Here is a 70,513-nt window from a genome sequence, read left to right as displayed (position 1 = left end):
AAAGTATTCAGACTCCTAGACTTTTTCCACATTTTATTACGTTACAGCCTTATACTAAAATTAATTAAATTCATGTTTTTCCTCAATCTTCACGTAATACACCATAATGACAAAGCAAAAACAGGTTTTTAGAAATGTTTGCACATTTAAAACATTTAAGTACCTTATTTACATAAGTGTCGGCCGGGAGACCAATGAGGCGGCTCACAATTGGCCCAGCGTTGTCCGGGTTGGGGAATGACAGCCCTCTTGGAGTGTGCCAAAAGGCACCCAAGGACTCTCAGACCATGAGAAACAAGATTCTCCGGTCTGAAGAAACCTCGATTGAACTCTTTGGTCTGAATGCCAAGCGTCACGTCTAGAGGAAACCTGGCACCATCCCTACGGTGAAGCATGGTGGTGGCAGCATCATGCTGTGGGGATGTTTTTCACCGACAGGGACTGGGAGACTAGTCAAGATCAAGGTGGAGATGAGCAGAGCAAAGTACAGAGAGAGAGAGATCCTTGATGATAACCTGCTCCAGAGCGCTTAGGACCTCAGACCGGAGTGAAGGTTCACCTTCCAGCAGGACAACGACCCTAAGCACACAGCCAAAATAAGGCAGGAGTGGCTCCGGGACAAGTCTCTGAATGTCAGGCCTCCTGAGTTGCACAGGGGTCTAAGGCACTGCATCACAGTGCTCGCTGGGTTCGAGTCCAAGCTCTGTTGCAGCCGGCCGTGACCGGGAGACCCATGGGGTGGCCACAATTGGCCCAGCATCGTCCGGATTAGGGGACGGTTTGGCCTGCAGGGATGTCCTTGTCCCATCGTGCTCCAGTGACTCCTGTTGCATGCTTGGGTGCAGTGCATGCTGGTCGCCAGGTGTACGGTGTTTCCTCCAACACTTTGGTGCGGCTGGCTGCCGGGTTAAGTTGGCAAGAAGCAGTGTGGCTTGGTTAGGTTGTGTTTTGGAAGAGGATTCTCTTGACCTTTGCCTCTCCCGCGTCCATATCGGAGTTGCAGCGATGAGACAAGACTGCCAATTGGATACCACGAAAAAGAGGTACTAATAAAAATGAAAAGTCTCTGAAAGTCTTTTGAGTGGTCCAGCCAGAGCCCGGACTTGAACCCGATCTAACATCTCTGGAGAGACCTGAAAATAGCTGTGCAGCAACGCTCCCCATCCAACCTGACAGAGCTTGAGAGGATCTTCAGAGAAGTACGGGAGAAACTCCCCAAATAAAGGTGTGCCAAGCTTGTAGCGTCATACCCAAGAAGACTCAAGACTGTAATCACTGACAAAGGTGCTTCAACAAAGTACTGAGTAAAGGGTCTGAATACTTATGTAAATGTGGTATTTCAGGTTGTTTTTTTATACATTTGCAAAAATGTCTAAAAGACAGTTTTTTCTTCTTCATTATGCGGTATTGTGATGTCATTATGGGGTATTGTGATGTCATTATGAGGTATTGAGTGTGTAGATTGAGGGGGGAACAATTGAATCCATTTTAGAATAAGGCTGTAATGTAACAAAATGTGGAAAATGTCAAGGGGTCTGAATACTTTCTGAATACACTATAAAACTAAACTACAGCTGCCTAGTCTGACTTGGCTAGGGGACACCTACACACACACACAGATTTGTAGACTTTATTTCAACAAGAAACGGCAGGCAATCATTAGCTATGTTTCCATCAAATTGCCGACAGATTTTCATGTGAATATGCTAATTTCTGCATGAAAGCATTTTCCCACCAAAGATGTGTTTCGTTTCAAATTGACTTCTTCGGATAAAAGGCTGTGTGTGCGCTGACATAGTGCACAGAAAAATACCTTTGCGAGAAAAAATAAATAGTTAATCTCTTAAAGGGGATGGATGGGGGGGAGTCTACTAAGCTAACATATAGAATTGTTTTAAGATGGTAATACCATGGATCATTTAGCTATTTGATATAGAATTTTAGGACCCCTGTAGGTATCATCAAATATTGAATTTGGTCTTTACTACCAACCCCCATAGAAACACATGAAATAACACATTAATACGTGGCAAGACAGTGGTACCCAAACTTTTTATCGTCCAGTACCCCTTCAAACGTTCAACCTCCAGCTACGTACCCCCTCTAGCACCAGGGTCAGCGCACTCTCAAATGTTTTTTTGCCTTAATTGTAAGCCTGCCACACACACACACACACACTATACAATACATTTATTAAACATAAGAATGAGTGTGAGTTGTCACAACCCGACTCGTGGGAAGTGACAAAGAGCTCTTATAGGACCAGGGGACAATTAATGATAATCAATAATACTTACATACAGTGGGGAGAACAAGTATTTGATACACTGACGATTTTGCAGGTTTTCCTACTTACAAAGCATGTAGAGGTCTGTAATTTTTTTTATCATAGGTACACTTCAACTGTGAGAGACGGAATCGAAAACAAAAATCCAGAAAATCACATTGTATGATTTTTAAGTAATTTATTTGCATTCTATTGCATGACATAAGTATTTGATACATCAGAAAAGCAGAAATTAATATTTGGTACAGAAACCTTTGTTTGCAATTACAGAGATCATACATTTCCTGTAGTTCTTAACCAGGTTTGCACACACTGCAGCAGGGATTTTGGCCCACTCCTCCATACAGACCTTCTCCAGATCCTTCAGGTTTCAGGGCTGTCGCTGAGCAATATGGACTTTCAGCTCCCTCCAAAGATTTTCTATTGGGTTCAGGTCTGGAGACTGGCTAGGCCACTCCAGGACCTTGAGATGCTTCTTACGGAGCCACACCTTAGCTGCCCTGGCTGTGTGTTTCGGGTTGTTGTCATGCTGGAAGACCCAGCCACGACCCATCTTCAATGCTCTTACAGAGGGAAGGAGGTTGTTGGCCAAGATCTCGCGATACATGGCCCCATCCATCCTCCCCTCAATACGGGGCAGTCGTCCTGTCCCCTTTGCAGAAAAGCATCCCCAAAGAATGATGTTTCCTCCTCCATGCTTCACGGTTGGGATGGTGTTCTTGGGGTTGTACTCATCCTTCTTCTTCCTCCAAACACGACAAGTGGAGTTTAGACCAAAAAGCTCTATTTTTGTCTCATCAGACCACATGACCTTCTCCCATTCCTCTGGATCATCCAGATGGTCATCGGCAAACTTCAGACGGGCCTGGACATGCGCTGGCTTGAGCAGGGGGACCTTGCGTGCGCTGCAGGATTTTAATCCATGACTGCGTAGTGTGTTACTAATGGTTTTCTTTGAGACTGTGGTCCCAGCTCTCTTCAGGTCATTGACCAGGTCCTGCCGTGTAGTTCTGGGCTGATCCCTCACCGTCCTCATGATCATTGATGCCCCACGAGGTGAGATCTTGCATAGTGCCCCAGACCGAGGGTGATTGACCATCATCTTGAACTTCTTCCATTTTCTAATAATTGCGCCAACAGTTGTTGCCTTCTCACCAAGCTGCTTGCCTATTGTCCTGTAGCCCATACCAACCTTGTGCAGGTCTACAATTTTAACCCTGATGTCCTTACACAGCTCTCTGGTCTTGGCCATTGTGGAGAGGTTGGAGTCTGTTTGATTGAGTGTGTGGACAGGTGTCTTTTATACAGGTAACGAGTTCAAACAGGTGCAGTTAATACAGGTAATGAGTGGAGAACAGGAGGGATTCTTAACAGGTCTGTGAGAGACGGAATTCTTACTGGTTGGTCGGTGATCAAATACTTATGTCATGCAATAAAATGCAAATGAATTACTTAAAAATCATACAATGTGATTTTCTGGATTTTTGTTTTATATTCCGTCTCTCACAGTTGAAGTGTACCTATGATACAAATTACAGACCTCTACATGCTTTGTAAGTAGGAAAACCTGCAAAATCGGCAGTGTATCAAATACTTGTTCTCCCCACTGTACATAACTTTAACCCACTGTATAAGAGATTCTCCTAAATTGTAATATTCCAGGCATTTATATATAAATTACAGTCGTACTTTATTCAAAACCTTTTCAAAGTCCGCTATGAATACTGGGCCTGGTTTTCCAGATTTTTCATTGTGTTGTATTGTTTCCAGTACTTGTCTTATATTACCTCCAATGTATCGTCCATGAAGAAAACTTGTCTGATTAGGATGAATAATATTCGGCAATACCTTTTTCAATTCCATATGCGCTATGCATTTTGCTAGACCTTTTATATTTTGAAACATAATTGGCCTTATTTAACATTTTAATGATTAGTAGGCTGACACACGCAAAACTTTCATAACATTTCCCATAATGTTGTGCGTATTAGCCTAGCTCCTTTATTGTTGCTTCATTCCTTCCTTGCGTTCAACAGCTAAATTATTTGTCTCGTCCTGATCTTCACCATTGTAATGACATGCTTGAATAAGGTGGCTTTCCTTTCATGAAGATCAAACGGTTACGGGTCTGAATAAATAACTGCTATAGGAAAGGGAAAGAGAAAGGGGGACACCGAGTCAGTCGTCCAACTAAATGCCCACAGTCTACTGTCATCAGGTGTTGTCTTTTCTTTTAAACTCCCCGGCCGGTGCCGTGAATTCTATTGGCTGCTGTAGGCTTTTTAACATTCAACAAACAAGAGCTTTTCACCCTTCTTTCAATAGTCTATTAGTATAAGAATTGCTATAAAAAAAAGCTATTCTAGTCCAGCTTTTCCTGGGACTCCAAGAGCTAAGAAGTGTTGTTTTTAAAAAAAAACAGCATATTGATTAAATATTGTTGATTTAAATCAGTGCGTACATGAGCACTCTGTCATAGTTGATCTCTCTCTCCATTAATTCCATTAAAATTGCATCCAAAATAGATCATCCTGTTCAAAATCTATATACAGTGCCTTGCGAAAGTATTCGGCCCCCTTGAACTTTGCGACCTTTTGCCACATTTCAGGCTTCAAACATAAAGATATAAAACTGTATTTTTTTGTGAAGACCATCTACATGGTATGGCATGGCGTTGCAAAATGGAGTGATAGCCTTCCTTTTTCAATATCCCTTTTACCCTGTACAAATCTTCCACTTTACCATCACAAAAGTACCCCCAGACAGGGAGCAACTCTTTGTGAAAATGTATTTATTTGCAAATTTGTGAAAATGTATTTAAAAAACAAACAGAAATACCTTATTTACATAAGTATTCAGACACTTTGCTATGAGACTCGAATTTGAGCTCAGGTGCATCTTGGGGGTGGGGTATGGAGGGGGAGATTTTTTTCAGGGGACAATGGGGGGGGGTCTTGGATGGTTGGCGGCCTGGTGATTTAGAGCTTGGGCCGGTGGCCCAAATTGGTTTGGGTCCCAATTTGTCGACGTGCCCTTGGGAGGGGCACTTGACCCTGTTTGCTCCTGTGGGTCTCTCTAGATGAGAGTCTGTGGGTCTCTCTAGATGAGAGTCTGTCGGTCTCTCTAGATGGGAGTCTGTGGGTCTCTCTAGATGATAGTCTGTGGGTCTCTCTAGATGAGAGTCTGTCGGTCTCTCTAGATGGGAGTATGTGAGTCTCTCTGGATGGGAGTCTGTCGGTCTCTCTAGATGAGAGTCTGTCGGTCTCTCTAGATGGGAGTCTGTGGGTCTCTCTAGATGATAGTCTGTGGGTCTCTCTAGATGAGAGTCTGTCGGTCTCTCTAGATGGGAGTATGTGAGTCTCTCTGGATGGGAGTCTGTCGGTCTCTCTGGATGACATTCTGTGGGTCTCTCTGGATGAGAGTCTGTGGGTCTCTCTGGATGGGAGTCTGTGAGTCTCTCTAGATGGGAGTCTGTGGGTCTCTCTAGATGGGAGTCTGTGGGTCTCTCTAGATGGGAGTCTGTGGGTCTCTCTAGATGATAGTCTGTGGGTCTCTCTAGATGGGAGTATGTGAGTCTCTCTGAATGGGAGTGTGGGTCTCTCTAGATGGGAGTCTGTGGGTCTCTCTAGATGAGAGTCTGTCTCTCTGGATGGGAGTCTGTGGGTCTCTCTAGATGGGAGTCTGTGGGTCTCTCTAGATGAGAGTCTGTCTCTCTGGATGGGAGTCTGTGGGTCTCTCTGGATGATAGTCTGTGGGTCTCTCTAGATGGGAGTCTGTCTCTCTAGATGGGAGTCTGTGAGTCTCTCTGGATGGGAGTCTGTGGGTCTCTCTAGATGAGAGTCTGTTGGTCTCTCTAGATGAGAGTCTGTCGGTCTCTCTAGATGAGAGTCTGTCGGTCTCTCTGGATGGGAGTCTGTGGGTCTCTCTAGATGAGAGTCTGTTGGTCTCTCTAGATGAGAGTCTGTCGGTCTCTCTAGATGAGAGTCTGTCGGTCTCTCTGGATGGGAGTCTGTGGGTCTCTCTGAATGGGAGTCTGTGAGTCTCTCTGAATGGAAGTGTGGGTCTCTCTAGATGGGAGTCTGTGCGTCTCTCTAGATGATAGTCTGTGGGTCTCTCTAGATGGGAGTCTGTGAGTCTCTCTGAATGGAAGTGTGGGTCTCTCTAGATGGGAGTATGTGAGTCTCTCTGAATGGGAGTGTGGGTCTCTCTAGATGAGAGTCTGTCGGTCTCTCTAGATGAGAGTCTGTCGGTCTCTCTAGATGGGAGTCTGTGGGTCTCTCTAGATGGGAGTCTGTGGGTCTCTCTAGATGGGAGTCTGTGGGTCTCTCTGGATGGGAGTCTGTGGGTCTCTCTAGATGAGAGTCTGTGGGTCTCTCTAGATGAGAGTCTGTGGGTCTCTCTAGATGAGAGTCTGTCGGTCTCTCTAGATGGGAGTCTGTGGGCCTCTCTGAATGGGAGTGTGGGTCTCTCTAGATGAGAGTCTGTCGGTCTCTCTGGATGGGAGTCTGTGGGTCTCTCTGAATGGGAGTGTGGGTCTCTCTAGATGAGAGTCTGTCGGTCTCTCTGAATGGGAGTCTGTGGGTCTCTCTGGATGGGAGTCTGTGGGTCTCTCTAGATGGGAGTCTGTCGGTCTCTCTAGATGGGAGTCTGTGGGTCTCTCTAGATGAGAGTCTGTCGGTCTCTCTAGATGAGAGTCTGCCGGTCTCTCTGGATGGGAGTCTGTCTCTCTGGATGGGAGTCTGTCGGTCTCTCTAGATGAGAGTCTGTCGGTCTCTCTAGATGGGAGTCTGTGGGTCTCTCTAGATGAGAGTCTGTCGGTCTCTCTAGATGAGAGTCTGTCGGTCTCTCTGGATGGGAGTCTGTGGGTCTCTCTAGATGAGAGTCTGTTGGTCTCTCTAGATGAGAGTCTGTCGGTCTCTCTGAATGGGAGTGTGGGTCTCTCTAGATGAGAGTCTGTAGGTCTCTCTGGATGGGAGTCTGTGGGTCTCTCTAGATGATAGTCTGTGGGTCTCTCTAGATGAGAGTCTGTCGGTCTCTCTAGATGGGAGACTGTTGGTCTCTCTGGATGGGAGTCTGTGGGTCTCTCTAGATGGGAGACTGTTGGTCTCTCTGGATGAGAGTCTGTCGGTCTCTCTAGATGGGAGTCTGTGAGTCTCTCTAGATGGGAGTCTGTGGGTCTCTCTAGATGAGAGTCTGTCGGTCTCTCTAGATGGGAGTCTGTGGGTCTCTCTGGATGGGAGTCTCCTAGTTGACTGAATATAATGTATATGTTGAGCGACTTCATAGCAGGTAGATTGTATGTTTTAATATTCAATAATAAAATATTATAAATATAAACAGTAATAATAAGCCTAGATTTTTATAGCCTCTGTCTCTTGCACAATATGTAAAATGCACTCTGATGGCGTCTCTCCTTAAAACTCTACAGTTTAAATAAATAACAAATAATCTTTACAGGTAAAAAATAAGGTAACCCCCTGAAAGGCAGACAGACATATGTCAAATAGACGCGCATTTCGTCCTTATATTACTGTAGCAGATGCTGCAGCTAATGTAGGGACCGCAATGGAAATAAGCCCTTGACTTTACTGTGCAATCCCTGTCACTTTTAAAATGATTTGTGTATATATATATGTTTTTTTTACTGACAAATAAAATCAATCAATATAAACTTGTGCAGCGGGCATTTGATGAATGGAAAGAGACAGCTGTTACAAAACAACTAAAACGTTTAATGACATTCGGAGATTGTCAAGCGAAGCTTTCTATACCGGGTAAGTCTAAAGTAGGGAGGGATGTGTTTTCAGTTTGTCGCGATTGACATAGCCTTATTTATTGTGGTGTTGATAAAATGCAAACCATGATATTGAAGTGCCCAAAGTCGATATGTTCTGTTTATTGGTTGTCTGGTGCATTGGCACATGAACCTGTTGGTGGAAAATTTGTTGCATATATTTTATATAATTATGAATGTGGCATCAAAAAGTTGAAAATCTAATTTCCCCCTAGCTGATCATTGTCTGCAGGTGGCTCTGATGGTGAAGTAATGAAACAGGAAGGGGGAGTGATCTCATCTATAGTGGCCGGGAAACCCTCAACCTTCTGGCCCATAGCCCTGCGTGGCATCGACTGTGCCGCAAAAGCATGCTAGTTAAGCTAACGTCGTTAGTATTCTATGGGCTAAGTTGATATCCACATTTATAAATGTAACTGGGCAAGTCTGTTAAGAACAAATTATTGTTTACAATGACAGCCTACCCCGGCCAAGCCCTCAACCGGACGGCGCTGTCCCAATTGTGCGCCACCCTATGAGACTCCCAAAGCACGGCCGGTTGTGATAGCGCCTGGAATCAAACCAGGTCTGTAGTGATGCCTCTAGCACTAAGATGCAGTGCCTTAGACCGCTGTGTCACTCAGGAGCCCATGAACACAGGGTAGCTACAGTTACTGTTATTTGTGGTCATACACATTGTTTTGAGTTAATTATCTGAGTGGGGGAGGGTGTTCCATGTATATTACAGGGGATGGTCATGTGAAAATATGTTTTATGTTGGGGAAGGGGCTGCATTTTTTTAATGACACCTTGATTCGGACCAGCCCCTTGATAGTGGAAGTGTAGTTTAGTAGGATGGAGGCTCATATAGCTGTATAGATATGTAACTGCTACAGTGTAGTTTAGTAGGATGGAGGCTGTATGGATCTGTAACTGCTACAGTGTAGTTTAGTAGGATGGAGGCTCTATAGCTGTATGGATCTGTAACTGCTACCGTGTAGTTTAGTAGGATGGAGGCTCTATAGCTGTATGGATCTGTAACTGCTACAGTGTAGTTTAGTAGGATGGAGGCTGTATGGATCTGTAACTGCTACAGTGCAGTTTAGTAGGATGGAGGCTCTATAGCTGTATGGATCTGTAACTGCTACAGTGTAGTTTAGTAGGATGGAGGCTCTATAGCTGTATGGATCTGTAACTACTACAGTGTAGTTTAGTAGGATGGAGGCTCTATAGCTGTACGGATCTGTAATTGCTACAGTGTAGTTTAGTAGGATGGAGGCTCATATAGCTGTATAGATATGTAACTGCTACAGTGTAGTTTAGTAGGATGGAGGATCCTATAGCTGTACGGATCTGTAACTGCTACAGTGTAGTTTAGTAGGATGGAGGCTCTGTAGCTGTATGGATCTGTAACTGCTACAGCGTAGTTTAGTAGGATGGAGGCTCTATAGCTGTATGGATCTGTAACTGCTACAGTGTAGTTTAGTAGGATGGAGGCTGTATGGATCTGTAACTACTACAGTGTAGTTTAGTAGGATGGAGGCTCTATAGCTGTACGGATCTGTAACTGCTACAGTGTAGTTTAGTGGGATGGAGGCTCTATGGATCTGTAACTACTACAGTGTAGTTTAGTAGAATGGAGGCTCTATAGCTTTATGGATCTGTAACTGCTACAGTGTAGTTTAGTAGGATGGAGGCTCTATAGCTGTACGGATCTGTAATTGCTACAGTGTAGTTTAGTAGGATGGAGGATCCTATAGCTGTACGGATCTGTAACTGCTACAGTGTAGTTTAGTGGGATGGAGGCTCTATAGCTGTATGGATCTGTAACTGCTACAGTGTAGTTTAGTAGGATGGAGGATCCTATAGCTGTACGGATCTGTAACTGCTACAGTGTAGTTTAGTAGGATGGAGGATCCTATAGCTGTACGGATCTGTAACTGCTACAGTGTAGTTTAGTAGGATGGAGGCTCTATAGCTGTATGGATCTGTAACTGCTACAGTGTAGTTTAGTAGGATGGAGGCTCTATAGCTGTATGGATCTGTAACTGCTACAGTGTAGTTTAGTAGGATGGAGGCTCTATAGCTGTATGGATCTGTAACTGCTACAGTGTAGTTTAGTAGGATGGAGGCTCATATAGCTGTACGGATCTGTAACTGCTACAGTGTAGTTTAGTGGGATGGAGGCTCTATAGCTGTATGGATCTGTAACTGCTACAGTGTAGTTTAGTAGGATGGAGGCTGTATGGATCTGTAACTGCTACAATGTAGTTTAGTAGGATGGAGGCTCATATAGCTGTATAGATATGTAACTGCTACAGTGTAGTTTAGTAGGATGGAGGATCCTATAGCTGTATGGATCTGTAACTGTTACAGTGTAGTTTAGTAGGATGGAGGCTCTATAGCTGTATGGATCTGTAACTGCTACAGTGTAGTTTAGTAGGATGGAGGCTCTATAGCTGTATGGATCTGTAACTGCTACAGTGTAGTTTAGTAGGATGGAGGCTCTATAGCTGTATGGATCTGTAACTGCTACAGTGTAGTTTAGTAGGATGGAGGCTGTATGGATCTGTAACTACTACAGTGTAGTTTAGTAGGATGGAGGCTCTATAGCTGTATGGATCTGTAACTGCTACAGTGTAGTTTAGTAGGATGGAGGCTCTATAGCTGTATGGATCTGTAACTGCTACAGTGTAGTTTAGTAGGATGGAGGCTCTATAGCTGTATGGATATGTAACTGCTACAGTGTAGTTTAGTAGGATGGAGGCTGTATGGATCTGTAACTACTACAGTGTAGTTTAGTAGGATGGAGGCTCTATAGCTGTACGGATCTGTAACTGCTACAGTGTAGTTTAGTGGGATGGAGGCTCTATGGATCTGTAACTACTACAGTGTAGTTTAGTAGAATGGAGGCTCTATAGCTTTATGGATCTGTAACTGCTACAGTGTAGTTTAGTAGGATGGAGGCTCTATCGCTGTACGGATCTGTAACTGCTACAGTGTAGTTTAGTGGGATGGAGGCTCTATAGCTGTATGGATCTGTAACTGCTACAGTGTAGTTTAGTGGGATGGAGGCTCTATAGCTGTATGGATCTGTAACTGCTACAGTGTAGTTAAGTAGGATGGAGGCTGTATGGATCTGTAACTGCTACAGTGTAGTTTAGTAGGATGGAGGCTCTATAGCTGTATGGATCTGTAACTGCTACAGTGTAGTTTAGTAGGATGGAGGCTCTATAGCTGTATGGATCTGTAACTGCTACAGTGTAGTTTAGTAGGATGGAGGCTCTATAGCTGTATGGATCTGTAACTGCTACAGTGTAGTTTAGTAGGATGGAGGCTCTATAGCTGTATGGATCTGTAACTGCTACAGTGTAGTTTAGTAGGATGGAGGCTCTATAGCTGTATGGATTCATTCGAATTTCTTGCCGCGTTCTGTGAAATGTAGTTGAGCCGGAAACTTTCTTCATGCCTACTTTATTCCGGGGGATTTTTTTGTGTGCCGTACCCTCAAGCCGGAAGTTGTTGGTATCCATCAAATATTTCATACGTAGCTTACTCACTGAATTGATGATTTATCGCCCATCTAATTGGGGTGCATTTATAACTAATGCCTTCCCCAAAAAGTCATAAATGAAGAAATTGGTGCCTCACAAGACCTAATACTAGTAACGACGTTATTCCCGGTAAGTGCCCATAGATGGCTAACGACGGTGGCTAACTACATCTAAACCTGGCTAACGGGCTAGGTAGCTGGTTAGCAATTGCTCCCTGGCTTTCCAGCAAACAAGAATACATAGATAGTAGCTAGCTAGCTAACCGAAAATGTAACGTTAGCTAGCTAATAACACAGCGAGACATCATAGCTACCTTTCGCTTATTTCGCCGTCTCATGAGTCAGTGCCCAGTTTACTAATGACAACAAAGCAATTGGCTAAGCAGAAACAAACTAATAATTGGTTTGTGTGTCTAGTGGTTAGCTTGTGTATTTCTTCTGACAGATTGGTTTTCTGTCCAATGTTGTGTGTGTGTAGCCGGCGGGTTGCCATGGCTACTAGGATGAAGTTAAAACTGAAGACTGTGTTTGTCCTCTACTTCATGGTCTCACTTATGGGACTCATCTACGCTCTCATGCAGCTTGGTAAGACTGTCTATCTCTCCTTTCCTTGTCTTCTATTTCCTCGTCACCTTTCCTTGTATCCTGTCCGCATCTCTCTTGGTTCCTTTCCCCTGTCTCCTCTCTGTGTCTCCTCTCTGTGTCTCCTCTCCTTTGTTATCACTGACAGTCCTATGAAGTCCTCTTAGATCAGTAGTCTCACGGGAATGTATCACAAATCGTTATTGAGACAATTGTTGTTTGGTGAACATAGTCCTAACCAGAGCAATACCTTTACAAATAAGATATATAAATATATGGCTTTGGTCCTAACTAACCTTTACTTCCATGAGATGTAGTGCACTGAATGGGAGACAGGAATTGGGCTGCATTTCAATTGACTGAATGGGTGGGAGACAGGAATTGGGCTGCATTTCAATTGACTGAATGGGTGGGAGACAGGAATTGGGCTGCATTTTAATTGACTGAATGGGTGGGAGACAGGAATTGGGCTGCATTTTAATTGACTGAATGGGTGGGAGACAGGATTTGGGCTGCATTTTAATTGACACCTGTATAACCTGTTTCTGTCCTCAGGCCAGCGCTGTGACTGTGCAGAGCATGACATGCCCAAGGACCGTACTATCTCTCGTCTGCGGGGGGAACTGCATCGGCTGCAGGAGCAGATGAGGAAGGCTGAGCCCACCAAACTCCCCCAGAAACTAGCAGTGAAACCGGCCCAACCCACCATCTACGTCATCACACCAACCTACACCAGGTAGGAAGATGGACAGAGAGCGAGCGGCACACACACTTTCTCTACCACCTGTTGTCTCTTCCCTCTCTTTTTCCTTTCCTTGCTCCATCTCTAACATTCTCTCCATCCCTTTCTCCAGGTTTGTCCAGAAAGCAGAGTTAACCCGGCTTGCCCAGACGTTCCTCCATGTCCCTCAGCTCCACTGGATCGTGGTGGAAGACTCTCCCCATAAAACCCCTCTGGTCTCTGGGTTCCTGGCCTCCAGCGGCCTGGCCTACACACACCTCCACACCCCCACACCACGCGACCGCAAACTACAGGAGGTGGGTTCAGATCCGGTCGCTGACCAGGCACACTATTTTGCATGTCAGTCGTCTGCCAGATCTCACAAAGCCTAGATAGCTAACTGCATTATATAAAGACATCTGATGCACATCCTTATTTACTCACTTCCAAACTCCTACAGGGTCTACATTCAAATTAAAACAAAGAATTAATCAAATTACCATATTGATTGATGGATTTATCATTTGATTTATTGATTGGTCATTCCCACAGGGTGACCCTAGCTGGTTGAAACCCCGCGGGGCGGAGCAGAGGAACGAGGGGCTGCGGTGGCTGAGAGAGGACAGGAGGGGGCAGCCTGGAGCAGACACACAGCTGGGGGTGGTCTACTTCGCTGACGATGACAACACATACAGCCTACAGCTATTTGAGGAGGTAGGAGACAGACACACAGGATTTGACGTCTTCTAGCTCTTCAACCATGGGGGCTGTGCCAGCTAATTGCCCAAGATATTCTGATTTAACTTCCTCTTTTCAAGAAATATTCTTGGTATGGTATAATTGACTTGACAACCAACGACATTGAAGTTTAGCTTTCAAAATTAACCGCAAAATTATGTTGTTTTTTTACCCCTTTATTCTCCCCAATTTCGTGGTTTCCAATTGGTAGTTACAGTCTTGTCTCATCGCTGCAACTCCCATACGGGCTCGAGAGAGGCGAAGGCAGAGAGCCGTGCGTCCTCCGAAACACGACCCAACCAAGCCGCACTGCTTCTTGACACAATTCCCCCTTAACCCGGAAGAAAGCCACACCAATGTGTCGGAGGAAACGCCGTACACCTGCCGACCGTGTCAGCGACAGAAGTCGCAATGGGACAAGAACATCCCTGCCGGCCCAACCCACCCTTAACCCGGACGATGCTGGGCCAATTGTGCGGTTCGCGGCCGGCTGCGACAGAGCCTGGACTCGAACCAGGATTTCTAGTGGCCACTCGGGATGCCATGAACCACAAAATTAAGAACTATATTTAACTGTTATATATCACCCACTGCTGTATTGCATTCTTGTGACTAGTTTAAAACTTGTCTGTAACATCTCTCTAGATGTGTGGTACCCAGCGTGTCTCTAACATCTCTCTCTCTAGATGTGTGGTACCCAGCGTGTCTCTAACATCTCTCTAGATGTGTGGTACCCAGTGTGTGTCTAACATCTCTCTCTCTAGATGTGTGGTACCCAGCGTGTCTCTAACATCTCTCTCTCTAGATGTGTGGTACCCAGCGTGTCTCTAACATCTCTCTAGATGTGTGGTACCCAGTGTGTGTCTAACATCTCTCTAGATGCGTGGTACCCAGCGTGTCTAACATCTCTCTCTCTAGATTTGTGGTACCCAGCGTGTGTCTCTAACATCTCTCTAGATGTGTGGTACCCAGTGTGTCTCTAACATCTCTCTCTCTAGATGCGTGGTACCCAGCGTGTCTCTAACATCTCTCTAGATGTGTGGTACCCAGTGTGTGTCTAACATCTCTCTCTCTAGATGCGTGGTACCCAGCGTGTCTCTAACATCTCTCTAGATGTGTGGTACCCAGCGTGTCTCTAACATCTCTCTAGATGTGTGGTACCCAGTGTGTGTCTAACATCTCTCTAGATGCGTGGTACCCAGCGTGTCTAACATCTCTCTCTCTAGATGTGTGGTACCCAGCGTGTGTCTCTAACATCTCTCTAGATGTGTGGTACCCAGCGTGTCTCTAACATCTCTCTCTAGATGCGTGGTACCCAGCGTGTCTCTAACATCTCTCTCTCTAGATGCGTGGTACCCAGCGTGTCTCTAACATCTCTCTCTCTAGATGTGTGGTACCCAGTGTGTGTCTCTAACATCTCTCTCTCTAGATGCGTGGTACCCAGCGTCTCTAACATCTCTCTCTCTAAATGTGTGGTACCCAGCGTGTCTCTAACATCTCTCTCTCTAGATGCGTGGTACCCAGCGTGTCTCTAACATCTCTCTCTAGATGTGTGGTACCCAGCGTGTGTCTCTAACATCTCTCTCTAGATGTGTGGTACCCAGCGTGTCTCTAACATCTCTCTCTAGATGCGTGGTACCCAGCGTGTCTCTAACATCTCTCTCTCTAGATGTGTGGTACCCAGCGTGTCTCTAACATCTCTCTCTCTAGATTTACATTTACATTACATTTAAGTCATTTAGCTGTGTGGTACCCAGCGTGTCTCTAACATCTCTCTCTCTAGATGCGTGGTACCCAGCGTGTGTCTGTGTGGCCAGTCGGCCTGGTGGGAGGGATGAGATATGAGAGACCTGTGGTCGAGGGCGGGAAGGTTGTACGCTTCCATACTGGCTGGCGCCCCAGCCGCCCCTTCCCATTGGACATGGCTGGCTTCGCCGTGTCGCTCAAGCTGGTGATAGCCAATCAGGACGCATGTTTCGACGGCGACGCACCGATGGGGTTCTTGGAAAGCAGCTTCCTGCAGGGATTGGTTACCATGGACGAACTGGAACCTAAGGCGGAGAATTGTACTAAGGTGTGTGTTAGGTGTGGGTAAGGAGGAGGGCGGGGGAGGTTGCTAAAGATAGAATAGTGGTGTTAAACCAGTGATGTTTTTAGTGTAGGGGGGTTGTTGATGGTGTAGGGGGGGGATGTTTAAACGTCACGTGTGTGTGTGTGTGTGTGTGTGTGTGTGTGTGTGTGTGTGTGTGTGTGTGTGTGTGTGTGTGTGTGTGTGTGTGTGTGTGTGTGTGTGTGTGTGTGTGTGTGTGTGTGATCGACAGGTGTTGGTGTGGCACACGAGGACAGAGAAGCCCAAGATGAAGCGAGAGGAAGCGCTTCAGAAACAAGGCCTGGGTTCTGATACTGCTGTAGAGGTGTGAGGACAACACACACACACACACCTACAACTACACACACACACAGACTACACACACCTACAACTACACACACACACTACATCTGCTTTAAAACTTTCCATGCGTCTGAAAAGGCTCCCTGTATAGTGCAATACTTTTGTCCAGAGCCCTATGGGTCTCTAGCTGTAAGGGTTCACTTAATGGGGTCTCTAGCTGTAAGGGTTCACTTAATGGATCTCTAGCTGTAAGGGTTCACTTAATGGGGTCTCTAGCTGTAAGGGTTTACTTAATGGATCTCTAGCTGTAAGGGTTCACTCAATGGGTCTCTAGCTGTAAGGGTTCACTTAATGGGTCTCTAGCTGTAAGGGTTCACTTAATGGGTCTCTAGCTGTAAGGGTTCACTTAATGGGTCTCTAGCTGTAAGGGTTCACTTAATGGGTCTCTAGCTGTAAGGGTTCACTTAATGGGTCTCTATCTGTAAGGGTTCACTCAATGGGTCTCTAGCTGTAAGGGTTCACTCAATGGGTCTCTAGCTGTAAGGGTTCACTTAATGGGTCTCTAGCTGTAAAGGTTCACTTAATGGGTCTCTAGCTGTAAGGGTTCACTTAATGGGTCTCTAGCTGTAAGGGTTCACTTAATGGGTCTCTAGCTGTAAGGGTTCACTTAATGGGTCTCTAGCTGTAAGGGTTCACTTAATGGGTCTCTAGCTGTAAGGGTTCACTTAATGGGTCACTAGCTGTAAGGGTTCACTTAATGGGTCACTAGCTGTGAGGGTTCACTTAATGGGTCTCTAGCTGTGAGGGTTCACTTAATGGGTCTCGAGCTGTGAGGGTTCACTTAATGGGTCTCGAGCTGTAAGGGTTCACTTAATGGGGTCTCTAGCTGTAAAGGTTAACTTAAGGATTGGCCCCTTTTTTTCAATTTTCGCCTAAAATGACATACCCAAATCTAACTGCCTGTAGCTCAGGCCCTGAAGCAAGGATATGCATTTTCTTGGTACCATTTGAAAGGAAACACTTTGAAGTTTGTAGGAATGTTAAATGAATGTAGGAGAATACAACACATTAGATCTGATAAAGAAAATACAAAGAAGAAACTTTTTTTTTTTGTACCATCTTTGAAATGCAAGATAAAGGCCATAATATATTATTCCAGCACGGGTGCAGTTTAGATATTGGCCACTAGATGACAGCAGTGTATGTGCAAAGTTTAAGTCTGATTGCATTTCTGTTCAAAATTTTGTATCAAGACTGCCCAAATGTGCCTAATTTGTTTATTAATGACTTTTGATGTTCAAAACTGTGCACTCTCAAAACAATAGCATTATATTATTTCACTGTAATAGCTACTGTAAATTGGACAGTGCAGTTGGATAAACAAGAATTTAAGCTTTCTGCCAATATCAGACATGTCTATGTCCTGGGAAATGTTCTTGTTACATTAGACCTCATGCTAATCACATTAGCCTACGTTAGCTCAACTGTCCCACAGGGGATCGGTCTCTCGAGCTGTAAGCCCCCCCCCACGTTTAGGATTTTGCCCTAGCAGTACGCAGCTGTTTTTAAATAACCAACTCATCACTAAGCTTTGGTTATTTGAGTCAGCTGTGTAGATGTTAAGGCAAGAACCAAAAGGTGTACCCAGGGTAGGGGGGTTGGGAACCCTGTTCCAGCTAGCTGTACTATGCTGACGCTGTATATGGAACTAACAAGATATTCTTAGTGGTACCCTATCCTGTAGCATTTAGGAGGCTGACATAATGTACATAATGTAAGATATTATCTGAAGACTGTTTTTAAGACCAGTCAACCTATTTAAATTTGTCGTAACTGTGAATGTGTTTTGTTTGTGTATGTAGTTCCAGTCAAAAGTTTGGACACACCTACTCATTCAAGGTTTCTAATTTATTTGTATTTATTTTATTTTTTTACAGTTTTCTACGTTGTAGAATAATAGTGAAGACATCAAAACTACGAAATAACACATATGGAATCATATCGTAAGCCCAAAAAATGTAATAATTCTAAATATATTTTAGCCACCCTTTGCCTTGATGACGACAGCTTTGCACACTCTTGGCATTCTCTCAACCAGCTTCATGATGTAGTCACCTGGAATGCATTTCATTTAACAGGTGTGTCTTGTTAAAAGTTAACCTGTGGAATTTCTTTCCTTTAAAATGTTTGAGCCAGTCTGTTGTGTTGTGAGAAGGTAGGGGTGGTATACAGCAGATGGCCCTATTTGGTAAAAGTCCAAGTCCGTATTATGGCAAGAACAGCTCAAATAAGCAAAGAGTAATGACAGTCAATCATTCTTTTTTTAAGACATGAAGGTCAGTCAATCTGGAAAATGTCAGTAACTTTGAAGGTTTTTTTGATTCACGCAGCCAAAAGAAATGCTTCAGAGTTCAAGTAACAGACACATTAACTGTTCAGAGGAGACTGCGTGAATCAGGCCTTCATGGTCAAATTGCTGCAAAGAAACCTCTACTAAAGGACACTAATAAGAAGGAGAAACATGAGCAATGGACATTAGACCAGTGGAAATCTATCCTTTGGTCTGCGTCCAAATTTGAGATTTTTGGTTCCAACCGCCATGTCTTTGTGAGACGCGGAGTAGGTGAACGGATCTCTGCATGTGTGGTTCCCACCATGAAGCTTGGAGGAGGATGTGTTGAGGTGTTGGGGACAATTTTCTGGTGACACGGTCAGTGATTTATTTAGAATTCAAGGCACACTTAACCAGCATGGCTACCCCACAGCATTCTGCAGCGATATGCCATCCCATCTGGTTTGCGCTTAGTGGGACTATCGTTTGTTTTTCAACAGGACAATGACCCAACACACCTCCAGGCTTTGTAAGGGCTATTTTTACCAAGAAAGAGAGTGATTGAGTGCTGCATCAGATGACCTAACCTCCACAATAACCCGCCCTCAACCCAATTGAGTTGAGTTGGACGGACTGCAGAGTGAAGGAAAAGCAGCATGTGTGGGAACTCCTTCAAGACTGTTGGAAAACCCTTCCAGGTGAAACTGGTTGAGAGAATTCCAAGAGCGTGCAAAGCTGTCAAAGGCAAAGGGCGGTTACTTTGAAGAATCTCAAATATATAATATTTTGATTTGTTTAACACTTTTTTTGGTTACTACATGATTCCATATGTATTATTTAATAGTTTTGATGTCTTCACTATTATTCTACAATGTAGAAAATAGTAAAAGTAAAGAACAACCCTTGAATGAGTAAGTGTGTCCAAGCTTTGACTAGTACTGTGTGTGTGTGTGTGTGTGTGTGTGTGTGTGTGAGTACTAGGGTAGCAGAATTCTGGGAACTTTCCCCAGGTTTTCTAGAGTCCCAGTTGGAAGATAACCTAGCACGAGTCGAGAACAAGCATGAAATCTGGAATCTTCCAACCAGGATTTTCTGGAAAACCGTAGTTTAGCCACCATGTGTGTATTAAGAGTACTTGACAGTAGATAATGATACTAAGTGGTTGAGTGTACTGTGCTGCCTGTTGAATCTGTCTGTAAGAACGTTATTAAGTGCAGCCCAAATGGCGTCCTAGTCCCGTTTTTATAGTGCACTACTTTTGACTATGGTCTATAGGGCTCTCCAAAGTAGTGCACTATATACAATATATAGGTTGTCATTTGGGAAACATTCTCAGTATTATGTGGCTGTTGTCTTAATTGTCCCTGCCTTGAAAATAAATACATTATTTAATCAGGAAAGTTTTGTTTTGTGAAATTCTTCTTGGCGTTTTGTCTTCATCGGAGGAATTTCAGTAAATGACCGTGTCTGGCTTTTGTCCAGTTTCACTGAACGGAGGAATTTTATTAGGCTATAGTGTCAGCGACTTTGAAAGACCACTAACCCACATGTTCTCTGCGTGACTCCCATTTTATAAGAGAATAAAGGCTAGGTAGTGACAACGATGAGCTGTCACATTGAAGACTGAAGAAGCCAGTGAGAGAATCTACAGTCTTTAACTTTCATTTAAAAAAAAAAAAAATGTTTATTTTGGCACTGAGCCGTGACTGTGGCGACGAGCTGTCTGCTGGAGGTCAACTTTCCTCGTCTGTGTGTCAACTTTGTCTCTATCCGACTGCCTTCATTACCCTGCTTGTCTCTCTTCCTGTGTCTTTGGCATAGTAAGGACCTATCTTTAACGCACAGTAGTCACACAGTCTGTATGACCATGATGGTAAAACCCTGTTCCTTGAGTCCCAAATGATGGTCTATTTACTATATACAGTGAGCTCCAAAATTATTGGGACGGTGACACATTTGTTGTTGGTTTGGCTCTACTCCAGCATTTTTTAAATTTGAAATGATACAATGACTGAGGTTAAAGTGTAGACCGTCAGTTTTAATCTGAGGGTATTTTAGTGAGTAGTGATGAGTGAGAAGGTTAGACGCACAAATATCTTACCCCGAAGACATGCTAACCTCTCACCATTACAATAACAGTGGGGGTTAGCATACCCCCAAGACATGCTACATGCTAACCTCTCACCATTACTATAACGGGGGGTTAGCATACCCCCAAGACATGCTAACCTCTCACCATTACAATAACGGGGGGTTAGCAAACCTACAAGACATGCTAACCTCTCACCATTACAATAACGTGGGGTTAGCATACCCCCAAGTTATGCTAACCTCTCACCATTACAATAATAGGGGGGTTAGCATACCCCCAAGACATGCTACATGCTAACCTCTCACCATTACAATAACGGGGGGTTAGCATACCCCCAAGACATGCTAACCTCTCACCATTACAATAACAGTGGGGGTTAGCATACCCCCAAGACATGCAAACCTCTCACCATTACAATAACGGGGGGTTGCATACAAGTGTAACTTCACCAGCTCACGTGCATCGCACAACAGAGACTGACCAATAGAATGCTATGGATTCACCAGCTCTCACTTTCTCCGGTCGTGCTGTTTACAAACAAACACCTGACTGTCTCAACTGTTCTGGGGAACTACGGTAAGCTTCATATTTGTAGCCGAGTGGTTAGAGCGTTGGACTAGTAATCGAAAGGTTGCAAGTTCGAATCCCCGAGCTGACAAGGTACAAATCTGTCGTTCTGTCCAACCCTGATTCCTGGAGCGTTACCCTCCTGTAGGTTTTCGCTCCAAGCCCAGTTGTAACTAACCTGATTCAGTTTATCAACCAGCTAATTATTAGAATCAGGTGAGCTAGATTAGGGTTGGTAGCTCTCCAGGAACAGGGTTGGAGAGCCCTGTCCTAAGGTACTGTATTGCACAAGTTCACTGCAAGTAATAACTTAAAAAGTAGCTACAAATATTGAAATGTATTGAAAAACTATAAAGAAATAGTTTTGACGGTATTGAAAATTGATCCCATGGATTTTTCCAAATATACGGTATATGGCCCAAGCCTAGTATGATATTTGTGCGTCAAACTTTCTCACTCATCATTATTCACAATTCATTCAGTATTATCCATAATCGTGGTAGTGTTTAGAAACATTCTCTTCTTGTTTACAATAAAAGTGACTCCAAAATGTTAAAATACATTATTTACCTTTAATTTCAAATGGGCACAAAATCATCTGTAACACAACCAAAACAAACAGAAAATAGATCCCCCCAAAAAATGTGTAGAATCACAATCTTGATGTAGTCATTGATATTGTATGTGGAAATATATTGAAAATATAAATCAAAACTGGATGGTGTAGAGATAGATGGGAGGGGTTGAGGGTAGCTGAAGGATGGGAGTAAAAACAAGATAACTAATGTAAAATACACTGTGTCTGTAAAATGTATATAGTGTGTATAAACTGGAAGTAGAAGCGTTGTTCATTAGTTTACTCCAATTAGGAGAGGGGTGGCAGGGTTAGGGGAATATAATCAAGGAAAATATATTGACAGACAATTATTTATATTGAAAATTGGAAATGGTGCAGACAAATGACATTGATGGAAGCCGCAATCTATTTGCTATGTTAAAACTGACCCCCCCCCCCCCCCCAAAAAAAAAGAATGCTGTAATTTCTAAACGGTCCACCCGATAACGATTAAAATACCCTGAAATTAAAGCTGACAGTCTGCACCTTAACCTCATAATCATTGTATTATTTCAGTGCTGGTGTAAAGACCCATAACAACAAATGGAGCTAAAATGGGCCCATAGGGTTCTGGTTCAAAAGTAGTGAACTATGTAGGGTACAGGTTGCCATTTGGAACATAAACGGTAACTGGTGACTCAGTCTCTTCCTGTGTTCCGAAGCCCTAATATTCCTATAGCTTCTGAACACAGCTGGATCTTTGATTGACAGCTGTTCCGCCCACTCCGGTGGGAGTGTGTAGTGATTATGACCATATATGGAATTTCGATCCTCTCTCTCTCTCTCCTACTTCCCCTGAGGTGTGGGTGCGTTGTCAGGTGAGTAATCAGACTAGTGGCCATGAATCAGATGACACACACACGGTTTGATCCTGTGATTCACACACGACATGTTGGATCACAGTCAGTGGCACACCACATCCTAACAGAGCAAGGCCATGCTGCCTCGTGTGTGTGTGTGTGTGGTAGATGTGGTAGAGACAAAGGGATAGGGTAATTATCTGAGTGTTAAAAAACCTGGGATGAAGAAAAACTCAGTGCTCACACCCTTGTTTACATCCCAAACACACACACACCACATTCCTTTGGATACCAAAGGAGCGACACGAGTACTATTCAAATAACTATTGTGTATGAAATTACAAGTTTGTATTGTACACTCACAACAGACCAAACTGACCCTCACAACAGACCAAACTGACCCTCACACAGACCAAACTGACCCTCACAACAGACCAAACTGACCCTCACACAGACCAAACTGACCCTCACACAGACCAAACTGACCCTCGCACAGACAAAACTGACCCTCACACAGACCAAACTGACCCTCACACAGACCAAACTAACCCTCACAACAGACCAAACTGACCCTCACAACAGACCAAATTGACCCTCCCAACAGACCAAATTGACCCTCCCAACAGACCAAATTGACCCTCACAACAGACCAAACTGACCCTCACTCAGACCAAACTGACCCTCAAAACAGACAAAAATGACACTCACACAGACCAAACTGACCCTCACACAGACCAAACTGACCCTCAAAACAGACCAAACTGACCCTCGCACAGACCAAACTGACCCTCACACAGACCAAACTGACCCTCACACAAACCAAACTGACCCTCACACAAACCAAACTGACCCTCACAACAGACCAAACTGACCCTCACAACTGACCCTCACACAGACCAAACTGACCCTCACACAGACCAAATTGACCCTCACACAGACCAAACTGACCCTCACACAGACCAAACTGACCCTCACACAGACCAAACTGACCCTCACACAAACCAAACTGACCCTCACACAACCAAACTGACCCTCACAACAGACCAAACTAACCGCCACAACTGACCCTCACACAGACCAAACTGACCCTCACATAGACCAAACTGACCCTCACACAGATCAAACTGACCCTCACAACAGACCCTCCCAACAGACCAAACTGACTCTCACAACAGACCAAACTGACCCTCACAACAGACCAAACTGACCCTCACACAGACCAAACTGACCCTCACACAGACCAAACTGACCCTCGCAATAGACAAAATGACCCTCACAACAGACAAAAACTGACCCTCACACAGACCAAACTGACCCTCACACAAACCAAACTGACCCTCACACAAACCAAACTAACCGTCACAACTGACCCTCACACAGACCAAACTGACCCTCACACAGAACAAACTGACCCTCACAACAGACCAAACTGACCCTCACAACAGACCAAACTGACCCTCACAACAGACCAAACTGACCCTCACAACAAACCAAACTGACCCTCACACAGACCAAACTGACCCTCACAACAGACCAAACTGACCCTCGCAACAGACCAAACTGACCCTCGCAACAGACCAAACTAAACCTCACACAAACCAAACTGACCCTCACACAGACCAAACTGACCCTCACAACAGACCAAACTGACCCTCATAACAGACCAAACTAACCGTCACAACTGACCCTCACAACAGACCAAACTGACCCTCACACAGACCAAACTGACCCTCACACAAACCAAACTGACCCTCACACAGACCAAACTGACCCTCAAAACAGACAAAAATTACCCTCACAACAGACCAAACCGACCCTCATAACAGACCAAACTAACCGTCATAACTGACCCTCACACAAACCAAACTGACCCTCACACAAACCAAACTGACCCTCACAACAGACCAAACTAACTGTCACAAGTGACCCTCACACAGACCAAACTGACCCTCACAACAGACCAAATTGACCAACACAACAGACCAAACTGACCCTCGCAACAGACCAAACTAAACCTCACAACTGACCAAACTAACCCTCACAACTGACCCTCACAACAGACCAAACTGACCCTCACAACAGAGCAAACTAACCCTCACAGCAGACCAAACTGACCCTCACAACAGACCAAACTGACCCTCACACAGGCCAAACTGACCCTCACAACAGACCAAACTGACCCTCACACAGACCAAACTGACCCTCACAACAGACCAAACTAACCGTCACAACTGACCCTCACAACAGACCAAACTGATCCTCACAACAGACCAAACTGACCATCACAACAGACCAAACAGATTTCTAGTTGCTATACATCTTAATCTGTTTATGTGTATACAATAGTCTCATGTGCCTGATTAAAGTTTTGAGTGCTGAGACGACCACGTGCACACGAGTAAGTTAGATATACCAATTAGTACAGTGTAACAACAGTACCATATACCATCAATCTAGTTATGTGTGGTACTATATATCTAAAGAGAACGTGTTGATTATGTAAGACATCTAGTCAGGGTGTTCCGTGTAACAGTTAGTGTGATCGTCGTGATTGTTCAGAACTAACAACAGTACTGGGAATCTATGTGTGTCAGTGGATACATTTCTACCCAGTGCATTATTTTTGACCAGAGGGCCCTAATGTAGTTATCTCTTATATTCCCTATCTATCTGTGTTTGTGTCAGTGTGTACGTCAACCAGTCCTCCATCAGGCTTGTGAGTGTCAGAGAGATAGTGTGGGTGTTTTTTTTTTTTGCTCTGGTGACAGCAAGTTCAGGCAGGGTGTGTGACAGAGGAGATATGAGAAGAGTTCCCAAAGCAACAGGCACTCAGAACACATAGAGAAGATCACCCAGGAACACAGAGACACGGCAGGTAAGAGAGAGAATGCTCTCTCATCTCTCCTTCTCTCTTTCGGTCTTTCTTTCCATCATTCTCTCTTTCTTTCACTATCTCTCTTTCATCTCTCTCACTCTGTACTTTCCAGTATTCACTAAAGTATGTTAGTTATGTATAAATGCTGTTACGTTGTCTGACTGAGTAATGCGTTGGAGTCCTGATTTAACTCCAGTATTAGCGAATTTGACAAAAATCCAAAGAAGATTTTCTAACCAGACAAGCATTTGTAAATCTCTAACCAATCACATGGTTCACATGTTACAGTTAGTGAAACAGAAGGAAACGTTTAGATACTGTTTTACATGTCTATGAGTTTTCATATGAAATGGTTTGACAACAGTCTGAGTTAATTAACATTGACATAGATATACAGACAGATATATACAGACAGATATATACAGACGGATATATACAGACAGATATATACAGACAGATATATACGGACATAGATATACAGACGGATATAAACAGACAGATATATACGGACATATATATACAGACAGATATATACGGACATATATATACAGACAGATATATACAGACAGATATATACAGACAGATATATACGGACATATATATACAGACGGATATATACAGACGGATATAAACAGACAGATATATACAGACGGATATATACAGACAGAAAAATACAGACAGATATATACAGACAGATATATACAGACGGATATAAACAGACAGATATATACAGACAGATATATACAGACAGATATATACAGACAGATATATACAGACAGATATATACAGACATATATATACAGACAGATATATACAGACGGATATAAACAGACAGATATATACAGACGGATATATACAGACAGATATATACAGACGGATATATACAGACGGATATATACAGACGGATATAAACAGACAGATATATACAGACGGATATATACAGACAGATATATACAGACAGATATATACACACAGATATATACAGACAGACATACAGTTATAACCTGTTGTCATGGAGATAGTCATGATATGACTCACAGGTCTACGTTCCAAATGGCACCAGATTCCCTATTTAGGGCACTACTTTTGAGCAGGGACCATTAAAAGCAGTGCACTACCTAGGAAATAGGGTGCGTGGAAGCTGGCAGTGTTTGAGGCTCCAACTCGAGAGCAAAGAGTCAAAGTCTGAGTGAGTCTGGAACCAGGAGTCCCTGTTATCTCCGTCATAAATTGAACACACAAGAGGCGTCACACAGACACACACAGTGAACTCTCTGTCACCCAGATGAGACGATGTGACAGAGAGAGATGGAGTGACAGATAAACACACAGATAAATATTATCTGGCACGTTACTGTTGTATCTCATCCAGCACAATGCTTCTTTCTGTCTTATTTCATGCTGAATCAAAAACCACCCCGTCCACAACCTCTGGTGTGTGTGTGTGTGTGTGTGTGTGTGTGTGTGTGTGTGTGTGTGTGTGTGTGTGTGTGTGTGTGTGTGTGTGTGTGTGTGTGTGTGTGTGTGTGTGTGTGTGTGTGTGTGTGTGTGTGTGTGTGTGTGTGTGTGTGTAAACTGTCTATGCAATTCTATAGTACAGAGAATGCGATCATCTATCTGGAAGAGCTACATTAAGACATGAATCCCTTTCTCTCTCTCCCCTTTCTCTCTCCCCCCTTTCTCTCACCCAGCTTTAAAGACATAAAAACAGCAGAGAGATACATTGCATCGCAAAGGAGAAGAGAGTGAGAGAATAAAAAAGAAAAGATGGCGATCGGAAATAGTCCCAGAAACGGTTCCGTCAGGTCTCCAAAGTACCTGGACAAGAGTTCTGGGTTCTACTGTCGCCTGGATGAGCCCGAGATGGGAGGAGAGGAGGAGGAGCGGGGGAGAGAGGGGGACTGGGGGGGATCGTGCCCAGCCACAGAGCTCTCTACAGGGGGAGAGACGGACCGGGGAGAAGCTGGGGTGTTTGACTTCAACGAGGGAATGATGGAAGATGACGACACCACTCTCCTCCGAAGGAAACCCAGCCGGCTCAGCTCCCGCTGGAGAAGAAGCTCCAGGAAGGCCAAACCCCAGGCGATCTCCCCTAAGCAGGGGGACCAGATCCTGGGTACGGAGATTGAGGCCCCTGTCCTGGAGGTCACTGCGGTGGAAGTGAGAAGGAGCCGCTGGGGGAGGAGCACCGGGAAGAAACAGGGAGCCGAGCCCCTGACGGTCTCCCCCAGGGAGGAGGGCCCGATCCTGGGTACGGAGATGGAGACACAGACCCCTGTCCTAGAGGTCCTGGAGGTGGAGGTGAGGGTAGAGACTGAAGAAGGACAGAGGGAGAAAGAGAGAACAGAAGAGGAGAGGACACTGGTCCACTTTGCGAGCAGAGAAGAAGCGGATGACCAGGTTCTGATAAAGGACAATAAGAGAGGGAGGGAAGAAGAGAAGGAGGAGGAGATGAAGAGACAGGAGGAGATGAAGGTGATGAGGAAGAGGAGCACGCTGAAGAACTACCGCAAGGTGAGAGAACGAGAGAGGATGGTAGTGTGTGTTTTGCCTTCCAGGTACCCTTGGAAAACCTCCACTTGTTAATGTTGTAGCAGCAGCAGTAATATCCAGGTTTACCCTTCTTACCTCGTTTCAGTTTAACAGAGGACAGGGCACGGATTACTTAACACATTCTCCCCTCCCCTCCCTGTGGAATTCTCCTAGAGGGTGGAACAATGGGTTAAAGTTCCAGGTTCCACGTTCCACAGTTACATTCCAAGAATAGCAGCCAGTAATTAGTTATTTATGGAAACATTTATATGATCCTCTATGTCCATATCATTAACGGTCTGGTCAGAGTCCAATGGCTGATCTGTGTACGTCAACCACCCCATGAGCCCAAATGCTAAATTAACTCTGCAGGCCATTTTGAAAATCTATTTCTTATTTTATTCAGTTGATAGTTAGACCTATTGTGCCAAAAACAAAAACAGATATTATAGCTATGGTAACATTATCGCAATAGTAATATTATAGCTATAGTAACATTATCGCTATAGTAATATTATAGCTATAGTAACATTATTGCAATAGTAATATTATAGCTATAGTAATATTATAGCTATAGTAACATTATCGCAATAGTAATATTATAGCTATAGTAATATTATAGCTATAGTAACATTATCGCTATAGTAATATTATAGCTATAGTAACATTATCGCTATAGTAATATTATCACACTAGTAATATTATAGCTATAGTAACATTATCGCAATAGTAATATTATAGCTATAGTAATATTATAGCTATAGTAACATTATCGCTATAGTAATATTATAGCTATAGTAACATTATCGCTATAGTAATATTATCACACTAGTAATATTATAGCTATAGTAACATTATCACTATTGTAATATTCCCAGGACAACTCCTTAGCTAGTATCAGGTGACACACCTGTTCTCCCCACCTGCGACCCTCTTCTCTCTTCCCCTCCCCTCCCTAAAGCTAAGATGTTGTCTGTTTGCTTTGTGAATCCATCCCCCTTTCCTCTCCTACTCCACATTGGGAAATGTTCCCTCCCTCCTGCCTGCCTGTTGATCTGTCTCTCTCTTTATCATCTGCCTTCCTCATCCTCATCCTTCTCTCCTCCCACTCTTCTCCCTCTCATCCCCCCTTCCTCTCCTCCCCCTTCCTCCCTCTCATCCCCCCTTCCTCCCTCTCATCCCCCCTTCCTTCACATCTCCTTTCCCCTTCCTCTCCTCCCCCTTCCTCCCTCTCATCCCCCCTTCCTCCCACTCTTCTCCCTCTCATCCCCCCTTCCTCCCTCTCCTCCCCCTTCCTCCCACTCTTCTCCCTCTCATCCCACTCTTCTCCCTCTCATCCCCCCTTCCTCCCACTCTTCTCCCTCTCCTCCCCCTTCCTCCCACTCTTCTCCCTCTCATTCCCGCTTCCTTCACGTCTCCTTCCCCCCTCCCTCCACATCTCCTCACACATTATTTAGGAACAACCTTGGGCCTTTCTCCTCCCCCTGTCTATCTTTCTCTTTCTTCTCCATCAGCGGGGAGAACACACGCACACAGGTGTCATTCCTGTGCCTTACTATCTGACCACAGATCATTGTTTGAGGGCACTAGCGATCATCCCTCGCTCCTACCCAGAAACCACCAGGCCAATATTTCTTCCTGATTACACAGAGGTCAGGGGTCATGTCATAAGAAAGAGACCAGGATGAACACAACATATAACTACATCAAAGGAATAATGATACACATCCACTCTGAACACACAAACTGGGACGTCCCAAGTTATCTTGTTCTGGTCTTGACTGGATCATGTTCCAATTGAAATGTTTTCTTGTGTGAACACATTTGTTAACAATGTTTTTTATCAATATCAATCAAACAAGGTTTTCTTGGTCACCTGTATTGATTATTCATTCTATCCCCTTCAGACTTTCGACCGAGCGTTCCGTCGAGGGTGGGAGACCTTCGTCACTAACCTGTACAGCGTGACGCTCACACCTGACTCATCATCATCATCATCATCGTCACCATCAAGGGAGATGCACCATTCCTCAGCATTAGCAGAATACAGATAGGATTCACAAACCTGTTCATCTAATCTGTAAACTGCAATTGTTCCAATCAGGTTATGTAACGCCCATATTGTAATTTGAGATTGAGGCTGGCTTGGACAGAGCGTTGCGTTTGTGTTCTCAACGCAAATGACCTGTGTTTACCTCAATGTATGGTTCAGTTGATTAATCAATCAGTGATATTGATCTAGTACATACGGGTTTATCAATGATCAATATGAACAGCACCCGGTTAACACCAGGAAGTACACAAAGTTTAACTCATTCTTATTCTGAATTCCAAAATAGCACACTATTGTACTAGTGCACTAAATAGGGAATGGGTTTAATACTTCCTCACAGGGTGAAGTGCATACCTCTCTGGAGGACCGTCTGCAGGGTGGTTTCAGTGTTGTGCAACCTGAGGGATAAAGTATGTTTCACTATCCATGTACCTAATGAACGCAGCCCAAGATGAGACCTGATAACGTATGTTTCACTACCCATGTGCCTATTGAACGTAGCCCAAGATGAGACCTGATAAAGTATGTTTCACTACCCATGTGCCTATTGAACGTAGCCCAAGATGAGACCTGATAACGTGTTTCGCTACCCATGTACCTAATGAACGTAGCCCAAGATGAGACCTGATAACGTATGTTTCACTATCCATGTGCCTATTGAATGTACCCCAAGTGTGTTATGTTTGTTTCATAAAAGGACTATGGGGGACATGAGGGTACGAAGAAACGGTCGCAAACTTTGGTCCTCTGACTTTGTCTAAAAGGAGGTTGCACACAACACACATTTAATACATTATTTATTCATGTCAATTTATTTACTATATGATACGTTTTCACACTTTTCTGTGTAATCTCTCTCAATAATATCTTACCAAAGAGTTTATTTATTTTTAATTATTGGCTTAAATGACAACATAACATCTCTCTCTTGCAGCATTGAAGTCAAGCTCAGAATTATATGAGAGCTATACTGAGCTGGTGGAGATTGTTTTTCTTCTTCTGTGTTGCACTTGAATGACTAAATTGTTATATTTAGTTTAAAAATCAATGCTTTGTATTACTTGTGCCATCTTTGTAGCCTTTGTCCTTAAATAAAATATAATTTCTCAAATATATTTTGTTCTTCATCCTCCTAAGAAAATAACATTTTTGGTCAGAAGTATACTGCCCTACAGAGAGAGGCAAACGGCGGTAACTGCTCATTAGCTTTAGCCTCTGGCACTCAGGGTGAATGAACGAACGCACCCTCTGTATGGGGTGCGCGTCTAATTGACTGTCAGCTGGCTATCGATCGTGTGTGTGGTGTAACGTTACTGATTCAAATAACACATTGAACGTCTGAATAAAATGTCTGAATAAAATGATAGGGATTATATTCATTATAGGGATAATAGATTGAAGCTAGTATACATTGATGATCGCCTTTTGTGGGAGCAGGTAGCACAAATATATTGCTAATTTAGGTAGGTTGTTTTACATTTTGGTCAGCTCCAGATAGATGGCTGTCACTGGCTGTGTGTGGTGTACTGATTCAAAGAAACCATAAAATGACATTGCAGGATATAATTCATTATTGGGCTAATAGATTGCAGATCAATTGCAGATCTCCTTTTATGGGAGCCGGTGACATTGTTAGTCTATGGTCGCTAGCTAATTAATTAAGTTTTCAGATCTACTTAGCTCGCTAGTTATTACCCGTGTCTGGATGTCGGCGTTTCAGAGCAAATTCAACCATCTATCAGAATACAATGATATGATATCAAGGTAAAAGGCATTAACTACAGCCAAGGGCCGGTTAAAACCAAATTATAAAGCAGTATGTTACGTTAATGCAATTTACCTTAGTTTCACAATAACTTTTTGCAGTTACTGCTAATATGAAACCCCCATTTTCTCCCAAACACAATACACTAGACTAAGTGTCATTAACTAATTTTCGACCAAATTAGAAGTTACTGCTTTTTTTTTTTTTTGCTTGGTAGGGCGGTATAACGATATCAAAGATGCCAAATGAAGTAAACGACGCCAGTGTACCAGCCATGTCGCGACAGACAGAACGTTTGTCGACAGCGCCTAGCGACTGTTACTACAGTATTTAGAATCTTTTGAAGTAACCAATAAAAATGCACAATGTTATATTTCTTTGACCTCATTGGTATATTCAAATAAAAAGTATTTTCCATCGAGAAAATGATGCAGTAGCTAAACTGTTTCAGTTGATAATTACTATTATTTATTTATTTTTTATAAATTCTGCTAATAATAATAATATCATTGTTGATTTGAACTGGCGATGATGAGTTGCGTCGTCATTTGATACTCTGCGTCCTCTTATTGCTATTTGATGAAGGTAAATAACTTGGTTAATAATTAATTGGCTAGCAACATTTGCTAATGTAACGTTAGCATAGCTAATGGTTCTTTGATAGCTATAGCTAGCTAAGTGTCACACTCAGGCTAGCAAGGACGAACGCGTAACTTTAGCTGTGATTGTTTGAAAAAGAGAGCTGTCAGATTAGCTCGAAGACAATACCAGTTATTATTGCAATTGAATTGTGTGTAAATTATGATGCTTCAACTGGCCATAAAATTTTACACAAACACCGCTCTATAAAGAATCACTCAAACACAATATAGCTAATAATATATTGTGTGTCAACACTCACAAACAATAGTCTATGGTGTGTCAATGATGTAACGTTAACGTTGTCTACTATATTAGATGTAGATCATTGTCATTGATGTTTCTTTTTTTAAATATATATATATATATATTTAAATTATTAATCCCAGCCCCGTCCCCGCAGGACGTTTGGTATGCAGTCATTGTAAATAAGAATTTGTTCTTAACTGACTTACCTAGTTAAATAAAGGTTAAATAAAAAGTGTTGTAGTTGCTAAGCATGTAGCATGTAGCCATGCTTAGCCACAATTTGGCCATGCTTAGCCACTATTTAGCCAGATATTCTGTATTCTTGCCTAGTCAGAGTATGGTTCTGAAGATTATGATTCTCAGTCACATCCAAACCAGCCCACTACAGTACAGTCATTGTTTCTCCCCTCCTCTCCTGTAGGGTCACTAAGGTACATCCCATTCCCAGCAGCACCCCTCATCCCTGCTGCCTACACATTGGAGCCACAGAGAGACCCTTCAACAAGCCAAGATGTCCTCACTCCTTCCCCATCGAATCTTCTGACCCAAATTCACCACAATCCTACACCAGCATTCAAAGATCAGCACAACACACCATCCCATCAAGATATTATTGATCTATCTGGATTTTCAACCATTAGCAATACTGACCACTTTGACTCAATATCCACAACTTCTCCAAGTGGTGGTCTCAAATTCAATGCCAGCCGGAATGCCAGTCAACTTATCAATGGTCAAACAGCATCATCATCATCAGCTCACGATATTGGCTACACTGAACGGATAGACAACGAAACTAAAATGGCGACCGCTAGTGGTTGGAATAACAGCAGTGATGTTACACCTTGCTCTTCTTCAGCTATTTCTTATTCTGAGCTAAACAACTCTCTTGATGGAACCAACATTAGCCAGAGCAACGGTAGTGGTTGGAATAACAGCAGTGATGTTACACCTTGCTCTTCTTCTGCTATTTCTTATTCTGAGCTAAACAACTCTCTTGATGGAACCAACATTAGCCAGAGCAACGGTAGTGGTTGGAATAACAGCAGTGATGTTACACCTTGCTCTTCTTCTGCTATTTCTTATTCTGAGCTAAACAACTCTCTTGATGGAACCAACATTAGCCAGAGCAACGGTAGTGGCCACACTGAAGATCTCTCTGTGACTTTGGAGGACTGTCCTCATCCGAATGGATCTGTGGTGGTGCTGGAAACAAGTGATCCGTTAGCTGATCTAAACGTTGATCCTATGTCAACCCCTGACGTCATTGACTTCTACACTCATCGGACAGATTCTGTCTCGGTCACCGATGACCTTGGCAACACTAGTCTTAGTTTACATCATAACAACACTAACGTTACTGTCACAGTAGATACTAGTGCAGTAGTTACTGAGATGGCAGCGCAGGCTGAACCGAACACAGGCTTGCTGCTGGGCCTGGAGGAGGAGGAAGAGCGGGAAGAAGAGGAGGAGGTAGAGCGGGAAGAAGAGGATGAAGAAGCCAGTGGCCATCTTAATACTACTCAGGATGCTTCACTCTCAGATCCCCTGATCAACGATATTAATCATGCTTATGTGATAACAGGTGACTATAATGTTAGCGCTGAGGCTAATGACTCTGTGATCACAGGTCACTATAATGTTAGCGCTGAGGCTAATGGCTCTGTGATCACAGGTCACTATAATGTTAGCGCTGAGGCCAACTACTCATCCTCAGTTGCTATTAGTGGCTTCAGCGACAAATTGTACTTTATAAGAGAAGAAGCAAATGCTCACAATGAAAGTCAGGAAGCCGTTACCCTTTCCTCTTCCGCCATTGGCTACACTGAATATGAAGATTCCATCGAAGCGACCAATGACTACCAGAGTACTGTTACCAGCGGAGACGAAGGAACAACATCACCTACGGTTACTAGTACCAGCGTGGAGCAGAGTGGCGAGAATGAGAACCAGGAAGTGCTTCCTATTGCGGCTCCTATGATTGGCTATCCTTCCTTGGAGTCTGTGGATCCTAATGAAAGCACCACAAAGTCAACTGTTGTGCTGAACTACATTGACTATATTGACTCTGAACCTAGTTACTCTAACCACTATGTGAATGTAGCCAGCAGTGAAAAATCTGCCCACTCTTCATCCTCCTCTTCTCCTCTTGAACCTGACAGTGACCACCTCCAATCTGCTGATGATGCTGAACTAGAGGTACTAGGCTCTGGGTTGGAGGAAGAGGAGGAGAAGAATAGGAGTGGAGAGAACAACTGTATCAGCTGTCGCTGTGGTAACACAACCTCCAGTGCCAGTCACCATTCCACCGCCACCATTGACAACACTGACTATGATTGGGGCTCGGCTGAAGTCAGTACGACAGGTAACCAGGGTAACAGCACAGCAGACATTGAAGTCCCAACTGAAGTTAGTAGGATGGTTCAGGGAAGCAGCAGCAGCATCTCCATGGTACCTTCTGCTGAAAGCACGGTCAGCTCTGTCCATGGTAACAACACAGTCATTGTTCTATCTGACTACAGTGACAACATCACCACCACTACTCTGACCCACACCAACCGTACCGGAGAAGGGGTTGTTGTGAGTACCACCCCCACCACCGTTCTTGAGGAACCCGCAGGAGAGAGCCGATGTGGGACTGCATGTTCTCCCAGCAAGGCCCTACCCTCCACCACCACCGGTCTGGAAGCCAAAGAGGAAGAGAAGGACCAGAGAGCATCTGATGCTGTAAAGAAGCCTGTGTCATTGTGGAACAGGGGTCGCTCGTTGTGGCCTAAGTTTCCATGGATGCGCAGGTATTAGAACTACGGATCTCTGGGACCGGGAACATTTTTTGAGGGGAACCAAATCTGAGGGGAACATTTTTTGAGGGGAACCAAATCTGAGGGGAACATTTTTGAGGGGGAACAGTTCTGAGGGGATTAATGAAAGATAAGAGATATTAATATTCGTATTGTTTTTTTAGATGTTGACATGGATGCAGTAGTTTGGGGGTTTAATGTTCTTGCATGTCCACTATGTTGTTGTACATTCCTACAATATGTATATTTTAAATAAATAGTCCTCAATAGTGTTGTGTTGGTCTTTGTCTGAACTGTGTTGTGCAGCATGCCTGCTGCTCCCATTGATTAAACAGAACAAGCATAGAGTCTATACCACCATCTACTGGATATATGTAGGAAGTGTTTCAATTAAATGTCCTGTATTGATCATCAGGTTTACATCAACACACATACCATAGGGAGAAGTTATGCTATTGTATTTATCCTTCATTTATTCAGGAGATCATATTGAGATGAGCGCTCCTTTCCCAATATATAATGAAAAGCAATGGATGCTCACCGAAACATGAGAAGTAATTAACTTAACAGTATACACCAGAGTTATACATTGTATATGGCTAGACGTAGGCCTATATACTGTAGAACAAATGTTTAGCTACAATGTGTTAGCCTGGTCCCAGACCTGTTTGTGTTATCCTGTTTGGCAAGGCAAGGAGTTGTTGACATGACAGCATAAACAGATCTGGGAACAGGCAGGCTAACAATCTGAACGGTAGCCTCTGAAACCACACTGAATGACTGGGCCTACGAATCATTTCCACAAACCACATCAATATCAGACATCTAAGACAGGCAAAAATATCTGGCAGTAATACCGGACAACAAAAAAGGAAATGTCATGTGTAAGTTCAGTTATATTTTAATACAAGTTGTTCTTGGGAAATCAAAACAACATGAAGCAATGCTATAGTCCTGTCTTTCTCCAACTAAGATAGAAGCCATGTATCCATGTTCACAGCGCCTCTCCAGCAGATGAAGTATGGTATTGCAGTGTCCCTCCATCCCAATTCTCCTGTATGGTATTGCAGTGTCCCTCCATCCCAATTCTCCTGTATGGTATTGCAGTGTCCCTCCATCCCAATTCTCCTGTTTTGATATACAAGTGTCCCTCCATTCCAATTCTCCTGTATGGTATTGCAGTGTCCCTCAATCCCAATTATTCATGATAAAGTCCCCTCAAAATCATTGTAGGGTTGAAGGATAGGCAGCCCACAATTACTTAATTACTCAATTACTTAGACTCAGATTCTCCAATCAAAAATGTATTTCAAATTTTAAAAAGCCATACGACGCGATGCACAATGACTACTTTTAATAATTTACACTGAACATTTTACATAAACAGCCCTTAGCCGTGACATATTGGCCATATACCACCCCCCCCAGGACTTATTGCTAAAATATCTCCTAAAAGCCAATTTACATCAAAAAAAAAAAAATACACCCAAGTCCAGGATTAAAACAGTATGCAAGGTTAACAGTACAATACTTAAAAGAAAAAAGCCTACTAAACTACCCCATAGTGGTAAACACCTACGACATGACTGGACATGCTACACACTATAACATCCTTTCAAAAACAAATCAACGCCTTAAAATAATTGTAGTCAGTCAACTTTCTATAGCCAGTGAGAAGAAACGTCAGTCACCGTTACATGTGCATGTTTAGAACCACCCAGAATAACAACGTAAAGATTTGAAATGACAGGAAATGTCACATTGTTCAGTATTGAAATCAGAACACCACATGGTTCATTCAAAATGTCCAAATTTACCAAGTCTGATTTACTACCACCAAGAAAGGAAAATAGGACAAGCATTAATATGTAGATTTATTTATACAGCAAAACAGTCACAGGGTTGAATTGACTTGGCCTGGTTTCCCCTCAGTTCCAACGAGACGCCTCACTTCCTTGCTGACCAATCAGGGGTGCAAGAGGGCTTGGCTTGCAGGTGTAAAACAGGAGAGCTAGAGGGGAAAATAGTGTGAGAATTAAACCCTGGTGATACTGTAGGGACTAATACACAAGGTATGAGATGACTTGATCAGAGATGAACCAATCAGTCAGCGTTACATCAGACTGGGGCGGTAATGATGAGTTTCTCAAGCAGCTGAAAGAGGCAGCCAGTGGATCTGGATCAAACGGAAGGACCCGTGCTGGGCTATAACTTCATGACCCCCCACCTGAGAACCCAATTCAGATCCCTCCAACTTGAGGAGGGCAAATGAGGTATGTGGTCAGCTGTAGGGCTGGCTCAGGGAAGAGGACGCCCCTGCCTTGCATAGTCCCGTGGGACATCTTAAATTGGGCATGGGACACAAGCGAAGGCTTGATCACCCTTTAGCTGGCCACCTTTGATGAGGGTGTTTAGTGATTAAAGGCTGAAACACCCACTGATTCGAAGGCACACTTACTGAGGATGTGTCCCAAAATTGACATCTTAACCCAGGCTAAGAAATAAACCTCCCATGCCACTCTGTCAACATCACGGCAAATCTCATGCGAGTGCATTCCATCTATTGGCACAATGGACAGTTTTTAACATCTCGGCCCGTGTTTCATGATTCTCTATACTCAGTGTATTATAATAACACTACACACCTTCCCACTCCAACAGCACAGCAACACTTCAGCAGCCAACCAGATCTAAACAAACAGAACAGTTTTAAAACCAAACAATCCCCATCTTAGATTACTAGACTACATCCAGAACATTCTGAAACCAGATCTGGAGTGAAGTTCAGTCATTGTAGCCATCCAGCCAGCAGTCCAGGGTCTGGGGTCAAGCCCCCACCCAGACACCCTCCCTCCAGGCAGGCAGCCCACCTTACCCCTGCCCCCTCTACAAGAGCAGGCTTGTCAGTGTCTGCCCAACCCACAGGAGGACCGATGGGAGGCCAGACCTTAATCCAGCCCAGAACACAGGACAGGATTGCCACCTGACTGGACGAATAAAATTCATCATTTACAACATTCCAGAATGCTTCATGTGGAAGGAGCCTCACGATTCCGTCAAAAGTCACACACACCTTTCCAAACCCTGCAGACACCAGGACCTCAACCAGAGGGGCAGAAACCTAGGAGGGAGAAAGTAGGAAAGCATGAAGTGACATTGTAAGACCTTGTAGTCAGACATGAGATCAGTCTATAGCAGTGTATTCTAATCCTGGGGGACCCAAAACTGTCAACAAGTGTTTTCCCCCCAGAACTAGGCTTAGGTGGTATCCCAGAGTATTTCAGAAACGACAGAGTTTCACCAATAACATTTCAATTAATTCTCGGAAGTGTATGTTTATAGAAACTTAAGTAAATAACTGCAGTCAACATTGGGTCTGATTATTCAAAAATAATTAGTGAAAGATCAGAATTGAGCTGTCAGTCTAAATGAAGCCTAACATCTAAGTCCCAAGAACCAGGATTGTGAAACACTGCTCTAGAGTATGGATCAGTTCAGTAACCAATCAGTCAGCTTAACATCAGACTGGGGCGGTAACAGGAAATCGTCACTTCTACATTATAAAGGACAGAAGTCAAGTCGATCATACACACCTTGAGGTAGTTCAGTAACAGGCATCTTCAAGTGACTTGTCTGGTACCACCATCAGGACCTGGAGGAGTGGAGTCTAAATAAACATGCTGAACAGCACTACATTAAAGACTGCTTTATTGTCTGATAGATCAGAGGGGTAACCAATCAGCTGGGGAGGGAACACGACTAACCAAAAGACCACTGATCCTAGACCAGCACAATCACCCGAGAGACTAAATATGGGAAAGTGTTGACAAGGGCCCCGTACATCAAGACAAGAATGTAGTTATTTGGAAGACAGTATTCTAACTTCAATCCTGCTTAAACGATTGATGGTAACGCAAGATAATATAAATTAACTGACTACATCCCGAGTGGCCCATTTATCCCAGTGATTTGTGCTGCTACTGGCATTTAATACTTCTTGATATTAAACCAAATGGCGGCCATTTTGGATCAACAATGCAAAGCCAACAGCCATTTTGGATCAACAATGCAAAGCCAACAGCCATTTTGTGTGAGTCTCTGGTCCCATCAGACAGTTGGTAACCCCAACCAGCTGTCCCGTTGTTGCCCTGGCAACGCCAGTGGGTCCACCTTTGCAGGTTCTGTCGCCGACGGTGCGCGTGTCATCAATAAGAGCCAGAGTCACCACGACTACCAAACATCAACTGTTCCCTCTCGTTTGCAGTGAGTTATAACACTAGACTGGTTATAGCTTGTGGCTAAGGCAGAGGATCTGGTTAAGAAACAATGACTAGAGAATCATTTCCCGTGACAATTACCGAAAGTACTCATTAACCAAAACTCACCATTCTAGTTGGAATCACGGCTCCCTGTTCAGCCACATACAGAGGAAACCTAAGACAAAAGCTTCAAGATAAGGTCTTGGTGGAGACCAGATACCAGGCAGGCAGAGGGGGGGGGGGGTTTAGACATAACATATGTAGCCTTTATGACAGGTTACGAAGCCCTCTGCTGAAGTCAGCTATTCCTTTTCTCAACAGGAGTTCAGACGAACGAGATTCCAAAGAGAATATTCATCACGTTCAGCAGAAGGTTGGGAGAGCTCAAACATGTCGCGTTCAGCTAAACTATACAAGTAAACATTAACAATGCTGTGTCAATATCAAACTGAAAACAGCTAAACCTGCCAAGTAAAAAAGGTTGTATATAAATGTTTTTTTACATACCAATAAAAAAATATTTTAAAAAGGAAATCATACTTCACAATGAACTACCCCTTTAAGGACAAATTAAAGACTGGAGTTAAAATATCCATTTAGACTGGATGGATCCATACCTGCATAGGTAAGGATCCATCTCTGGTTCCACCTAAAATAACATACCCAATTCTAACTGCCTGTAGCTCAGGACCTGAAGAAAGGATATGCTGATTATTGATATTATTTGAAATGAAACACTTTGAAGTTTGTGGAGGGGTGAGAATAATGCAGGAGAATATAACACCGTAGTAAAAGATCAAATCAAAGAAAGAAATATAGAAAACCATTTCTTGTTGTCCACAAAAGAGTAACAATGTGTGTGCAAAGTTACATTCAAGAATGAGAAAGCTACATAATATTTGGTTTGAGGTTTCCCAGGTGTCCCTCACGAGTTTTACCAAATGTACCCAAGTGGCCAAATTGGGCCATTTTAAAAGTACATACCTATAGAGAAGATACTAAAATGCTTTCATAATAAAGTTTACACACTCCCAGGAATGTCAAACGTAATGGATCATTAGCATCCCTACATAAAAGTTACTAAACAGGAGACGAAATGAGAACGCTGATCCAATGCCTCCCAAAACACAGAAGTGAACTATTTAAGATAAAACGGCCAAGTTAGCAGCCAACACTGATCTAACGTCAGAAGTGTACACACCACAAACAAAGGGAGAGAGAAAAAAAAAAACTATTTACAACGAGAGTATTTAGAACACCCACAGTCCTCTACACCAGATTGAGCTGCTGATGCCAAGGCCCATAGCAGTTTCTCTCTGTCGTAAAGCAGAGGGTAACAGCACAAGTACTGCAGGCGATGGGAGATTTCCTGTGACACATAGTACAACGACGCCTCCCTACTGTGCCCTTTTGGCCCTGAGGTACATTCAGGTCTGCACTGATGTATTTTGGCAGGTGAACATCACTGGAGGCGGGAGAAGAGGGGACAGAGGTAGAGGGGTCAGAGGTAGAGCGGACAGAGGGTGCTGGAGTGGTCTTTGTGCCATAGTCAGCAAGCTCCTGGATGAGCAGCTCTCTGAAGGCTAGCTGTGTCATGGGGGTCTTTCCACAGCTCTTAGCCATTTCCTTCTGGAGGATGAATGCATTCACCACAGCAATGTCGATGAAGTGATAGAACAATGTCTTGTACCATTTCATCGTCTTGTGGAGAACATTATAGTAGCCTATCAGCGCGTCTGACAGGTCCACACCTCCCATGCTCTTATTGTAATCCTTAACAGCAGCTGGAACCGGGACATCTTTCTTGGTCCATGTCCCATTAGCGTCCTTCACACGCCTGCGGATGTGATCGCCGCTGTACGATTTGTGGATACTGGAGCACATGACCACCTCTCTGGCATCCATCCACTTTACAAAGAGCAGGTCATCTTTCCGAATCCATCGCATGGTCCCCCGATAAGCCCTCTTAGGCAGGTCGTTAACTTTTGTTTTGGGAAAACCCACTCCGTTGGGACAAATGGTGCCACAACACCATACATTCAGCTTCCTCAGGTCTGTAAACAGAGTCGGGCTTGTGTAAAAGTTATCCACAAACAGTTTGTAGCCCTTCCCCAGCAGTGGAAAATCCAATAATTTCATAACGGAATCATAACCAAGTCCCATACCGGTGGCTGAGATGGACCTACCCTCATAAACAAAGAAATTCCAAGTGTAGGCACACGCAGAATCTGCCAAAACAAACAGTTTGTAACCCCATCTTGTTGGCTTGTTAGGCATATATTGTTTGATGCCAATTCTGGCCTTTGATGCTACCATCCTCTCATCTATGGACAGGTTCTGGGAAGGCTGAAAATGGGTCTTGCAGGCCTCAACAACGCTGGCGTAGAGAGGTTTCATTTTGAAGAGCCTATCAAAGCCTGCTGTGCCCTTCTTCCTGTCATTGTTGTCGTCAGCTTGTGGGTCACTGATATGAAGCGCTCGCGAGACAGTCAGAAACCTCTTACAAGACATGATAGTTGCGGGGAAAGGCAGTTGGTAGAGTCTTGAGCTTCTCCAGTAGTCCTTCAGGGTTTTCAACTTCACAAGCCCCATATAAATGACCAGTGAGATATAACAGTACAGGTCTTGGATGGAAATGGGCTTCCAGGCCTCTTTCTTGCCTGCTTGCTTCTTAGCCCCATACTTGTTGGTGTTCGACACCAGCGAATCAAGAACTGACGAGGAGAAAAACCCCTGGAAAAGATGAAGGGGGCTGTACTTTCCAGTCATGTCCAGCTGAGGTCCCGGCTGCCTTTTAGGTCGAAATATTGGTCGATGTGGCTCCACATCATCCTCTAGCACAGTGCGCCAACGGTCCTCTCCCTCGGTTGTAGTTGCCGCTGGTACACCGGCCCTCCTCCGCTTCTGGTCTGGACTCATAGCACCTCTAGATGGCCGGGTGGGGGTGGAGCCAGAGACAGCAGCAGGGGTCAGACCGGAGGAACCAGTGCCTACGTTTGAATGAGTGTGGGATGGACTTGAACGTGGTATCTTTGGAGATGGCTCCCAGAGGTCATCGGAGTCTCTACCTCTATTGAGGATGGAAAAATATAAAAAACATGTTTAGAACTCAAGTTTTCTATGACTTATTTAATTTAACCTTTATTTTATCAGGGAGTGAGCACTGCATCAACACATCAAATACACAACACTCATCTATATTATATAGTTTGGGGAACACAATCCCTAATGAAATGTGGACCAATAGGCAATAAGACATTGAAAAACAATAGCATGTCATAGCCAGCAGAAAATACACATAGGCTATGCTAATACATTGTATGCCTCAGATCTATACAGGTATATCTCAAATTAATATGCAACCATTTAAAACAGCTGCATTAGCATGAGACGCAAAAACCTATTTTACTTACTGATCCAAAAGGGGATCCTCTCCTTCCAAAAACATTTCTTCCTCACTGGAATCAAAACTGGACTCACTCATGGAGTCCTCATCCATTAGTTCTGTGTCACTCTCCCAGTCAATTTCCGCAATGTTCTCATCCAAATTATTTGTAAACTTGGACTTTGATGTAGCTTTTCCACTCGTAGCCATGTTCTTTTTTTAGATTTGAGAAAAGTTTGTAGAAGAGACCAAACCACAGAGTATCATTAACTACCGTGAGTCCTGTTTGCTTTCACCAGAGAATGAACACTGTTGCCCACAGCTCTAGCATGATGGTTGTTCGCAGTACAAAAGGCGTTCACATTCCGCTGGAAAGCCCAGCTATCTAGCGAGACCGCTTTCAAAATGATAGGTGGTCCTTGGACCAAGACTCCGTCAATCAAGTGAACACCGCTGGTCTCTTTGGTGCCTAACGACGGCTTACCTTCATTAGGCTAATTGACATGTTGTGTCGCCAATATGTCAGAGGGGAATGTATCAAAACAAGTTGCATTGATAAGTGTTTTGTTGTTGTGCGCTATCCCCAAACAATAGCATGGTATTTTGTCCCGCTGTAATCGCTACTGTAAATCAGACACTGCAGTTAGATGAACAAACATGTAAGCTTTCTGACGATAGAAGACAGGTCGACCTCCCGGGAAAGTTGGCTGTCGTTTCGAAAGCCTTTCTAGTCACATACTGAGCAGCAGCTGTCCAGATTTCAGGACACTGATCCTGTAGAGGTTTAAAAGCAGCCCAGAACAGCCATCTTGTTTCAGGACAGTAGACTGTAGAGGTTTAAAAGCAGCCCAGAACAGCCATCTTGTTTCAGGACAGTAGACTGTAGAGGTTTAAAAGCAGCCCAGAACAGCCATCTTGTTTCAGGACAGTAGACTGTAGAGGTTTAAAAGCAGCCCAGAACAGCCATCTTGTTTCAGGACAGTAGACTGTAGAGGTTTAAAAGCAGCCCAGAACAGCCATCTTGTTTCAGGACAGTAGACTGTAGAGGTTTAAAAGCAGCCCAGAACAGCCATCTTGTTTCAGGACAGTAGACTGTAGAGGTTTAAAAGCAGCCCAGAACAGCCATCTTGTTTCAGGACAGTAGACTGTAGAGGTTTAAAAGCAGCCCAGAACAGCCATCTTGTTTCAGGACAGTAGACTGTAGAGGTTTGAAAGCAGCCCAGAACAGCCATCTTGTTTCAGGACAGTAGACTGTAGAGGTTTAAAAGCAGCCCAGAACAGCCATCTTGTTTCAGGACAGTAGACTGTAGAGGTTTAAAAGCAGCCCAGAACAGCCATCTTGTTTCAGGACAGTAGACTGTAGAGGTTTAAAAGCAGCCCAGAACAGCCATCTTGTTTCAGGACAGTAGACTGTAGAGGTTTAAAAGCAGCCCAGAACAGCCATCTTGTTTCAGGACAGTAGACTGTAGAGGTTTAAAAGCAGCCCAGAACAGCCATCTTGTTTCAGGACAGTAGACTGTAGAGGTTTAAAAGCAGCCCAGAACAGCCATCTTGTTTCAGGACAGTCAACTGTAAAAAATAAAAACATAAAAGAGGACATTTAACTAGACTCCTCTGCAGGGTGTCAGGTTATTAAACATCAACAGGAATTCAGACAAATGAGATTCTAAAAAGGTTTATCATGTGGTTGCAGAGAACGATTGTTATTCTGGGAAAGACCTCCCTTTCTAGTGCACTACAACTGACTAGGGCCCTCAAAGCGCTGGTCAAAAGTAGTGCACTATAGAGGGTGCCATTTGGGACAGTTTCAGAACCATAACTCACCAGTATGTTGGAGTCCACGCTGCAATGCCACTGACCACACCACTCAAACCCTGAAGAATGAAAGGCAAACATTTTATTAGTGTGACGATTGAGGAATCGATGACTAACTGCAGCATTATATACAGTCACTCAGTAGTTCATGACGTTTTATATCGGTTCAAAAAGAGAGGATTGCCATCATTGGGACTGTAGCATGTCACGGTAGCCATAGAAACTAAACCGTCATTCCAAGAAGCCATCTTGTACAGTTGGTCAGCCAAAAGGTGAAAGAGTCTGCATCCAAAGTCACCCCCTATTCCCTTTATAGTACATGGGTCCTGGTCTAAAGTAGGGCACTATAAAGGGAAGTGGGGTACCATTTCAAATGATGTCAGTGTCGTAACATTTCACCAACCTGGATTTTCACAAAGCGCATCAGTCTCGTGGTCTGGAATCAGGTATTCTATAGAAAGAATCACAAAGGAATGTTAGTTATAGCTTGGCTTCTATGAGAGGAAAGAAGGTTCATGAAGAGCCAATCAGATCAAAGATTACCTTCACAAAATATATATATTTATCCGACATATTCTTGTCTTTGAGGATCATCATTTACAGACAGTCACTTATGAGTCAGTTACCACATGCTGATCATCCACCCCAAAGTGCACTTCCCCATTTAGTTGTAAATCCATGACCGTTTGCCAAGTGCACACAAAGAGATAGTTAGGGATTTTGGGCAGAGGACCTTATGTCAGAGTCCAGTATGAGTTAAGTTAAATGTAGTTTTGCAAGCCAATGCTAACTAAAGCTAGCACAATGACTGGAAGTTTATAGGCATGTTCTAGCATGCTAGCTGACAACCACATACTTCATAGCTGCGCTGATGCTAGTTAATATTCGCTTATGAAACTACCTTTGACTTCTCTCATAAATGGACACAAATTGTATCCACTGATTTGGGAAGTAGATTAAGGCCTCTGCCAAAATCCTGAAGTATCCCTTTAAGGTGAAGGGCTGAGAAGCAGGACACAGCCAGGAGGAAAATTACAGAGGTCCATTTATGAACAGGCAACATGCGGGCATATAGAACCCGACACGGATATCGTCGCTAACGGAACCTTATTTACAATACCGTGTAACGAACGCTAACCCCATTACGTACAAACGTGTGCACACGCGACATTCAAACGAGGCTGCAAAGAAAACTCATGTGACCGTGTCGACGTCACTATCTGGGTTGTGAACTACGTTTCTATTCAAGAGTTGATTGACATGGTACTGGCTCTATAGTATTGGAGAAGAGATGTGTGTGTGTGTGTGTGTGGGGGGGACTGACCCCCCTCCGACGATGTTACATCGTGACGTGTCATGGCGTAACGTAGAGCACGCATAACGCAACTAATTGTGTCTCACAGCCCCTCTCCACCCTCACCGTTTAAAAACAAGAAAGGGACAGGATAAGGGGGATACCTAGTCATTTTTTGCATCATCACTGCAAGCTAGCATGACTCTCTGCAAGCTAGACGGCTGTTTACTACTGAAGATCACTTTAGCACCACCCTAAAAAACCTGATACAAAGTCGACAAACCTTCAAAATATTATTTAAACTCTTTAATAGGGATTTAATTACATTTTAAAAGGCGATAAGGTGATTAAAATTGGACAGGTCAAGTGAAAAAAGAAGTTTTCCCCACATGACATCTCTCCTCACCATCATACCCTGACTACACCGCTCCTGTCACGTGTGAGAGTGTTGCAAAATAGATTCCAAAATCTATGTTATTCAATTATTGCACCCAAACTGCTCACGCAGGTCAATGAGCTTCTGCGTTGCCAAGGGCTCAAATAGATGTCATTCCTATTTCTGACACAGACACGCTGCAAGTCCCGCCTCCTCATTGGTTTATAGAAGCAGGTACCTACGTGCCATCTCCTCATTGGTTAAACCCACGTGGGTGATTGAAAGACGAGCTGTGTTGCTGGTTGTCGTGGTAATATTATGGAAGTTTAGATGCCAATCACCATATAAGTTCAAATATGAAAAACCCTGGAAGGAGGAGAGGTGACTTGAAACGATTCGGTTTACCATTGTATGTGTGGATTAATTGTCCGAGTAGAGGACCTTGTGCATTTCAGGTAAAATAACAACTCAATGTTTATATCCCAGGACAAATGGGTTAGCAACAGCAAGCTAGTTAAAAAGGACAAATTAGCTAGCAAGTGCATGTTTCATGCTTTTCGACCTGTCCCCAAATGAATGTAATTGGTTGAGTTTGTTTTGATATTTTAATCTGCGTGTAGTGATCCCGTTTGTTGTGGGGGGACAAAATACATTTATGAGCGACGGCGCAGCCGGTTTAGCTTCCCCACCCGCTATTTTTAAAGAGACCCGACGGAGCTCATTGCCTTCTTGAATCATGCAGAGATGGGCATCATGAAGGTCTCATCATTTTGTTGGAAAGGGGAGAAATGGCGCTTTACAAATGGTATTGATATTACAGTTGATCTGAAAGTATTACGTTTTCTGGGCGCTAAAATAAGGTCAATTGTACGGACCAGCGCGACGTACAAAAATGAGTTAGTTTACCGTACAACTTTTTGACCAGAGCAATGTTCATTTTATTTAACTCGGCAAGTCAGTTAAGAACAAACTCGTATTTACTATGATGGCCTACCAAAAAGACTCCTGGGAAGGGGAGCTGGGATTGTTTAATATAATGTACACATTTCCCTTTAAATGTCAAAAACGATTTTCTCTGTCACAACACACGCGCCTCGCTGCAAAAGTGCATTGTGAGTGACGTCAACAGCAGGCGTTCAGCTCGTGCACAAGCAGCAGCAATTTCAGTAAAATTGCAAATCATTGTTGGCTGACTGCAGCATCAGGAGTACGGGTTCGATGAGACAAACCCAATGACTGTAGTTGGTCACGAATGATTGATCTTGAACAGAACTTACATCAATCAACATGTCTCAATCAATGTTGTACAGACAGAAGTACAGGAAAGAGTGAATCGGTACCTGAACAAAATGTCAAATCAATTTCAGTAAGGTTGTGTATTCTGCGTCACATGAACCTGCCTCGAGCAACTTACACCGAAAATGAGTTGGCAACACTGGCCACACCACTACATAAGAGACCTAAAACAGGAGCATGGTAGCAACACCACATGGCAGCAGCACAAAACATGGTACAAACATTGGGCACAGACAACGTGCAGGCATATAGAACCCGACACGGATATCGTCGCTAATGGAACCTTATTTCCAATACAGTGAACTACTTCTGACCAGATCAACGTTAATAAGTAGTACATTATTGAGAATAGGGTGCCATTAGCTCAGCAACGACAGTCGAATCAGGGGCCAAATGCTACTCAGAATCTGGTAAAGATGATTCTTCATCAAATGCTGATTCGGTAAGAGAGTGATGGTGCAGTCACTAATAACTGGGGAGCTAGCCTACTAGCTAACACCAACATGACACGTGGTAAACCAGGTGATAACAAAAACCACCAAACTGGCCAGTTGGCAAACTAACGCTCGCTTGCATCGTTTTCCTGCCGCAAATGTGAGTCATTGTACAATGCATGGCAGACATTTCAGTAATATGCAGCTTACCTGATATGCATATTCTCTACCGAGTCATCGGCATCTTGAAAAGAGTAAATTAAATTTTAAACACACGGAGGAGAAACTCCAACAACTCTCTCTCACCTGAATGAAAATCCATGCGCTCTCCCTTCTTCTATGGTATAATGGCGTTCGCAACAATTAAATGTGCATTCCGCCACCTACTGTGCCGGTGGATAATACGGATCCCGAAAAAGTAAAACATTTGGGTAAAAATAAAATATCGTAAAAACTACCAACAAAGAAATTAACTAAATAAAATCAACCTGCTTCTCTGTAAAAACCTCATTCTAATCAGGTCCAACACATCCCCAGAAGCCTCCTGTGAGGAAAGGACATTTCCTGGTGACGTAAGTCCATGTTATCGTGCTTCTTGGACACTTGTCCTGTACATTTAATCACTGTGGCTATGAATGCCACAGAATCCACCTTCACAATGAGTGTATCCAGATCACCTGGCTACGTGTGCCTTTTTAAATGAATGTAGTTCTGTCCTTGAGCTGTTCTTGTCTAATGATGTTCTGTATTATGTCATTCTGTATTGTGTTTTGTGTGAACCCCAGGAAGAGTAGCTGCTGTTTTTGCAACAGCTTATGGGGATCTTAATAAAATACCAAATTCTTAAAACACTAGCAACTGGTTGCATTGCATCCACTGCTATATCTTCAACACTGTTGCCTCTTGCCCCTTTGACTCTCTTCACAGCCTCCACATAGGAGACCCGCTGAGCAGCCCTGATCTTTGACACCTTGACCTCCTTCACCCTAACAGGGCACTCGGGGAAGTCCGGAGTATGATCCCCACCACAGATGCAACATTTTCCATTCACAGATTCTTCAATATCTTCTCTCGTCTGCTAACATTTGACATGTGACCATATCCTTTACAATTTCCAAACTGTAATGTTTCACACCTAAGAGAACACAGTACCCCCCTATACACACAGACACACACACACAGACTCCCACACAATTTCTGTGTTTTTGTCATCAGTGGGTTGGAAAAACATTGTTTGATAACTTTGATTTCATGTCTAATACTTGTATTCATAGTGTGTGTGTGTGTGTGTGTGTGTGTGTGTGTGTGTGTGTGTGTGTGTGTGTGTGTGTGTGTGTGTGTGTGTGTGTGTGTGTGTGTGTGTGTGTGTGTGTAGGCCCTGGGTCTGGATGACATTAAGACCCACCACTGGTGTATCATCGGCTGCAGTGCTGTGACAGGAGAGAACCTACTGACAGGAGTAGACTGGCTACTGGATGACATCGCTGCACGCGTCTTCACTGCAGATTAACATCCTGGGTGTTGCATTAATAAAACACATCTGAAGAAGCTTCAGTGTTTCTCAACCTCCGCTCTGTGGGATGTTGTTAGCTGACAACATAATCACTTCTATAATGCTAATTTAGGGGAAGTTTCCCAGACACAGATGCTTTCCAGTCCAGGACCAGGGTTAATTGGTTTAATATATAAAAAAAAAAAATATATCCCATTTAGCAGACGCTTTTGTCCAAAGCGACTTGCAAGTCGGCTGGGGCCACTACTTTTACATATGGGTGGCCCCAGCGGGAATCGAACCCACGACACTTGGCGTTGCAAGCGCCATGCTCTACCGACTGAGCCACACAGGACTAGGGGTTTCCAGTCCAGGACCAGGGTTAATTGGTTTCCAGGACTAGGGGTTAATTGGTTTCCAGGACTAGGGGTTAATTGGTTTCCAGGACTAGGGGTTAATTGGTTTCCAGTCCAGGACCAGGGTTAATTGGTTTCCAGGACTAGGGGTTAATTGGTTTCCAGTCCAGGACCAGGGTTAATTGGTTTCCAGGACTAGGGGTTAATTGGTTTCCAGGACTAGGGGTTAATTGGTTTCCAGTCCAGGACCAGGGTTAATTGGTTTCAAGGACTAGGGGTTAATTGGTTTCCAGGACTAGGGGTTAATTGGTTTCCAGGACTAGGGGTTAATTGGTTTCCAGGACTAGGGGTTAATTGGTTTCCAGTCCAGGACCAGGGTTAATTGGTTTCCAGGACTAGGGGTTAATTGGTTTCCAGGACTAGGGGTTAATTGGTTTCCAGGACTAGGGGTTAATTGGTTTCCAGGACTAGGGGTTAATTGGTTTCCAGTCCAGGACCAGGGTTAATTGGTTTCCAGGACTAGGGGTTAATTGGTTTCCAGGACTAGGGGTTAATTGGTTTCCAGGACTAGGGGTTAATTGGTTTCCAGGACTAGGGGTTAATTGGTTTTCAGTCCAGGACCAGGGTTAATTGGTTTCCAGGACTAGGGGTTAATTGGTTTCCAGGACTAGGGGTTAATTGGTTTCCAGGACTAGGGGTTAATTGGTTTCCAGTCCAGGACCAGGGTTAATTGGTTTCCAGGACTAGGGGTTAATTGGTTTCCAGGACTAGGGGTTAATTGGTTTCCAGGACTAGGGGTTAATTGGTTTCCAGGACTAGGGGTTAATTGGTTTCCAGGACTAGGGGTTAATTGGTTTCCAGTCCAGGACCAGGGTTAATTGGTTTCCAGGACTAGGGGTTAATTGGTTTCCAGGACTAGGGGTTAATTGGTTTCCAGGACTAGGGGTTAATTGGTTTCCAGGACTAGGGGTTAATTGGTTTCCAGTCCAGGACCAGGGTTAATTGGTTTCCAGGACTAGGGGTTAATTGGTTTCCAGGACTAGGGGTTAATTGGTTTCCAGGACTAGGGGTTAATTGGTTTCCAGGACTAGGGGTTAATTGGTTTCCAGGACTAGGGGTTAATTGGTTTTCAGGACTAGGGGTTAATTGGTTTCCAGTCCAGGACCAGGGTTAATTGGTTTCCAGGACTAGGGGTTAATTGGTTTCCAGGACTAGGGGTTAATTGGTTTCCAGGACTAGGGGTTAATTGGTTTCCAGGACTAGGGGTTAATTGGTTTCCAGTCCAGGACCAGGGTTAATTGGTTTCCAGGACTAGGGGTTAATTGGTTTCCAGGACTAGGGGTTAATTGGTTTCCAGGACTAGGGGTTAATTGGTTTCCAGGACTAGGGGTTAATTGGTTTCCAGGACTAGGGGTTAATTGGTTTCCAGTCCAGGACCAGGGTTAATTGGTTTCCAGTCTGGGTACCAGGACTAGGGGTTAATTGGTTTCCAGTCTGGGTACCAGGACTAGGGGTTAATTGGTTTCCAGTCCAGGACCAGGGTTAATTGGTTTCCAGTCTGGGTACCAGGACTAGGGGTTAATTGGTTTCCAGTCTGGGTACCAGTGTGTTTGTGACATCATGCCCCTGCACTGCTTGTCATGTCAAACAACAAGGAGGGGGATGACATCACAAAGCAGGAACACATTTTTAGAAAGAAACCGGTAAGCTTGAAATGTCCGTGGTCTAATTGACTCAACGACCAAAACGCACATCAGCGTTTTGATTGAACTCAAACCAATTCATTTGCGGTTGTTTATGAAAATTAGTTGGCTAACTCATTGATGCTGCTGTGTCTTACACCTTGTCAAGATCTGTTAGGCTGCTACTAGACAGTAGCATCATACTGAGTGATAACTGTTTACAGCGGTTGGTTGGTTGGTTTTCTGCCAACCAGTGCCTCACTTCAATGCATCTGCTATTAGAATTCACTCCCCCCACCATGGTTGGTGTTGGTGTGTCACTGTTCATTAAATTCAGTCACCCCACCATGATTAGTGTTGCTGTATAACTGTATATTAAATTCAGTCACTCTACCATGGTTAGTGTTGGTGTATAACTGTATATTAAATTCAGTCACCACCATGGTCAGTGTTGGTGTGTAACTGTATATTAAATTCAGTCACCCCACGATGGTCAGTGTTGGTGTATAACTATATTAAATTCAGTCACCCCACCATGGTCAGTGTTGGTGTATAACTGTATATTAAATTCAGTCACCCCACGATGGTCAGTGTTGGTGTATAACTGTATATTAAATTCAGTCAACCCACCATGGTCAGTGTTGGTGTATAACTGTATATTAAATTCAGTCACCCCACCATGGTTAGTGTTGGTGTGTAACGGTTTGACTTCATGTCTTGAAAAGGTTTTAATTTCATGACTATTCTATCCAGTGTTGTTCTGCTGCACTATCCCAGTTCGCCACTAGAGACATACAGGTATTGTATCCAGTGTTGTTCTGCTGCACTATCCCAGTTCACCACTAGAGACATACAGGTTTTGTATCCAGTGTTGTTCTGCTGCACTATCCCAGTTCGCCACTAGAGACATACAGGTATTCTATCCAGTGTTGTTCTGCTGCACTATCCCAGTTCGCCACTAGAGACATACAGGTATTCTATCCAGTGTTGTTCTGCTGCACTATCCCAGTTCGCCACTAGAGACATACAGGTATTCTATCCAGTGTTGTTCTGCTGCACTATCCCAGTTCGCCACTAGAAACATACAGGTATTCTATCCAACAAACTGGAAGAGGAAAGATGTTGAAAAAGTGCTTAGGTTTTTCTCTTTTTTTTAATTAACATAATTAAGTAAGTTAAGAACAATTTCTTATATACAATGATGGCCTGGGACTAAAAATAAATACAATATATCGGACAAAACACACAATCACAATGTGCTTCTACACCTGCATTGCTTGCTGTTTGGGGTTTTAGGCTGGGTTTCTGTACAGCCCTTTGAGATATCAGCTGATGTACAAAGGCCTATATAAATCAATTTGATTGTGATTTGATAAAGAGAGGCCTAAGACAACATAGCAAGGCAGCAACACATAACACAGCATGGTAGCAACACATGGTAGCAGCACAAAACATGGTACAAACATTATTGGGCACAGACAACAGCACAAAGGGCAAGAAGGTGGAGACAATACATCACACAATACAGACACAATAAGGTTTGAGACGGATGGCAAGCGAGACGACCATTCGCTGAACAATGTGTCCTATTAAATTAACTAGGCAGACCCAGCTGCTAGAGAGAGTAATAGTAATGGCATCTTGTTAGGCACAAACTGCCATGGTTTGTTGGACAAATGCTCAAATGTGACGCAGACCAGTACTGAACGGCGCACAATATTAACTGTACAGTTGTGGCCAAAAGTTGAGAATGACACAAATATTAATTTTCAATGTCTGCTGCCTCAGTTTGTATGATGGCAATTTGCAAATACTCCAGAATGTTATGAAGAGTGATCAGATGAGTTTCAATTAATTGCAATGTCCATATTTGCCATACAAATTAACTGAATCCTGAAAAAACATTTCCAGTGCATTTCAGCCCTGCCACAAAAGGACCAGCTGACATTATGTCAGTGATTCTCTCGTTAACACAGCTGTATTGACGAGGACAAGGCTGGAAATCACTCTGTCATGCTGATTGAGTTCAAAAGGAGGGTGGTGCTTAGAATCATTGTTCTTCCTCTGTAAACCATGGTTACCTGCAAGGAAACACGTGCCGTCATCATTGCTTTGCACAAAAAGGGCTTCACAGGCAAGGATATTGCTGCCCATAAGATTGCACCTAAATCTACCACTTTTCGGATCATCAAGTACTCTAAGGAGAGCGGTTCAATTGTTGTGAAGGCTTCAGTGCAACCAAGAAAGTTCAGCAAGCGCCAGGACCATCTCCTAAAGTTGATTCAGCTGCAGGATCGGGGCACCGCCAGTACAGAGCTTGCTCAGAAATGGCAGCAGGCAGGTGTGAGTGCATCTGCACGCACAGTGAGGCAAAGACTTTTGGAGGATGGCCTGGTGTCAAAGGAATTCTAAATTCCTGTATGTTTTATTGCCAAAACCAATTCGCACTCATTTCTAATTCATTAATGAGTTGTAAGTTCATTAATTATGCATGAAGTAGATCGAGACCAGTCTTAAAAGCCAAAGGTAACAGCGTTTATTACAAGAGAGTACTAACCGCATACACATATTTCCACAGGTTATAAACTAGAAATGACATCATCAGTTTCCCACCCTCGCTCCAATTCTCAAGAGCCCATTGTTTTTAGGTCTGGAACTCTTCTTCTACCCCCCCATAAACTACATTCCAAATTGTCTAAAAGATATACTTTTCTCCACTAATGGAACACCACCCAAACCTTTCTTATCTGTCTGAAAAGCTATAGCATCTCTCCCCCTTAAACTTCCCAAGAGGCACAGACAATTAATTTGTTCTGCTTACATTTTCAGTAACAGCCTAGAACCAAGAACCCATGTATTTCATAACATAATAGTATCAGAATAAATGGTTTTAATCAGAAATGTATATATAATTAATAATTTCAACTATAATTTCCTCTAACAGAATGGCAGCAAAGAAGCCACTACCTGCAGGAAAAACATCAGGTACAGACTGATATTCTGCAAAAGGTACAGGGATTTGACTGCCGAGGACTGGGGCTAAGTAATTTTCTCTGAATTACTTAAATTTTTACCTTGGAGTAAACAATTAACAAGTCACTTTTTTTCTAACAACTTTTTCTACTATAGTCGCGATTGTTTGGGCCGATCCTCAAAAGGCGGGTGAACAAACTCCCCAGAATTCTGACGAAACCACTTACGAAATGCTTGTAATTATTCTTCACTATTCCATAGTAACATGACACAGCATATCTGAAAAAACTTGAGAAAAGCAAACTTTAGAAATTACTATTTGCGTCATTCATACCCCTGTACGTATGGCTTTTCTCCTGTTAACCGACAGAATTCTTATGTAAATGTAGTCCCGGAGTAGGCTCAGTGTCCGGGAAACTAGCCCCATGAACCAACTGAATTACCTTGTCAGAACCCAAATTCTCTACCACTGTGCAACAGTTCGCATTAATACTATTGGTTGACGGTAGGGCCTGTATTAACTCACTTCCTTAACAGCTCTGCATTAGTCCAATAAATTATGTCCCGACATCAAATCAACGTAAATGCTTCATGGCCAACGCTAAAACATTGACCACCGGTAACCCTCGTTTTCTTACTGATCCCAAAAACCTAATCCTTCCACCATAATAAGGGGTTCCGGAACTACAAGCCGACACATTAACCACGCAGATCCATACCGGTATTTTCTTTTCGACCCAATGGTAAAGGCCTGAGTGAACACTTTTATCTACCATCTTTGGCGACATTGGTTGCGTCGTAAACTGAATTTATTCAATATCATTGTCAAAACTTACATGACTAAACATGCTGCTCACAATAGCATATTTAAAAACAAATTGGCTTAAGTCAGCCAACTTCCTATTGCAAGTGATAAGTCAGTCACCGTGCATGTTTAAAACCTTGAAAAACATGATGCGATGATTGACATTATTCAGTATTGAAATCAAAACGCCACATGGTTCATTAAAAATGAAATCAAACACCTTATTTACTACCACAAAGAGACAAATAGGACAAGCATTAATTTGTAGATTTATTTATACAGCAAAACAGTCAGGGTTGAATTGACTTGGCCTGGTTTCCCCTCAGTTCCAACGAGACGTCCCACTTCTTTGCTGACCAAACAGGAGTGCAAGTGGCTTGGCTTGCAGGTGTAAAACAGGAGAGCTAGAGGGGAAAATAGTGTGAGAATTAAACCCTGGTGATACTGTAGGGACTAATACACAAGGTATGAGATGACTTGATCAGAGATTAACCAATCAGTCAGCGTTACATCAGACTGGGGCGGTAATGATGACTCATCACGTCAGAGTATGTAGTGTAGAACACATTGCATGGGTCAGTGTGATGATCCAAGAGGAACATTCAACATCTTCCTAATATTGATCTGCCCCCTTTCCCATTACAACACATATCCACTGAGTGGTCAATACATCATCCTGACGTCACTGGTTAAATCAGTGTAGATGCACAGACATGTTAAAAGGGTTTGTAAAAAACAACACATGGCTTGTGTACCACTCAGAGGGTGAAATGGGCAAAGACAAACGATTTAAGATCCTTTGAACGAGGGAGGACAGGTGCCAGGCACACCGGTTTGTGTCAACTGAAACACTGCTGGGTTTGTCAAGCTCAACAGTGTCTCACGTGTATCAACACTGGTCCAACACCCAAAGGACATCCAGCTAACTAGACTCCAATGCCGAACCACAGTTGTGTCACGGGCCAACATCCCAGTGGAACGCTTAGACCCCTTGTAGACAGCGGAGGCTGTTCTGAGGGCAAACTCAATTTTAGTTAGGTGTTAATGTCCTCTATACTCAGTGTATTATAATAACACTACACACCTTCCCACTCCAACAGCACAGCAACACTTCAGCAGCCAACCAGATCTAAACAAACAGAACAGTTTTAAAACCAAACAATCCCCATCTTAGATTACGAGACGACATCCAGAACATTCTGAAACCAGATCAGGTGCGTAGTTCAGTCATTGTAGCCAGCCAGCGGTCCAGGGTCTGGGGTCAAGCCCCCACCCAGACACCCTCCCTCCAGACAGGCAGCCCACCTTACCCCTGCCCCCTCAACAAGATCAGGCTTGTCAGTGTCTGCCCAACCCACAGGAGGACCGATGGGAGGCCAGACCTTAATCCAGCCCCAGAACACAGGACTGCCAACAGACTGGGAGACGTACTAGTGTCTTCATCATTTATAAAATTCCAGAATGCTTCATGTGGAAGGAGTCTCACGATTCCGTCAAAAGTCACACACCTTTCCAAACCCTGCAGACACCAGGACCTCAACCAGAGGGGCAGAAACCTAGAGGGAGACAGTAGGAAAGCATGAAGTGACATTGTAAGACCTTGTAGTCAGACATGAGATCAGTCTATTCTAATCCTGGGGGACCCAAAACTGTCAACAAGTGTTTTCCCCCCAGAACTAGGCTGAGGTGGTATCCCAGAGTATTTCAGAAACGACCGGGGTACACCAATAACATTTTGATTAATTCTCTGAAGTGTATGTTTATAGAAACTTAAGTAAATAACTGCAGTCAACATTGGGTCTAATATTCAAAAATAATTAGTGAAAGATCAGAATTGAGCTGTCAGTTTAAACGAAGCCTTTACATCTAAGTCCCAAGAACCAGGATTGTGAAACACTGCTCTAGAGTATAGATCAGTTCAGTAACCAATCAGTCAGCTTAACATCAGACTGGGGCGGTAACCAGAAATCATCACTTCTACACGATAAAGGACAATTAATGGCAACAGATCAAGTGAAAGTTGATCCTACACACCTTGAGGTAGTTCAATAACATTTCTCCAGTGGCCAGGATGGAACATTTAGGACCTGGAAGGAACAGATCCCCAATTAAACATGATGCAGAAGTACATTAGGTACTGCAGACTATATGCAGAGCATTCTGAAATGAGATCAGACTTGTGTTCAGTCATTGTAGCCATCCAGCCAGCGGTCCAAGGTCTGGCTACAAGCTCCCCACCCAGACACCCTCCCTCCAGGCAGGCAGCCCACCTTACCCCTGCCCCTCGACAAGAGCAGGCTTATCAGTGCCTGCCCAACCCACAGGAGGACCGATGGGAAACCTGGGTTGATGCCAGCCACAGAGCACCAGACAGAAGCCAATCAACTGTGATGGAAAGTCATCACAAACAGCATTCCAGAATGTTCCATGTAGTGGGTGTGCACTGTAGTAAAGCGTTCATGGGAGTTGTAGTTCCCTCAGTGATGTTAATGAGTAGGTAGAGTTTGTGCAAGAGGTGCAGGGTCAGTGAGTGAAGATGCTGTAAAAACAATCATACACACCTTCCTGAAGGCTGCAGACCCACAAGGACATCAACTGGGGGAGGAGAGTTGAGGGATTATTAAGTGATATTGTAAGAACTAGTGGTCAGACATTAGATCAGTCAACAGCACAGCATTATCTAATCATGGGGACCCACCACTCCTCTGGGGCCCCAGGACCAGAACACACTGCTAGAGTAGATCAGTTCAGTAACCAATCAGTCAGCTTAACATCAGACTGGGGCGGTAACAGGAAATCACTTCTACATTATAAAAGGACAGAAGTCAAGTCGATCATACACACCTTGAGGTAGTTCAGTAACAGGCATCTTGTAGTGACCAGTCTGGTACCACCATCAGGACCTGGAGGAGAGGAGTCAAAATAAACATGCTGAACAGCACTACATTAAAGACGGCTTTTTTGTCTGAGTTGCTATCCCACAGCTATCTAAAAGACCCAAGACCGGCACTACCACCCTGAGAGACAAAGAGGAAGGCGCTGACAAGGGCCCTGTACTGCATCAGGACAACCACTAGTAGCAGCACAAATCACACGCGACAACAAGCATGACATGAATGATTCTCCATATTAAATCTAATTGCAGCCATTTTGGATCAACAACGCAGAGCCAAATGCTATTTTGTGTGAGTCTCTGGTCCCATCAGACAGTTGGTAACCCCAACCAGCTGTCCCCTTGTTGCCCTGGCAACGCCAGTGGGTCCACCTTTGCAGGTTCTGTCGTCGACGCAGGGCGTAAGACGCGTGCGGGTGTCATCACTAGGAGCCAGAGTCACCACGACTACCAAACATCAACTGTTCCCTCGTTTGCAGTGAGTTTTAACACTAGACTGGTTATAGCTTGTGGCTAAGGCAGAGGCTCTGGTAAAATACAAGGACTAGATTCATTACCCATAACAAATACCAAACGTACTCATTTACCAAAACTCACCAGTCTAGTTGGCATCACGGCTCCCTGTTCAGCCACATACAGAAGAACCTACGAAGACATAAGCTTCAGGTTAAAGTCTAGATGGGGACCAGATTTGAGGGGGCACAAGGAGGGGGTTAGACATATGTAGCCTTTATTACAGGTTACGTAGCCCTCTGCTGAAGTCAGCTATTCCTTTTCTCAACAGGAGTTCAGACGAACGAGATTCCAAAGAGAATATTCATCACGTTCAGCAGAAGGTTGGGAGAGCTCAAACATGTCGCGTTCAGCTAAACTATACAAGTAAACGTTAACAATGCTGTGGAAATACCAATACAATAAACTATTAAGCACCACCTGGGACCGTTTCAGAACCATAACTTACCAGTATGTTGGAGTCCACGCTGCAATTCCACTGACCACACCACTCAAACCCTGAAGAATGAAAGGCAAACATTTTATTAGTGTGACGATTGAGGAATCGATGACTAACTGCTGAATTATATACAGCCACTCAGCAGTTCATGTCGTTTCACATCGGTTCAAAGTGAGCTAAGATTGTCATCATTGGGACTGTATCATCTTCCAAGTGACTGGTTCCACAGAGACATGGCACCCCAGTCCCTATACAGTGGACTACTTATTGACGAGACCGACTGGCCCTACTGTGTTGTGACCTCCCAATCCCAGCCGGATGTGCCCTTGACCCCTGCGCCACTCAGGAGCCACTCACAAGGAATAGGGTGCCATTTGGGATTCCACCAACATGCATACTACGGGTGGAAGACCAGTCCTACCCATAGTGGGGAACCCAGTTTGATAGTTGGACGAACTCACCAGAAGGTCGTGATCCCTCCAGGAAACGTCATCCCCAAGTCTGTTAAAATGAGAACGGAAGTTAGTGTTTCGCTGTAAAGAACATTTAAACATAGCACTGGTGCATTAGCTACAGTCACTCAGTAGTTCATGTCGTTTCACATCGGTTCAAAGTGAGCTAAGTTAATCATCATTGGGACTGTAGCACGTCCTGGTAGCCATCTTGTACAGTCAAAAAGTGAAATTGCCTTCATCCAAAGTCATCCCCTATTCCCTTTATAGTACATGGGTCCTGGTCTAAAGTAGGGCACGATAAAGGGAAGTGGGGTACTATTTCAAATGATGTCAGTGTCGTAACATTTCACCAACCTGGATTTTCACAAAGCGCATCAGTCTCGTGGTCTGGAATCAGGTATTCTATAGAAGGAATCACAAAATAATGTTAGTTATAGTTTGGCTTCTATGAGAGGATAGAAGGTTCTTGAATAGAGCAAATCAGATCAAAGAGTATCTTCACAAAAGAATCAGACATATGCTTGTCAATGGATCATCATATAAAGCCCGGATGTAGTGACCATATAGAAATGTGGTGCCATTAGAAGTGTCCTGAACACCAGTGAATAAACTCAAATGTTACTCACCGGCACACATTCCTATTCCAGAATGGAACTCCAAGTGGAGATTCTGATCAGATGCCTTGAAGTCAGGAAGTCATGTCACAAGTAATGCAGACCTGAGCAAACACATCCATGTTAGTGACCCACTAGTTTGTATATTACTACAAGAGGCTTTGGAACACAGGACAAGGAGGCCATCAGATCAAAGTTAGCATCACCAAAAATCAGATATATGCTTGTCATTGAGGATCATCATTTATAGCCAGTCACCACATGCTTACAGTCTACCCCAATGTGCACCGAGATGGTAACTGTAGCGTTGATAGCCAATGCTAACTTAAGCTAGCATAAAGACGTCTACAGGTATGGTCTATAGCATGCTAGCTGATAACCATATTCTTAATAGTTGTTAATGCTAGTGAATATTCACTTAATAACCTACCTCTACAGTGAGCTTGTATATGTAATCAACTAACCTGAGAATTAGATAAAGGGCCCTGGCGAATCCTTTAAAGGGGAAGGGCAGACAAGCTGAACACATCTAATGATCCTAGAGGTAAAGTCAAAGTACTCACGTGTCATTCTTCTGGACTTCCCTGGCATCTGTCCTGCATTTCTGTTGATCAGCGGGGGGGTTAGGGAGGTCCATTTATGAAAAGGCAACATGCAGGCATATAGAACCCGACACGGATATCGTCGCTAATGGAACCTTATTTCCAATACAGTGAACTACTTCTGACCAGATCAACGTTAATAAGTAGTACATTATTGAGAATAGGGTGCCATTAGCGAAGCAACGAGTCGAATCAGGGGCCAAATGCTACTCAGAATCTGGTAAAGAAGTTTCTTCTTCAAAGGCTGATTCGGTAAGAGAGAGTTCATTTTATCATCACCGTAGCAGAGACATCTAATGTTGGGTTTATAATGACTGACGGTCTGGTCACTCCTAACTGGAAAGCTAGCATTCTAGCTAACATGGCACGTGGTTAGCTACTTGCTAACTAAAATCACCAAACTAGCCAGTTGGTAAACGAACATTCGCTTGCATCATTTTACTGCAGCAGAGTGAGTCATTGTACCATAGCAGAAAAATGCAGACATTTCAGTAAATATGCAGCTTACCTGAGCGAGATATTCTCTCTCTCGAGTCGTCCGCATCTTGAAGAGAAATGAAACCGTTTACACACACGGAGGACTTAACCCACAAAAACCCTCTCATGAATAACCAAGTTAGCTTCCGTTCCTTCTTTTTCTTCTTCTATGGTATAATGGCGTTCGCAACATTGTGCATTCCGCCACCTACTGTGCGGGTGGATAATAAGGATCACGAAAAGGAAAACATTCGGTAACAAATAAAATATCATACATACGACCAAAAAAGAAATTAACTAAATAAAATCAACCTGCTTTTCTATAAAAACCTCATTCTCGCCAGGTCCAGCACAGCCTCAGAAGCCTCCTGGGAGGGCAAGATCTGTCATGCTTCTGCTGTAAAGTCTTCAAGACCCCAAATCTTCTTGGCTGCAGCAGATATGATACCCAGCTAATTGGACTTCTTGGACATTTGGACTGCAGCTTTTCCTCCTTTGGCAGGCACCCTGCTCCGAAGGTCAATACATGTTACTTCTGACGTGGACAATTTTCCAGATTAGTGCATGCTTCTTCTGTTCTTCATCAACCCAAGTAACCAAAATAACACCGCTTCTCGTCACCTTGATTGAATCCACATTTCCCACTGCTTTCTTCACAGTCCTCAATATTACAAATGGATTTCCCAAATTAATCTCCTTGTCCAAAAAAAGAGTCCATTATTGGACCAGTCTTTGTCTTCTTCTACTACAACTTTTTCTAGTTTTGTTCCATTCTTTGATTTCATGAACTGTCTCCATTTCCTCGTACTTTGACCCGTCTCGGTCTCTGTCTCACACACACACACACACACACACCATGAGCTACTCAACAAACAGGACATTCCTGGATGACTGAGTAGAGAGACCATAGGAGAGGTACCCACCTATACACACACATAATGTCTGGATGACATTAAGACCCACCACTGGTGTATCATCGGCTGCAGTGCTGTGACAGGAGAGAACCTACTGACAGTAGACTGGCTACTGGAGGACATCGCTGCACGCGTCTTCACTGCATTTGGCAGCACGTTCAACCGGGCCTCACAACCGCAGACCATCATGTGGGCCAGTGGTTTGCTGATGTCAACGTTGTGAACAGAGGGCCCCATGGTGGCGGTGGGGTTATGGTATGGGAAGTCATGATCTACGGACAACGAACACAATTGCATTTTATCGAAGGCAATTTGAATGCAGAGATCCTGAGGCTCATTGTCGTGCCGTTCATCCACCGCCATCACCGCATGTCGCAAGGATTTGTACACAATTCCTGGTAGCTGAAAATGTCCCAGTTCTCCCAGGCCTGCAGACTGACCAGATATGTCACCCATTGAGCATGTTTTAGGATGCTCTGGATCGATGTGCACGACAGCATGTTCCAGTACCCACCAATATCCAGCAACTCCGGACAGCCTGTGGGACAACATTCCCAGGCCACAATCAACAGCCTGAGCAAAGGAGTGTCCCGCTGCATGGGGCAAATGGTTTTCACACAACATACCGACTTGTTTTCTGATCCACGCCCCTACTTTTTTTAAAAGATATCTGTGACCAACAGATGCATATCTGTATTCCCAGTCATGTGAAATCCATAGATTAGGGCCTAATGAATAATTTCAATTGACTGATTTCCTTATATGAACTGTAACTCTTGCATGTTAAATGTTAACATGTTGCATGTAAATAAATAAAAATTAAAACGCTGGTCTCGCTTCACTTCTCAGCTTTCGGTGAAATGGATTCCCCATCAGTTCAGCCTGAAAACCTTTCAGTCTTTGGTCACCGCATCATTCTTGATTGCCACAAGACTCACTGGCAGAACCGGGGTGAACCTTTGGCAGGTAGAACGATGAAAGATGATTTCATTTTCATGCTTGTTTTGTAATAAGCACGGCCAGACACAGAACACCACACGGGCATGATAACAGTCAAAAACAACCGTTAAAAAAAATAAAAATCTTGCCTAGAGAATTTCTGAGATTACTGTTTGTTGTTTATTAGACGTAAACAACGCCACTATTCAAGTTTGTGGGCACGCCACCTCTACCGAGCGGGCGGCATCAGCGTTCGCTACGAATGACGAACTTTGTGGTTTACTGATAAATAAGACCAATACACAGTCAAAACTTTCCGATTTTACCATTGTAATGAAAATGAGCCAGTTCTAGCTTATGGTTTGGATAAATATGTTTATGATAAAATCGTAATGTTGTTAATATAGTAATGATTATATGCCGTGGCAGAGCCAGGTTGAAATCACCCTTTACACCTGAAGCCTCTACCTTCTTCAGGACATGTGGTTATGCACCTGAACCAGTTTCCATTGAGTGCCTCGTGTCTGCTGGCGACAATTACAATTGGGACCTCCGACTGCGATTTGGCTTAATGATTGCCGTTCACCCATCTCCACGGACATGGTAACGGCGACTCCTCAGCCCTTTTCCTAGCTACGGTACGATTGGACTTGGATGTTTAACTTGCGGTCTGGCGAATTGCATTCCTGTGCAGTCTTAGCTTCAAACAGGAAACGGTGTTCGTTGATCACTGGACAGTGGTTCATCGTGATTCCCGACTGGAACTTTTATTTAGTCACATTTTTCAAAAGTAGCATGAATTTTCCTCCTCCCCAACAAAACATAGCTCCCCATTCGACAGCGTGGCAAACTGAACACGTGCATAATCAAACGCGCTGTCTCCCTCCAGAAAAAAAACAACATAAAACTGTATTTTTGAAAAACTGTCTCTTTTTTTTGCATTGTAAAAATTTCAATAAAATCGATCAAAGTTCATTTGAGTTGCATCTTTGTTCATTCTCGTCAGTTTGTAAGTGTCAAAGTAGCCTGTCATTTCGATCATTTGTGCGGTATTAAAGATTCTGCCAAAGTCTCCAGTCATGTAAAAATGACGCAGAATTGCATGAAATGCGTTTATAAAAAGGACACGTTTTTCCCGGACCTTAAGCGATTAAAAATGTTCCCCATGTGTGAAACTTCGGTAAGCGCCTGAATTCTACTGCTCTATGCCACTACGGAAATGCAATGTTTTATTATACAGGTGATCATCATGCGTTCCGGATCCTCAAGTCAACCCCTTCTCGTGCTCACTTTTATTTCCAGCACCTCCCGGGCTCCCAAGTGGCGCAGTGGTCTAAGGCACTGCATCTCATCTCGATGCGTCTCTACAGACAACCTGGCTCGGATCCAGACTGTCTCACAACCGCACGTGATTGGGAGACCCATAGGGCGATGCACAATTGGCCCAGCGTTTGGCCGGTGTCCGCCATCATTGTAAATAAGAATTTGTTCTTAACTGACTTGCCAAGTTAAATGAATAAATAACAGTTTTACAAATTAAGCACTGGCCTCCAAGAGGATGTGGAAAATGTCCCCCTGGTAGTTTATTCCCAGCGTCAGTGCCTCTCAATAATATAACATTGCCTTTCTCCTGAAGTGTGCGTGCACTCATTCACTAGGCCAACTCCCCACAAAATGTAACATAATTGAATTGTTGTGATAGGTCTTTCGTGAACAAACAGCTCTTTTGCAAAGGGTATTTTTGGTGAACGCAGGGAGCCGAATTGAAGCTGTTAATTTGGCTCCCTGATTTTGCATACTGCTACTACTGCTGTTTGAGATCAAAACAAACATTTTTATGCAGATCATTATTTTGTAATTTATCTAAAAGAGAGAGAATAGTGACAATAGTGTGTCAACCTGGTCCACGTGTTTTAAAATAAAAGAAACATTCCAGGGTCAGATTGCTGGCAGAGACAATGGTATGAAAGTAGTAAGGGCAGGAAATCTGTCCTATTGTAGCGGGTGAGCAACACCACGTCTTTTATGTCGATCTGCAATAGTATTGTGAAAAGAGAGGACAGAAACACATCAGTCTCCAATGCACCATCTGACAAGCTGTTCTTTCTCTCTCAGTGTTTTCTCGGACTCACACAAATCACATTCATACATAAGCCATAATGTATAGTATAAAATAATAACCCGTCCTTAATACAACAAATGTATAATCCTAATTCTTAGAAAATAGAACCATACCTGCAATAGTATTGTGGAAAGACAGGACAGGAACACGTCAGTCTCCAACGCACCATCTGACAAGTTGTTCTATACGGGAGCATGAAGGTAAAACACATATCCTGTCTCACATCCCCAATACATTGCTAGATGCTTTCAGTGTTGACAGTACCAAAATACAACAACTCATGTACAAAAACACTGCAACACAAACCAGTTACAACGTGAAAACGCCTCTATCCCATTCAGACCTTAGTGGGCCAAAAATACATCTCCCATAATGCAACGCTATCACCAGTCGGCAGCTCAGCTAACTGTCTGCATCACAGAAAGGCATGCTAGCTAGCGACAGCAGCACTATTAGCACTCTGTAAACTAACAACAATAAAACTCTGAAAGTTACATGTTTCAATAGTCTAATACTGATAGGGCTGCGTCTTTCGAATACAAGTCAGAATCTGTCGTTAATTATCTTTCATTAAATTCAAGCAATAAATGGTAAATTGCAATTTTCGTATATACAGGTTCATTGTGTCACCACGCAGGGTTAACAGAGAACTGACAGGATGTAAGTAAACAGCTGTTCTTATACTGTGATAGACATAGTTCCAACCCGTCTGTTGGCCTAACACAGTAGAGGCTGAGCGTGGTTTAGACTTGCTCAGCCTATCGCAGGCGCTCAGACTGGTCCCCGCCTCTTGGCGCTTCTTGGAGTTCTCCCTCCGTCGATGTATAGATCCTTACTGTTCTGGTATCACACCCTAGTTAGAACAGTTGCCCAGTTCCTGCTATTGTGTTGTTCAGTATTTTTCCATCTCAGTTAAACCTTGTGATGAGCCTCCCCTCCCTATGCCTGATTAACCACAACTTTGTAAGATACACCAAGTCACACCATGTGCTCAATATTGTTACATACACAGACAGGCAAGGCAAATGTATTAAACAGTACACCGCTTTGCAACATGCAAGTCACACCATGTTGCTCAGTTCTTGTCACACACACACACACACACACACACACACACACACACACACACACACACACACACACACACACACACACACACACACACACACACACACACACACACACACACACACACACACACACACACACACAGGCAAGCAGTTGTTTAATCTCGTGATGATGCTCAACTGCACAAATGCAGATAGATGCCTCACACAGCCAACATCAGATAGTATTTAATCATATATATATATATATATATATATATATATATATATATATGGTAATGGCTATAATGTAAAACACAGAATCCCACAATACTCCCTTATAACAATATCTACAGCATTAACCTTGGGATGTTTAATTTATTTTCACGTTATAAACTTCTACAAAGGAGTAATCTGCAACACGTACCTTTCTATGTTTTTTCAGACTGAGGAGAACGGGCGCTACGGGTAGTACCAGGATGTTAGTAGGTGACGCAGGCACCCAGATTAAATGAAATACATTTAATGAAACAAAAACCCGAAGATGTTAACATCATTCAGCTACTGTAGCTGCCTACTGTGAGGGTTGAAAATATGCTTGGCCTATCATGAGGGTGTCTGTGTGTGTTAGAAGTAGCATTAGCGGAAAGGCTATGGCTAACCTTGGGTATAGGCAGTTATCATGAGTTTTTGGGGGCCACATACAGAACATTGTATTTTGTTAGATAACAGGAGCCAGATGTGTGATAACTGTATCGAGAGTATGAGCGCATAGATATTCTACACAGCAACAGTTACATCTATCAACTGGAGCGCCTGGGGGGACTGGGACCAGCCTGTGCGCCAACGATAGGCTGGGTGAGTTTAAACCATGCCCAGTCTCTACTCTGTGACAGGCCAGCTGGGAAGCAGGAACTACTTCTGTCCGAGTATTAAAGAAGATACCGTTAGGGTGTTGGCCAGTTCTCTGTTCTACCCTGCGTGGTGCTACAGCAGACCCGAATATACGAAAATTGCATTTACCACTTATTGCTTAGCTAATAAAAAGTACATAGTATACAATCGACGACTCAGTGTCATACTTGTTCTAATACCAGATTCCAATTGACGCAACCCTCTACACTACCTAACATCAACAGGCAGCACCATTAGCGCAACAATTAAAAATAGACGTTCCTGGCGATCATAGCGATCTGACTCCCACCCCCCCCCCCACCCCCTTCTGTCTGAACTTGGAATATTCCTGTTTGCGCTTTTTGGCCACTGACCCTCCACCTGGTTGTTCTGCGTTGTGAACTACTCTAATAATTTGAAGCTTGATGTTTGACATTTTTAACTCTCTTACAACATAATTAGAAGAGAAGGGAGGAAGATATGTTGTGTAGGATGAGATTAGGGCATATGGAATTGAGATGATATTTTTTAATTGATAGGGAAACATAGCACTGGAATGTGTAGCGGCTGTACGGTAGAGTAAACGGTTGAACATACATTATTTTGTGAAATGTATTGATATCGTCTTCTGTCCCCACTTGCTTCAAGATGTCCACCATTGTTCTTGTGCCCAAGAAAGCAAAGGGAACTGAACATAAATGACTATCGCCCTGTAGCACTCACATGAAGTGCTTTGAGAGGCTAGTTAAGGATCATATCACCTCCACCTTACCTGACACCCTATGACCCACTTCATTTGCATACCGCCCCAATAGATCCACAGATGATGCAATCGTCATCGCATTGCACACTGCCCTATCCCATCTGGACAAGAGGAATACCTATGTAAGAATGCTGTTCATTGTCTATAGCTCAGCCTTCAACACCATAGTAACCTCCAATCTCATCATTAAGCTTGGGGCCCTGGGTCTCAACCCCGCCCTGTGCAACTGGGTTCTGGACTTTCTGACGGGTTGCCCCTAGGTGGTGAATGTAGAAAACAATATCTCCGCTCTGCTGATCCTCAACACAGAGGCCCCACAAGGATTCACCCATGACTGTGTGGCCACACACCCCTCCAACTCAATCATCAAGTTTGCAGACGACACAGCGGTGGTGGGCCTGATTACCAACAACGACGAGACAGTCTACAGGGAGGAGGTGAGGCCCTGGCAGAGTGGTGCCAGGAAAATAACCTTCCCTCAACGTCAACAAAACGAAGCTGATCGTGGACTTTAGGAGACAGCAGAGGGAGCACGCTCCCATTCACATCGATGGGACCGCAGTGGAGAAGGTGGAAAGCTTCAAGTTCCTCGGCATACACTCCACTGACAATCTGAAATGGTCCACCCACACAGACAGCGTGGTGAAGAAGGCGCAACAGCACCTCTTCAACCTCAGGAGGCTGAAGAAATGTGGCATGGCCCTTAAGACACTCACTTGTACAGATGCGTAATTGAGAGCATCCTGTCGGGCTGTATCACTGCCTGATACGGCAACTGTATCGCCCGCAACTGCATGGCTCTCCAGAGAGTGGTGCGGTCTGCCCAAAGCATCACCGGGGGCACACTGCCTACACCTACAGCACCCGATGTCACAGGAAGGCCCAAAAGATCATCAAGGAGTTCAACCACCCGAACCACGGCCTGCTCACCTTGCTATCATCCAGAAGGCGAGGTCTGTACAGGTGCATATAAGCTGGGACCGAGAGACTGAAAAACAGCTTCTATCTCAAAGCCAGCAGACTGTTAAATAGCCATCACTAGCCGGCTACCACCCGGTTACTCAACCCTGCACCTTAGAGGATGCTGCCCTATGTACAGACATGGAATCACTGGTCACTTTAATAATGGAGCACTAGTCACTTTAATAGTGTTTACATACTGTTTTACTCATCTCATGTGCTGTATTGTACTGTATTTTAGTCAATGCCCGTGTCCTGTGTGAATTTATGTATGCTCTCTCTAATTCTCTCTCTTTCGGAGGACCTGAGCCCTAGGTCCATGCCTCAGGACTACCTGGCCTGATGACTCCTTGCTGTCCCCAGTCCACCTGGCTGTGCTGCTGCTCCAGTTTCAACTGTTCTGCCTGCGGCTATGGAACCCTGACCTGTTCACCGGACATGCTACCTGTCCCAGACCTACTGTTTTCAACTCTCTAGAGACAGCAGGAGCGGTAGAGATACTCTGAATGATCGGCTATGAAAAGCCAACTGACATTTACTCCTGAGGTGCTGACCTGTTTGCACCCTCGACAACCACTGTGATTATTATTATTTGACCCTGCTGGTCATCTATGAACATTTGAACATCTTGGCCATGTACTGTTACAATCTCCACCCGGCACAGCCAGAAGAGGACTGGCCACCCCTCATAGCCTGGTTCCTCTCTAGGTTTCTTCCTAGGTTCTGGCCTTTCTAGGGAGTTTTTCCTAGCCACCGTGCTGTTTCACCTGCATTGCTTGCTGTTTGGGGTTTTAGGCTGCGTTTTGTGACATCAGCTGATGTAAGAAGGGCTTTATAAATACATTTGATTGAATGCCACTCAGACATTGCTCATCCTAATTAGAGGTCGAACGATTATTATTTTTCAATGACGATACCGATTATTGGAGGACCAAATAAAGCCGATACCGATTAATCAAACAAATTTTTATTTATTTATTTTTAATTATGACGATTACAACAATACTGAATGAACACTTATTTTAACTTAATATAATACATAAATCAATTTTACCTCAAGTAAATAATGAAACATGTTCAATTTGGGTTAAATAATGCAAAAACAAAGTGTTGGACAAGAAAGTAAAAGTGCAATATGTGCTATATAAGAAAGCTAACGTTACAGTTCCTTGCTCAGAACATGAGAACATATGAAAGCTGGTGGTTCCTTTTAACATGAGTCTTCAATATCCCCAGGTAAGAAGTTTTAGGTTGTAGTTATTATAGGAATTATAGGACTATTTCCCTCTATACCATTTGTTTTTCATTAACCTTTGACTATTGAATGTTCTTATAGGCACTTTAGTAT

General features: G+C 43.7%; 4 protein-coding genes, 7 non-coding genes and 1 pseudogene across 16 annotated transcripts; 3 read left to right on the top strand and 9 right to left on the bottom strand.

Annotated features, from left to right (window-relative positions):
• The first annotated feature begins 11,567 nt into the window (after positions 1-11,567).
• On the top strand, positions 11,568-19,778 carry b3gat3 (beta-1,3-glucuronyltransferase 3 (glucuronosyltransferase I)). 3 transcript variants are annotated; one of them, XM_064931067.1, is made up of 7 exons: positions 11,568-11,743; positions 12,092-12,198; positions 12,751-12,931; positions 13,050-13,233; positions 13,469-13,630; positions 15,438-15,728; positions 15,976-19,778. In XM_064931067.1, the coding sequence occupies exons 2-7, from the start codon at positions 12,105-12,107 to the stop codon at positions 16,072-16,074; spliced, it is 1,011 nt and encodes a 336-aa protein (XP_064787139.1). In that variant the 5' UTR covers positions 11,568-11,743; positions 12,092-12,104; the 3' UTR covers positions 16,075-19,778. The 3 variants fall into 3 exon arrangements, with proteins under 3 accessions (XP_064787139.1, XP_064787140.1, XP_064787141.1); XM_064931068.1 differs by lacking the exon at positions 12,092-12,198; XM_064931069.1 differs by lacking the exons at positions 15,438-15,728; positions 15,976-19,778 and adding an exon at positions 13,866-14,526.
• A 5,442-nt stretch (positions 19,779-25,220) lies between these two features.
• On the top strand, positions 25,221-30,618 carry sb:cb1058 (uncharacterized protein LOC394209 homolog). Its single transcript, XM_064931065.1, has 3 exons — positions 25,221-25,328; positions 27,020-27,842; positions 29,768-30,618. The coding sequence occupies exons 2-3, from the start codon at positions 27,096-27,098 to the stop codon at positions 29,912-29,914; spliced, it is 894 nt and encodes a 297-aa protein (XP_064787137.1). The 5' UTR covers positions 25,221-25,328; positions 27,020-27,095; the 3' UTR covers positions 29,915-30,618.
• A 1,605-nt stretch (positions 30,619-32,223) lies between these two features.
• LOC135509904 (dentin sialophosphoprotein-like) lies at positions 32,224-35,571 on the top strand. The gene is made up of 2 exons (XM_064930732.1): positions 32,224-32,263; positions 32,988-35,571. The coding sequence occupies exon 2, from the start codon at positions 33,368-33,370 to the stop codon at positions 35,366-35,368; it is 2,001 nt and encodes a 666-aa protein (XP_064786804.1). The 5' UTR covers positions 32,224-32,263; positions 32,988-33,367; the 3' UTR covers positions 35,369-35,571.
• Positions 35,572-36,706: 1,135 nt separating this feature from the next.
• On the bottom strand, positions 36,707-48,574 carry LOC135510263 (piggyBac transposable element-derived protein 4-like). 4 transcript variants are annotated; one of them, XM_064931062.1, is made up of 9 exons: positions 48,437-48,544; positions 45,230-45,277; positions 44,836-44,885; positions 43,040-44,580; positions 39,753-42,696; positions 38,961-39,019; positions 38,441-38,488; positions 38,013-38,057; positions 36,707-37,378 (listed from the first exon to the last, which is right to left on the bottom strand). In XM_064931062.1, exons 4-5 carry the CDS (start codon positions 43,219-43,221, stop codon positions 40,896-40,898), a joined length of 1,983 nt encoding a protein of 660 aa, XP_064787134.1. In that variant the 5' UTR covers positions 43,222-44,580; positions 44,836-44,885; positions 45,230-45,277; positions 48,437-48,544; the 3' UTR covers positions 36,707-37,378; positions 38,013-38,057; positions 38,441-38,488; positions 38,961-39,019; positions 39,753-40,895. The 4 variants fall into 4 exon arrangements, with proteins under 4 accessions (XP_064787134.1, XP_064787135.1, XP_064787133.1 ...); XM_064931063.1 differs by having other exon boundaries at positions 38,961-42,696; positions 48,533-48,574; XM_064931061.1 differs by having other exon boundaries at positions 38,961-42,696.
• On the bottom strand, positions 38,856-38,925 carry LOC135511285 (small nucleolar RNA SNORD31). The gene has a single exon (XR_010451246.1). It is a non-coding gene; the product is annotated as a small nucleolar RNA SNORD31 (small nucleolar RNA).
• Positions 39,920-39,991, bottom strand: LOC135511273 (small nucleolar RNA SNORD30). Its single transcript, XR_010451238.1, has one exon. It is a non-coding gene; the product is annotated as a small nucleolar RNA SNORD30 (small nucleolar RNA).
• A 7,435-nt stretch (positions 48,575-56,009) lies between the features above and the next one.
• LOC135511281 (small nucleolar RNA SNORD31) lies at positions 56,010-56,083 on the bottom strand (annotated as a pseudogene).
• Positions 56,084-57,446: 1,363 nt separating this feature from the next.
• On the bottom strand, positions 57,447-57,516 carry LOC135511280 (small nucleolar RNA SNORD31). Its single transcript, XR_010451245.1, has one exon. It is a non-coding gene; the product is annotated as a small nucleolar RNA SNORD31 (small nucleolar RNA).
• Positions 57,517-58,731: 1,215 nt separating this feature from the next.
• LOC135511290 (small nucleolar RNA SNORD22) lies at positions 58,732-58,858 on the bottom strand. Its single transcript, XR_010451250.1, has one exon. It is a non-coding gene; the product is annotated as a small nucleolar RNA SNORD22 (small nucleolar RNA).
• Positions 58,859-59,183: 325 nt separating this feature from the next.
• On the bottom strand, positions 59,184-59,255 carry LOC135511272 (small nucleolar RNA SNORD30). Its single transcript, XR_010451237.1, has one exon. It is a non-coding gene; the product is annotated as a small nucleolar RNA SNORD30 (small nucleolar RNA).
• A 257-nt stretch (positions 59,256-59,512) lies between these two features.
• On the bottom strand, positions 59,513-59,576 carry LOC135511267 (small nucleolar RNA SNORD29). The gene has a single exon (XR_010451232.1). It is a non-coding gene; the product is annotated as a small nucleolar RNA SNORD29 (small nucleolar RNA).
• Positions 59,577-59,954: 378 nt separating this feature from the next.
• On the bottom strand, positions 59,955-60,018 carry LOC135511263 (small nucleolar RNA SNORD29). The gene has a single exon (XR_010451228.1). It is a non-coding gene; the product is annotated as a small nucleolar RNA SNORD29 (small nucleolar RNA).
• Between the last annotated feature and the right edge of the window lie 10,495 nt (positions 60,019-70,513).

This window comes from Oncorhynchus masou, chromosome 23, assembly GCF_036934945.1.
Source record: "Oncorhynchus masou masou isolate Uvic2021 chromosome 23, UVic_Omas_1.1, whole genome shotgun sequence".
In the NCBI taxonomy this organism is placed as follows: Eukaryota; Metazoa; Chordata; class Actinopteri; order Salmoniformes; family Salmonidae; genus Oncorhynchus; species Oncorhynchus masou.
Note: the sequence above shows the minus strand (reverse complement) of the source record. Positions and strands in the feature narration are given on the sequence as shown.

What these genes read in the sequence shown, in the direction of transcription:
- b3gat3 (XM_064931067.1), top strand. Translation starts at nt 12,105, where the DNA reads ATGGCTACTAGGATGAAGTTAAAACTGAAGACTGTGTTTGTCCTCTAC. An exon ending in ATCACACCAACCTACACCAG is followed by an intron (nt 12,932 to 13,049) that starts GTAGGAAGATGG and finishes CCCTTTCTCCAG; the next exon opens with GTTTGTCCAGAAAGCAGAGT. An exon ending in GCCTACAGCTATTTGAGGAG is followed by an intron (nt 13,631 to 15,437) that starts GTAGGAGACAGA and finishes CTCTCTCTCTAG; the next exon opens with ATGCGTGGTACCCAGCGTGT.
- sb:cb1058 (XM_064931065.1), top strand. Translation starts at nt 27,096, where the DNA reads ATGGCGATCGGAAATAGTCCCAGAAACGGTTCCGTCAGGTCTCCAAAG. An exon ending in CGCTGAAGAACTACCGCAAG is followed by an intron (nt 27,843 to 29,767) that starts GTGAGAGAACGA and finishes TATCCCCTTCAG; the next exon opens with ACTTTCGACCGAGCGTTCCG.
- LOC135509904 (XM_064930732.1), top strand. Translation starts at nt 33,368, where the DNA reads ATGGCGACCGCTAGTGGTTGGAATAACAGCAGTGATGTTACACCTTGC.
- LOC135510263 (XM_064931063.1), bottom strand. Translation starts at nt 43,221, where the DNA reads ATGGCTACGAGTGGAAAAGCTACATCAAAGTCCAAGTTTACAAATAAT. An exon ending in GAGGATCCCCTTTTGGATCA is followed by an intron (nt 42,697 to 43,039) that starts GTAAGTAAAATA and finishes CATCCTCAATAG; the next exon opens with AGGTAGAGACTCCGATGACC.